The sequence below is a fragment of the Elaeis guineensis genome, chromosome 2 (assembly GCF_000442705.2).
Source record: "Elaeis guineensis isolate ETL-2024a chromosome 2, EG11, whole genome shotgun sequence".
NCBI classification, from domain to species: Eukaryota; Viridiplantae; Streptophyta; class Magnoliopsida; order Arecales; family Arecaceae; genus Elaeis; species Elaeis guineensis.
In genome coordinates, this window is record NC_025994.2 from 69,237,466 (window position 1) to 69,309,554 (window position 72,089).

The following is a 72,089-nucleotide window of genomic DNA, read 5'->3' on the forward strand; positions in this document are numbered from 1 at the left end:
CACCTAGCAGTATATAGTGACAATCTAGTAGAATGAAAGTACGAACTTTTAGGTATAGTTATCTTATGATTCAGTCCTTCTATCATAAGTTTCAACTTGTCGGAGGTCATGGAGAGCTCGTCAGACCCCATCATCAGTCATATGCTAGATTAGCTCGACTCAAATTCATTTATAAATTTCATGAAATTTTTTTTTCAGTATTTACACTTATTTTGATCAAAGACTTTCTGAACTCAGTCTCATAAATCGTATAGGACTATCCCTTTTCTATCAAGGTCGATAGATCCTATTTAGGTGCATCCTACTCCAAATAGCAAACCTGAACCTACTAAAGCTAACATACACAGCAAGGATCCAAATGGCTAGGGACCAAGGAAACATGCAATCAAACCCAGTAGCCTCGCTGTAAATAACCAATGATACCGCAGGTCAAAAGACCACTCACATCACTGCAGCATTGAGAAGACTACTGATGAGGAGTAGACATCCATATGGTTCTCGTGATTGTCACGCTAAGTGCAAGTTATTCTCTAACAACCATCTGCACCTTCACCCCAGTGTCTCTACACCACAGATCTAAGACTCATCTACCTACAAAAGAGGTGAATCATGCACCGATCTCAAATGGGTGGATCACTGTCTTTCATGACGATCCTTTGATCAGAAGTATTTAGAAATTAATCACTAATTAATGTATATCTCAAATTTTTAACTCTTTAAGAATATACAAAAATTATCTTTGTTAATTTTTAAGACAAATCATAGACACATAAATATGATTGGAAAGAAAAAACTCTTTATTGATAATAAAAAATTATAAGTACAAGTATAGATCCAAGAATTACATAATGTGTCAGCCAACAATTGGCTTCTAGGGCATAAATCCAACAAACTCCCACTTGACCTAAAGCCAATTGGCCATATACCTAAGACCCATCTTCTCAAGGTGAGCTTCGATTTTCTGCTGGATAAGAGGCTTGGTCAGTGGGTCTGCCACATTCAGCACGGAGTAGACTCTTTGTACCTCGACGAACTTCTTCTCAAGGTATTCGCATATGATGTGAAACCATCGCTCTATGTGCTTGGACTTCTGGTGAGACCTGAGCTCCTTAACGAGAGCTATGGCGCCATTGTTATCGCAGTGCAGTGCAATGAAATCTGATGGCATCATATCTAGCTCTGCAATGAACTTCTTAAACCAAAAGGCTTCCTTAGCAGCTTCAGAGGCGGCGATGTACTCGAGTTTTATGGTCGAATCTGTAATGATCGGCTACATGAAACTCTTTCGGCTAACCACACCACCATTACATAAGAAGATACATCCTGACGTAGACTATCTATCATCGACATTAGCTAAAAAGTCTGAATCGGTGTATCTCTCAATTTTTAGCTCCGAACCTCCACCAAAGATCAACATCAAATCCTTAGTCCTTCTCAAGTACTCAAGGATATTTTTAACAGCAATCTAGTATTCTTCACCTGGATTCGCCTGATATCTACTCGTGACACTCACGGCAAGTGCTATATCAGGGTGTGTACATAACATGGCATACATGAGAGTCCCTATTGCCAAAGCTTAAGGGATCTTCCTCATGCGTTGGATCTCCTCAGATGTGTTAGGGCACATCTTTTGGGAGAGATGAATGTCGTGTCTAAAGGGCAAAAGATCCCTCTTGAAGTTTTTCATGCTGAACCTCTGTAGCACCTCCTCTATGTACATATACTGTGAGAGTCCTATCATTCTCTTGGATCTATCTCTATAGACCTTTATACCAAGAATGTAGGAAGCTTCTCCTAGGTCTTTCATGGTGAACTCTTTTGACAACCATACTTTGACCGACGTCAGCATAGGAATATCATTCTCAATCAGGAGGATGTCATCCATGTATAATACGAAAAATGTGACAGTGCTCTCACTGATCTTTTTGTACACGCACGATTTTCCTCATTTTTGATGAAATCAAATATTTTGATCACATCATTGAAGCGAGTATTCCAACTCTGAGATGCTTGCTTGAGTCCATATATGGACCTTTGCAACTTGCATACCTTGTGATCACTATCACTAAATGTAAAATTCAGAGACTGCTCCATATAGATATCTTTCTTAAGATATTCATTTAGGAAAGCAGTCTTCACATCCATCTGTCAGATTTCATAATCACAAAAAACTGCTATGGCAAGCAGAGTACGGATGGATTTCAGTATGGCTACGGATGAAAAAATTTCATGATAGTCTATGCCTTCGCATTGACTATAACCTTTTGCGACTAGTCTTGCCTTAAAGATCTCTACCTTACCATCTGACCCAATCTTCCTTTTGTAAATCCATTTATACCCAATAGGTACAATATCTTCAGGTGGATCTACTAAAAACAAATCTGGTTGGAATGCATGGAGTCAATTTTTGACTTCATTGCATCCATCTATTTTTCGAAGTCTACATCTAACATTACCTCATCGTAGATTTTGGGATCATTCCTAATGTTCCTATCTCCCATAAGGAATGCTTCTTCTAAATCCTCTGTAAGAATACTTAAGTATCTTTCAGAAGGATGGGAGACCCTACTTGATTTATGAGGTAGAGGAGGTATTACATCTACTGGCTCATTATTGGGTTTAGATCCTTGGACTTGATGCTCTTCAGAAACTTTCTCTTTGAGCTCAATCTTCCTCCCACTGCCTCCATCTTGGATAAACTCTTTTTCCAAAAAGATGACATGATAACTCACAATCACATTATGATCCTCAGAAAGATAGAAGTAGTATCCCATGATTTTCTTAGGATATCCTATAAAATGAGCTCTAAAGGACCTAGCCTCTAACTTATTCACCTGCTGTCGCTTGACATGGGCCGGACATCTCCAAATCTTGAGGTATCCAAAAGTTGACTTCTTATTATGCCATAATTCATATGGTGTGGTAGGAACGGATTTAGAGGAAACCCGATTCAAGAGATGAATCACAAAAAGCAAAGCATGTCCCCAGAGAAAGCTGAGAAGGTCTATGAAGCTCATCAAGGACTGGATCATATCTAATAGAATCCGATTCCTCCTTTCGAATACCCCATTGAGTTGAGGCATTCCTGGAGGTGTCCATTGTGAGACTATACCATTGTCCTTGAGATAGGTCCAAAATTTTTTACTAAAGTATTCCCCTTCTCGATCTGATTGAAAAACTTTTATGAGTTTTTCGATCTATTTTTTTACTTTATGTCTGAATTCTATAAATTTTTTAAAGCTTCAGACTTTTGATGCATTAGATACATGAATCCATATCGTGAATAATCATCAGTAAAGGTTATGAAGTAGATATAGCTATCCCTGGCTTGTACATCAAATGGACCACACATGTCTATGTGTACCAGGGCTAATATCTCAGTGGCCCTTTTCTCTTATCCCATAAAAGGCAGCTTGACCATTTTTTCTTGAAGACATGATTCACAAACTGGATAAGACTCGAAAGTCAATGGTCCAAGAAGACCATCTTTCTCCAGTTTGATGAGTCTGTCTTCTTCAATATGGCCTAACCTAAGGTGCTACAGATACTTTTGACTGATCCTATCTCTAGATCTCTTAGACCCTGTGGCATTCACTATTTGCTCATTAATGTTTATACTTGCATCTGTATACAAATGATAAAGACCGTCAATCAAGAAAGTACATGCCATAAGTTTATTTCCAAAATAAATAGAACACTGTCTTTATTGAAATAAAAATTATAATTATCTTATGCCAGCACAGAGATAGAAATCAAATCTCTACTGGCTACAGGTAAATAGAAACAGTCTTTTTAAAGCAAACTAAATCCTAACGATAGTCATAGAGGGTAGGTCCCGACGGCCACAGCAGCAACCCTTACTCCATTGTCGACTCAGAGAGTGATCTCGCCTTCCCTCAGCCCCCTAACTTCTTCAAGATCCTGTATTGAAGTGCATAAATAAGCACTTGAACCAGAATCAAGAACCCAACTAGAAGAAGAAAAAATCGTTAGATTAGTTTTAATAACGAGCAACTCAGATGTATCTTCAGAAGGCCCATCCTTCTTCCTGCTTTTGACAATCGCCAGGTAGGTCGGACAGTTCTTTCTCCAGTGGCCTTCAGTATTGTAATGAAAATATTTTTCTTTATCGTCAGCCTTCTTCAGAACCTGTTTCTTGGGCTTGGCTTTGTTTTTCTGTTTTTTTGCGAGATTTTTCTTCTTCTTTGAAAGAAGGCTTCCTTTTGGAGGAAGTCCACTCCACAGCCAGAACTATGCCCCTTGAACTTTTCAAGGTGCCCTCTGCAGTCACCAACATATTCAATAACTCTGGCAAAGTAGCATCAATCTTATTCATATGGTAGTTTATGATGAACTGCCCATATGAATCAAAAAGAGACTGGAAGATCAGATCCACCTACAATTCTTTATCCATATTCATCCTGAGCTTTTGAAGCTCCTCTATGTCCTTGATCATTGTCAAACAATGATCATTGATGGTCTGCCCATCATGCATCTTCGCTCTGAAAAGATTCTTGGAGACCTTAAAGTGAGCCGTGCGACTTTGTTCACCATACAGCTCTTGCAGGTGAACCAGCATCTCTTTGGCAGTCCTCATATCTTCATGCTGCTGCTAAAGATCATTGGATATGGATGCTAAGGTATAGCACTTTGCCTTGTTATCTTCATCCATCCACTTCTCAAGTGCAACTCATTGATCAGCAAATGGGCGAGCAGGTAAAGTAGGTGATTCTTGATCGAGGACATGGGTGAGTTTTTTGAAATTGAGAACAATTCTCAAATTCTGAAGCCAGTCTTTATAATTGGTGCCGGTCAACCTATTTGTATCAAAGATTCAGGCTAAGGGGTTTGAACTCGACATGATTATCTGCAGAGAGAACAGTTTTTAGTTAGATTTTATACTTATAAAAATATTTATTCTAAAGACTTTAAAAATAAATAAAGACTCCCACTATTTCCTCAAATCTCCCATACTGCTCAGGTGAAAAAATGAAAATCTATACACGATCGATTTTAAGTGAGTACTGTAGTCCCATTAATCTATACACACCTCACCTAATAGTTATTGATGAGTACAGACTGATGAGTGGATAATACTTTATCCATTGTTTCACTAAGCAAGATGCAGTGGGCTTGGTCTCTAAGTCCTGTGGCCTCACCTAATAGTTATTAGCACATTCTTTAGTTAAGTCAGACCCATCGTTCATCAATGGATGCAAAATCGTTATTGAGACCTTTACCTAACAGTTATTGGGCCCAATTTCATCTCTATCTCAGGACATCAAATATCAATAAAGTGATTGTACCTTCTCGATGCAATCGAACTACTGTAACCAATCGAGAACGATCAATGCCAGGAAGGTACCCGTATCTTTACAATGATGGAAGATCTCTAGACTTAATATTTAATGAAGAGATTTAAGTTTAAGTCTCTTCTAAATTAGCAGATCTGATATCTGACTGATTAAATCAGGTCAGCACATCAATATGTCTCACCATCCTAGTTGGCATGGGTGAACTCATGTCAACAAGTAACCTAACACGAAACTAAATCTCCCAAGATGGTCAAAAAGTTAAGATGCATGGGGGTCCCCCCATTGCTTTCATTAGACACCAATCAAAATTAGTCAGGTCAGACAATGGAACCAATTAAATAAGCACCATCTAAATATTTGCCTTAGACACCAAATTGATCGATTAGAATCGATTTGATTAACCTATTAAGATGGGCCCAAACCACTGAGCCAAATTCGATCTTGAGTTAATCAACTCACATCAAAATATGAATTGATGCGATCAACTACAACAAAAGTCAACTTTGAGCCCCTTTGATCTAATCCTAAACATCCATCGATTAGGTTCAATCAACTGCTCAAAATCAAAGACGGATTTTAGCTTGATCTAATCAATTAGACCCTAATTGTAGTTTGTTCACTTAGACCTAATTTGTTCAACCCATACCTACATGCAATAATATAATTTCAGATCTAAAAATGATTTTTAGATTATATTTCATTGAATGAAATTAATGACTTATGATCTTGAAATTGTTTCAGATCTAAACCTAGTTTTATATATCGAATATATATAGTTTTAGATCTAAATCAAATATGCATCATATATGTATTAATTTCATATCTAAAATTAAATTTACACATATCAAATATGTATAAAATCAGATCTAAAATAATGATCAAAATATTTTAAAATTATCTTTTTAAAAATTGATTTACATCAAACTAGGACAACCTTTACAATATAGGAGGTAAACCCTATATCAGGACAACCTTATATCGGTTTGATGTAAGCTTTTAATTATTCTAATTTCAAATTTTTACATAAATTAAACATATCACATATGTTAATTTTTAGATCTAAAATATTTAATTTAATTATTTTGAAAATAATTTTTCAAGATCGATCGATCTTGTTCTAGGACAACTTTTGTAGTATAGGAGAAAAACCCTATACCAGGACAACCTTATATCAGCACAAAATTAATTTTAAATTATTAAAATTTTTAGATCTAATCTAAAAACCAGATCATGTATTTTCAAAACCTATAGCTCTGATACTACTGTCAGAAAATTGGGTAGGCAGCATGTGTAGATTGCAAAACTTTAAAAATAGGCAGCGAAAAATAAAATGGGTTAAACCCTTCAACACCACATGCTAGATACCACATCTAAACCTACCCAAGTCCAAAGAAAGCACATATTATCAATCTAAAATTTAAAAAAAAATTATGAGATCAGATCTCATTACCTTTGCACGGGTAGAAATTCACCACTTTTGATGATCTCGGATTCGTAAAAGATTGAGCCGCACACATGTCCGACCTCTACAGGTATCCACCAGGATCGATCTCAATTTTTTTTTTCTCGTATGAGATTCTTCTTCTCAAGAAGAACCTTGGCCTTGAAGATTTTGATCAACTCCTTTGATCTTAACTACGAGATCAACTCCTTGATCTGCAGCCTTCTTCTTTTTCTCCTTGATCCTTGATCTCTAAGTCACTAGAGCTTCTTCTAGATGTGTGGAAGAGAAAGCACCAAACTTTTGGGCATGAAAAGGAAGAAAATGATAAGAGGAGGCATGGAGATGGAGAGAGGGAGAGTTTTGTTGATCAAAAATTTATTCTATGAAACCCTAGAGACCACTCTTTAGACACTGTCCTAACACATATCAAGAATCCTATCAACTTAAAAAGGTAGATTCTTATCTCATAAGAATCCTCTACCTTTTAAATCTGATTTATGCCAAATAAAATCAGATATAAATGATAATTAATTAACTATTTTAAGTATGTACAATAGGCATCCATGAAATACATGTCAGGTGGTTGGAGCGTCAATTCTTGGCACCCCACAAAGGGATCTCTAGTCAAAAAAGATGGGGCATGGACCCCACTCTCTCTCCTCCATGCCATGAAATATAAGAAGGGGTGGGCCTCTTTAGGATATGGTGCCCAAAAATTTCTAAAAAGAAAAAGATGCACCATATATTCTTCCATCTATTCCATATGCATGCTTAGAGATAATTAGGAGATAAAGAAGAGATAATGTTAGGATAATTATGTCAACTAATTAACTTAATCAAATCTTTTTGAGCTCACAATTAAGAGCCCAATTAAATCCAAATGAATTTAGGTTAGATTCAAGGCTATGGACTTGATCAAATCAAAGTTTCGAGAAGAATTAGGTTTAACCGTGTGCTAGCATGGTTCTCATAAATCGAATAAGATTTCAATAAATCCTAAGCCAATTGAAACTTCATAAACTTAATTGACAAATTCGAGATTAAATCTCTTAATGTGTGACCCCATAGGTTCCATTCTATCTGGTAGTAAGATATATTATGATCTCTATCATAATATCATCGAAACTCTTTTTAATAGATTGAAATATTTTTGATTCTACCCTTCGAGAGCCATCGATCATCAAGATGATGCCCGATGAGTCTCACATCCACCAGTGATATCTAGCAGTATATAGTGACAATCCAGTAAAATAAAAGTACGAACTCCTAGATGCAGCTATCGTATGATTCATCTTTCTATCATGAGTTCTGACTTGACGGAGGTCATGGAGAACTCGTCAGACCCCATCATCAGTCATATGCTAAATTGGCTCGACTCAAGTTTATTTGTGAATCTCGTAAAAAAAAATTTTCAGTATTCACACTTGTTTTGGCCAAAAACTTTCTAAACTCAATCTCACAAATCGCATAGGACTACTCTTTTTCTATCAAGATTGATAGATCCCTTCTATGTGCATCATACTCCAAACAGTGAACTTGAACCTACTGAAGCCAACATACACAGTAAGGATCCAAATGGCTAGAGATCAAAAAAATATACAGTCAAACCTAGTAGCCTCGTTGCAAATAGCCAATGACATCGCAGGTCAAAAGACCACTCACATCACTGCAATATTGAGAAGATCACTGACGAGTGAGTAGACATCTATGTAGTTCTCATGATGGTCACGCTCAATATAAGTTGTTCTCTAACAACCACCTGCACCTTCATCCCAAGATCTCTACACCATAGACTTAAGACTCATCTTCCCACAAGGGAGGTAAACCATGCACTGATCTCAAAAGGATTGATCACTATCCTCCATGACGATCCTTTGATCGGGAGCATTTAGAAAGTAACCACTAATTAATGTATGTCTCAAATTCTTAACTCTTTAAGAATATACAAAAATTATTTTTATTAATTTTTAGAATAAATTATGGATACATAAATATGATTGGAAAGAAAAAGTTCTTTATTGATAATAAAAAATTATAAGTACAAGTATAGGCCCAAGAATTATATAATGTGTCAGCCAACAATTAGCTTCTAAGACATAAATCTAATAAATTAATCATCAATCAAATTGATAATTAAATTCTATCATGATTCGTAATCGTATTTCAACTATCTGATCAGTCAAAAATCTCTTTGTATGTCAACCCATAGGTTCTATTCTGTCTGATAGTGAGATATATTGTGATCCCTATCATAATATCATCAAAACTCCTTTCAATAGGTTAGAACCATTCTAACTCTACCTATCAAGGATCATTGATCATCAAGATGATGCTCATGGATCTTACAATCCATCAGTAACACCAAGTAGTATATAGTGGCAACCCAGCAGAATAAAAGATGATGAACCTCTATATGTAGTTAACGCATGACACAGTCCCTCTATCATGAGTTCTGACCAGATGGTAGGTCATGGATGAATCGTCAAACTTCATCATCGATCATATGATAAATTCAATTAGCTCGAGTCCATATGTGATTCTCATGGAACATCTTTTTCATTAATTACATTGCTATAGCCATAGACTTAAGGACTCAGCTTTTTAAATCCCATAGGACTACTCTCTTTTGGTAGGATCGATAGATTCCATCTAGGTATACACTCTATTCCTATAGTGGATCAACTATCACCAACACTACTACAATGACTCATTAAGTCAATATTTATATGTAGTCAAACTCCAGCAGCCACACTACGAGCAGCTATAGCACCGTAAGTCAAAAGACCAGTCATACTACTGCAGCATAAAAAAGTCACTAACGAGTGAGCAGACTTTCATGTGACTTCTGGTGTTAGTCACGCTTAATACTAGTTGTTCTCTAACAACCACCTGCACTCTCACTCTAGTGTCACTATACTGCAGACTCGAGACTCATCTGTTCGAAGGAAACAATCCATGCACTGGTCTATCTGGATCAATCACCATCCCGATGATGATCCTATGATCAAGAACAATTTAAGAATTAACCATCAATGATACATGTCTCAAATTCTCAACTCTTTGAAAATATGTGTCATCATCTTGTTAATCCCTTGAATAATTCATGGACACATAAAATATGAATGGTAATATAAATGCCCATTAAGTACAAAATCATGTCCTAGTAATATGATATGTGTTAGCCAAGATTGACTTCTAGGACATACATCTAATAATCTCTCACTTACACTAAAGTCAATCTGCCATATATCAAGTTCCATCTTCATAAGACAGGCTTTAGTCTTCGGCTAGCTAAGTGACTTATTAGTGGGTTAACCACATCTCATATGGAGTTTGCTCTCTGTACCTCTGTACCTCTATGTATTCTGTTGCTCTATATACTTAGATATCTGGTGAGACCTAGACTTCTTAGCAAGGGCTATGATACCATCATCTTTGCAGTATAGTGTTATAGCATCTAATAGCATGATATCCAGTTCTGCAACTAACATTAGAACTAGAATACATCCTACACATCTACAATGTACTCAGCTTTCATCGATCGATTACTTGGAATCCTTCTAAGATATCGACATGATTACACCTATAATGTAGATATTCTATAATTAACATTAGATATAAAATCTGAATTAGTGTATCCTCCCACTCCTAGCTTTGATCCTTCTCTAAATCAAGAACAAATGCTTAGTTCTTCTCAAGTACTTAAAGATATTTTTACAGCAATCCAGCACTCTCAGTCTGGATATAACTAATATCTACTCGTGACATTCACAGTATTAATTATATCAGTTCAAGTACATTATATGACATACATCTATGCCCAAGAGGGTAGTAGACCCCTCTTCAAGATTTCTATGTTGAACCCTTTCAGCATCTACTCTCTATACTTTATCTGTGAAAATACAAGCATCCAATTACATCTATCTCTATAAATCTTTATATTCTCAGAATATAGGATGCTTGTTTTTGATCTTTCATGGAGAATTTTATATACAATCATATTTTAATCGATGTCAGTATTGGACACTCCCATTGACCTTTTTGGAAACATATAATTTTTTATTTCTGATCAAACAATTTGATCATATCATCGAGATGAATGTTCCAACTCCAAGATTATTGTAAACTTTGTAATCTCCTATCACGAGAAGTGAAATCTATAAGCTATTCCATACAGAAATCTTCAAAAGATATCCAGTTAGAAAAGCTATTTCACATCCTTTTCTTGGAGTCGATGTCTAACATCACCTCGTTGTAGGTTTTGGGATCATCTCTATGTTCCTATCTCCTATTGAGAAATAATTTTTCTCTACATCCTCTGTTAAGCATACCCAAATACCTTTCGAGAGGATGAGAGAGCCTACTGTATCTACGAGGTGAAAGAAGAATATACGTATACTGGCTTAACATAAATAAGTTCTTTAGGTCCTATAGCTCGCTACTCTTCAGAGACACTCTCTTCGAGCTTAACTTTTCTCTCACTGCTTCATCTTGGTTAAATATTTTTTAAGAAAATAGCATGTTGAGTCACAATCACATTGTAATCCTTTCAAAAGAAAAATAGTATCCCAAACTCTTTTAGGATGAGCTTTATAGACCTATCCTCTAACATATCCACTTGTTGTCTTTGACATAAGCTGGATATCTTTGAATTTTGAAATAATCAAGATTCAGTTCTCACCATATCATATCTCATACGGTATGGTAAGAATAAATTTAGAGAGAATCCAACTCCATAAAAATGAAGCATATCCTTAAAGAAATAAAAATAAATCAGTGAAGTCCATCATGGATCGGACCATATCTCATATAGTCCCATGACTCTTCTTAACTATCTCGTTGAGTTGAGATGTACTAAGAGGGGTCCAGTATGAAACTATGTCATAATTGAAAAAAAAAAAATTTGGTATTGCATCCTTGATTCGATCGAAGTACCTTTAAAAATTTTTTGATTTGCTTTCTACTTTATATCTAAATTCTTTAAATCTTTCAAAAATTTTAGATTTGTATCTCATATACTTATCCTTACTATGACTGATCATCAGTGAAGGTAACGAAGTAGAGACAACTCCCTTTGTTATCACATCAAATGAGCAACATACATCAAATGTGTACTAAGATAAGTATCTCAGTGATCATTTTTCTCTTATCCTACAAGAGTAGCTTGGTCATTTTTTCTCAAAGAGATGATACACAAACTAGATATGACTCAATAGTCAATGAGCCCAAAAGCTTATATTTCTCCAGTTTGTTAATCATTTCTTCTCCTATACGACCTAGCTCAAAGTTCTATATATACTTAAGGTTTGTCTCAACTCTGAATCTCTCAGATCCAATGACATTCACTACTTGCTCAATTAAGTTCACAGATGTATCACCATACAACTGATAGAGAATGTCTCTAAAAACTAAATCCAAATGATAATCACAAAGGATAGATACCCATGGCCATAGCAACAACTCTTACCTTATTGCCATTTTAAGGGTTACCTCCTTAGTCCTCTATCTTTCCATAGACTCTATACAAAATGCATAAAAAGCACTAGAGTCTCAAACTCAACTAGGAGAAGAGAAAATCATAAGGATAATATTGAGCAATTTCGATAAGCCTACTCAAGGTGTGTGCTTATTTTTTTAGGCTCTCTAGGTATATACCTCTGAATATTTTAAGGTTTCTTAGTTACCAACATTTTGACCAATTCAGATAAGATGTCAAGAAGATCATTCATATGGTAGTTTACCATAAACTATCTGTTAAAATTTGATGCCTTAAAACTCGATCCACATTGAGCCAACAGTGAGGTCTGCAGTGAAAAATGAAATCCAATGAGATTAAGATCACCCCAAACAGAGTTCAAATGGAGGAGATACGAGCTTTTGAAGTTTGCACGAGATCCGAGGTGGTGGAGGACCGCCAGCGACCGACGGTAAGCTGGCGGTGGTGCAGCCAAAGGTGGCAGAGCGTGGCCCAGGCTCGCGGCCCAGGTGCACGGCCCAGGCAGGCGCACGACCCAGGTGGGCACGCAGACCTGCCCATGCACGGGCGTGCAGGGTGCGGCCCGGGCCTAGGCGACCCAAGCCCATGCGCGTGGGCCGGCCCAGGCCCAGGCACTGCTGGGGCCTGGCTTGTACCCTGATCCATCGTGGATCGGGCGATCCATGGCGGACCGCATGGACCATCTGGGCATTTCTCACGATCCACGACACTATTCCATGGATCAGAGCATGATCAAATGGCTGGGGTTGATCTGGGTCTTGATCCGACGGTCCAGAGGATTATTTGGCTTTATTTAGGACTCCTAATCCCTCTCTAATTGATGTTTAAGCCTTTAAAAGGCTGGGAACACCTAAAACAGCGTGTGGCGGCTTGGTTTTACCTCACAGAAACCCATAAGATCTGTGGTGGTGCAGAAACCAACTCGAGAAGAGAGAGAGAGAGACCACGTTGCTAAGAGAGAAGGAGCAGGAGGCTCCTGGATAATGGACGTCGGTCACTTTAGGGGTTCAGGGGGGTCTTTCAAGAGAAAAAATTTTGTGAGAAAAACTTTCTGTGAGGAAGAAATTGGATGTACGAGGATTGAGGGTAAGATCTTCTCTTGTAAAATTTTTTTTTCATAGTAAAGTTTGCATGCTCCATGGAGACGAGCCCTTTTGTGACTGATCCACGTATTTTGATTATTTTTTATTTTATTTCTTCTTTCTTCCTGCTACATCATGCGGTATCGAAAAGGTCTGGGAGGTGGTGTCCTAGTCAGACATCCATTCAATAAGTAGTATTAGAGCGAGGCGATACAAGGACATAGATTGCAGCGGTGGTGAGCAAGATCGAAGATGGAGAAAATAGGAATAATCAAGATGGAGATCAACAAATTTGATGGTAAGAGCAATTTCTCCTTGTGGTAGGCAAGAGTGAAGGACGTGCTCATCCAACAAGGGTTGATCGATGCTCTCTTGTGCGATGAGAAGCCGACACCATAGAGGTACGAGATTGGAAATAGCTACAGATACAGGCAGTGAGTACCATCCATATGAACCTAACGAATGAGGTGGTGATCCATGTGCTGAGCGAGACTTCTCCGATGGTGCTGTGATCGAAGCTCGAGGAGTTGTATATGGAGAAGTCTCTCACCAACATATTTTCTCTCTGGAGATAGTTTTACCAGTTGTGGATGGTTGAGGGATAAAGCATGTAGGAGTATCTCAGTTACTTCCAGAAGCTCCTCACCGACCTCCTCAGTATTGGTGAGAATGTTGAGGAGAAGATCAGGGTGCTGGTTTTGCTAGCATCATTTCTATCTTCGTACGAGTCCTTGATGACTGCTCTTCTAGTGGGAAAGAGCACTATCAAGATGGACGAGGTCACCACGATGATACTCCAAAATGAAGTTCTCAAGAGAGAGAACCCAGCTTCGAGCTCAGGTGGTGGTAGCTCAACTTTGGTGGCTTCTGGAGGAGCAGAAGGCGGTAGATGGAGCGACAGAAGATTATGACAAGGGTGGTCCAAGTCTAAGAGGGACTCGAGCAAAATCAAATGTTAACGGTGTGAAGAGTTAGGGCATCTAGCCAGAGATTGCCCTCAACTCAAAAATCGGATGGTGGCTGCTGTAGCGATGGCCGACAGTGATTCAGATGGAGATATTCTAGAGATATCTGATAAGGTATCTACTTCTTTCCAGCAATGAATATTAGATTCTGCATACCCCTATCATGTATGTTGTAGAGAGGAGTAGTTTGACTCCCTGAAAAATAGTAAGGGTACTGTATATCTGTCGGATGGATCAAACTGTACGATCAGAGGTATTGGGATGGTCAGCTGGAGGACATATGATGGTGCAGTGAGAAGATTGGGGGATGTCCGATACATATTCGATTTCAGGTGAAATCTTATCTCACTTAGTAGACTGGATTCGAGAGGCTACAGGATGGTAGCCGGTGAAGGAATCCTGAGGGTGCTACGTGGCAATAAGATTATGCTGGAGGAGAAGAAGGGGAGTAAAGGATATTATTACCTGATGGAAAGCTCAGTGTGAGATGGAGCTTCGAAAGTCAAGTGGAGCCCAGAGCGAGGTGGAGCTCCAAGAGGTGGATCGGGCACGAGACAGGAGACTCGGGAGAACGAGAGGCGATGTCACAATATAAGATTCCTATTGCCACAGGATGATGCCCCGAGTAAGTCTCAGGTCAGGAAGAGCACAGTATATGATGGAGATGGGATCGAGCAGTCTGGCTCGACTCTCATGTTTGCCCATCCATGATCAGCAAGTGAATGCCCCAAGGATGGGGGCGAAGAGATCTAGAAGCTCTTGGAATTAGGAGGAGGTCGAATATCGATCGAAGTAGAGATTGTTAGGATTTGATACCTCAAGATTCGATATATATTAAGTTCACAGTGAGGTCCGCAGTGAATAATGGAGTCCAACGAGACCAAGATCACCCCAAATGGAGCTCGGATAAAGGAGATATGAGCTTTTGAAGCTTGCACGAGATCCGAGGTGATGAAGGACCGTCGACGGCCGACGGTGAGCTGATGGAGTGGTGGTGGCATGGTCGTAGGCAATGGAGCACAGCCCAGGCAAGGCCAACGCGCATGGCGTGCGGCCCAAGCATGCGGCCCAAGCGCATGGCCGAAGAGCGCGGCCCAAGCAAGCACGTGGCCCAGCCCATGCGCGGGCACGCAAAGCATTGCCCGGGCCCAGGCACCCAACGCGGGCATGGCCCAGGCCCGCACGTGCGAGCCAGCCCAGGCCCAGGCGCCACTCGGGCCAGGCCTGTACCCCGATCCACCATGAATCGGGCGGTCCATGGTGCACCGCATGGGCTGCCTGAGCATTTTTCGGGTATTTCTCATGGTCCATAATACTATTCCATAGACTAAAGCATGATCAAACAGTTGAGGTTGATCTGGGTCTTGATCCGATGGTCCAGGAGGTTATTTGGCTTTGTTTAGGACTTTAATCCCTCTATAATTGATGTTTAAGCCTTTAAAAGGCTGGGAACACCTGAAACAATGTGTGGCGGCTTGGTTTTACCTCATGAAAACCCATGAGGTCTGTGGTCACATGGAAACAAACTCAAGAAGAGAGAGAGAGACTGCATCACTGAGAGAGAAGGAGCAAGAGGCTCCTGGACAGCGTACGTCGGTCACTTCAGGAGTTTATGGGGTTCTTTCAAAAGAGAGAGTTTTTGTAAGGAAAACTTTCTGTGAGGAAGAAATTGGATGTACGAGGGTTGAGGGTGAGATCTCCTCTTATAAAATTTTTTTTTCATAGTGAAGTTTGCATGCCCCATGGAGGCGAGCTTTTTTGTGGCTGATCCATGTATTTTGATTATTTTTTATTTTGTTTCTTCTTTCTTCCTACTACATCGTGCGATACCAAAAAGATCTTGAGAGGTGGTGTCCTGGCCAGACATCCACCCAACACTATCCATATAAACTAAACAAAGATCGCAAGATCAAATTCACAAGCAATTCTTTATGTATGATCATGTTGAGCCTTTTAAATTCCTTAATGTCTTTGATCATCATCAAATAACGATCATAGACTGATTGCCCATCACGCATCTCATGCGCTATGCAACTCTGATCATCTCACAACACTTGTAAATGAATCAATATATCGTTGGCAGTGTACATGTGCTTTTGCATACGTTAGAGTTCATCTAACATGGACTTTAACATATAGTAGCTATCTTTATTATCATTGTACATCCACTCATCAAGTATAGCTCGTTGACTTTGGGTTGGATAGGCTGTTAACATCAAAATAACCTGATAGAGAATATTGCTTAAATTTTTTAAAATTAAAAATAATTCTTAAGTTTGTGAGCCAGTTTATGTAATTAATTTCAGTTAAATGGTTGATATCTAGGATTTGAGCTAGAGGGTTAGAAGCTAATACAATAAATAGCAGAGAGTAAATATTTTAGATGAATATTTGTACTTATTTTATAATTTATTCTAAGAATTTTTAGATGTAAAAAGACTCTCATTACTTTATCAGATCTCTCACACTCTCCGAGTGGAGAAACAAAAATTCTAACGTGATAATTGAGTTTTTAATGAATGCTACGATCCCACTGATGCCGTGCACCTCACCTAACAGTTATTGATAATATGACCATCGATGCATGAATAACTCTTTGTCCAGATACTTCTCTAATCATATTGTAGCGACTCGATCTCTAAGTCATGTGGGCTCACCTAACAATTATTGCCCACACTCCTTAGTTAAGTCAGACCCACCATTCATAAGCAGGTGCAAAGCCACCAATGGGTCCCTCACCTAATAGTTATTGGGTCCAATCCCATCTTTATCCTGGAGCAACTCTTTGCTAATAAGTGATTGCATGCTCCCGATGCAACGAATCATTATGACCAACCAAAAATAATCAACACCGGTAGTATGCCCGTACATCTACAATGGTGGAAGACCATTGGACTTAATATTTATGGAGAGATTTAGGTTTAGGTCTCATCTAATCAATCATCACATGACTGATCTAATTGGCATGAACTAAATCAAACCGTCAAGCAACCATATTTGAGACAATCTTCCAAATTGGCTAAGTAAGTGGAGATTGGTGGAGGTCCCCTCGTTGCTTTCCTTAGACATCAATAAATTGACTAGATCAGTGAATAGAATCAATTAAATAATCATCTTTCAGTTACTTGTCTTAGACACCAATTGATTAATTGGTCTGAATAAGTTAGCTTAGGTAAATCAGATTCGAACCATAGAGCCAAATTAGGTCCTTAGATTAATTGATTCTACATATGGGTATCAATTGATTCGATCAACAATAATTATATAATCTTAAGCTTTATTGATCTAATCCTAATCAATACTTAACTTAGTTTGATCAACTGCTAAATTGATTTAGACCCATTATGATCAAATCAGAAACTCTAGATGTAATCCAATTATATGACCTAATTTGATCTACCTATGACCAATCCCTCATACATAAATACTAATTTCAGATCTTAAATCTAAATCTTCAGATCTAAATTCTTTACATGAAAAGTATATTTTGATCTTGAAATAATTTTTAGATCATACATACAAACATATATCATATACATGAATAAAGTTTAGGTCATAAAAACTAATTTCAGCCTTAAACATGCTTTCATATATCATATATACGAATCAAAATAGATCTCGAAACTCTTTTCAAATCTAAACAACAAAACATATATCATATATATGATAAAAAATTAGATCTAAAATTTTATTTTAATTAAAAATTTTAATATCATTCTAGGACAATCATACAGCATAACAAGTTATACCAGAACAACCTTATATCAAAACGACATCAAAAATTTTTAAATCTAAAATTTTTCTCTATAAATTTTAGATGTAAATCTTAATCTCATGCATATGACGTGGCTTTGATACTACTGTTGAAATTTTATGATTTCATGTATGCAAAATTTTTCAAAATGAGTACGCAGTGAAATTTAAAAATTCAAATTAAATCTGATTTAATCTAAGTACGCATACGATCAAATCTTAAAACCATAAATAGGATCTACATATGTGAGATAAGATTCAGATACAGAAATCAAATAAAAATAAATAAATAGAGAAGATTCAATCTTCATACTTTGGTATGAGTCGATCTACACCACAAATTGATGATCATGGATGTCTTTCGAAGGTCCCTTGAAGTCGCACAAGTGTCCGACCTCTATGGATATCCACATGAGACTTCGATCTGATCAGAAGCTTCTTAATCTCATCGAGGTGCTAGTTCTTTTGTAGAGATCGTATTTTGATAGTTGAATAATCTTCTTTTCTCTCAAGATGCTCTCAGAGAAGAAGAAGAAGAAAATATGAGGATGATGATCTCTATGCTAAAAATCATGAGAAGAATCCTTTCTTCTCTTTTCTTCTTAAAAATTCATAAATCAAATCTCTACGCTAGAGATGTAAGAATTTTTGTCCAACTCTTAGACAAAGATGAAGAAAAACTCATATCCAAACTTAGACAAAAGAGAGAGAAGACACCCCCAACAACCAACCTTTGGTTGTGGGTAAGAAAGAAAGGATAGGAGCACACATACCTCACGCCCCTTGGACCTTCACGCCGTGCCTCTCTCCCTTGGATTTTCATGCACACATCCCCTTAATTTTTGGCATCAAAACCTGATCTCATCTGGTTGGTTAACGCCCACATACGGTGCCATGTTTAAATAGAAGAAGAGATAGTGTTTTGGTAGGAGATAAGAGTCCAAACTCTCTTGGACTCTAGAATTTTATGCCACCCAACACCTTCCTATTTTGCGCCCCATATCACACGAAAAAAATCAGATGGCATGAACTCCTTTCACGCTAAAAAACTCATGCAAAAGGGGGTGGGGCGTGGCATCCAAAATCAAGTTGGCGTGGCTGGTTTATGGCGCATGGAGGGGAGAGTTCAATCTACATGGGACTCCTCTTTAGATGACAGATTTAAACCAAATAAAATTTTAACCAATTTTAATCATATTAAAAATTGATTAGATCTAAATAGATTAAAATTCTAATCTGATTAGGAGCTTAAATTATTTAGATTAGATGTCACCTAATTAGAGGAGGAGTCCTAATCTTTTTGGACTCTCTCTTGGTGCTTGAGTCAAACTCAATTTAATCCTAATCCAATTAGAATTTAGTACACCCATGAAGAGGAGAATTCTTAGTTCAAATAAAAACTCAAACACTCTTAATTAGATCCTAATCTAATTAGAAATTAAATCAAACTCAAATCCTAATTAAACAAAAAATTATTTTTCCATACAATTTAGTTATCTCATAACCCAATTAGGCTTGATCAAATCAAACCCATATCAAGTCAAATTAAATTTAATTTAATTAGACTTGATGTAAGCTCCATTGCTCAATCAAATTAAGTCAATTAACAATCTAATTGCTAATTAATCCTCCTATAACTTACTAACTCTTTAGCAAGTTGCTTAATTATAACTTTTGTATTGGATTAATCATCAATCAAATTGATCATTAAATCTAATCATGATTTATAATCATAATTCAACTATCTGATTAGTCAAAAGTCTCTTTATGTGCCTCATAGGTTCTATTCTATCTGGTAGTGAGATATATTATGATCCCTATCATAATATCATCAAAACTCTTTTCAATGGATTAGAACCATTCCAATTCTGTCCATCAAGGATCATCGATCATCAAGATGATGCTCGTGGATCTCACAATCCATCAGTGACACCTAGCAGTATGTAGTGATAATCTAGCAGAATAAAAGGTGATGAACCTCTAGGGGCAGTTAATGTATGATACAGTCCCTCTATCGTGAGTTCTGATCAGATGACAGGTCATAAATGAATCATCAAACTTCATCATCGATCATATGATAGATTCAATCAGCTCGAATCCATGTGTGATTCTCATGGATACTCTTTTTCATTAATCATATTACTATAGTCATAGACTTAAGGACTCAGCTTCTTAAATCTCATAGGACTACTCTCTTCTGTTAGGATTGATAGATTCTATCTAGATGTACATCCTACTCTTACTGTAGATCAACTATCATCAACATCCACTATAAAGACTCATTGAGTCAATGTTTATGTATAGTCAAACTCCAGCAGCCATACTGCGAGCAGCTGTAGTACCGCAGGTCAAAAGATCAGTCACACTACTACAGCATTAAGAAAGTCACTAACGAGTGAGCAGATATCCATGTAACTTCTCGTATTGATCACGTTCAGTGTTAGTTATTCTCTAACAACTACCTACACTCTCGCTCTAGTGTCACTACACCGCAGACTCGAGACTCATCTGTCCGAAGGAAGCAATCCGTGTACTGATCTATCTGGATCAATCACCATCTCCATGATGATTTTATGACTAGAAGTAATTTAGGAATTAACCATCGATGATACATGTCTCAAATTCTTAACTCTTTGAGAATATGTGTCATTATCTTATTAATCCCTTGAATGATTCATGGACACATAAAATATGAATGATAATATAAATACCCATTAAGTACAAAATCATGTCCTAGTAATATGTTATGCGTCAGTCAAGATTGGCTTCTAGGATATACATCCAACAAAGAGTAATTTGCAGGGAAAGAGAAATTGAACAAATACTTGGTTACAAGTCCCTCCAAGAGATGGTCAAGCTATCTCACTGATGGGGTATTTAGGTTCTCACCATCTTTGCTTTTTCTTTTTAGAATTGGCTCTAACCTAAGGTCTCTTACCTGGAATTCAGATCTTACATAATGTGTGTTTTGTACTGTAGAGATCACTCATCATGAAACAATGGGCTCTCACTCATCTCTAAAATAGAGGACTCTCGCTCATCTAAAAAATCCTGCATCTTTGGCTCCCTAAAGTGATGCTTTCAGTCTGTAAGATTACTAAAAGCCCTCCATGTTCGAGATGAGCAACATGATGGTTGTCTGAGCATGCATTAGTCTGTAAATTGCAAATCATGGAGTATAAAAGATCTCGATTCCTGGAACTCCTACCTTGTCTCCTCCCACTCCACCATACAAAGTGTCTAATTTACTTATAGCTTGATTATGCATATTTCTATTTCTTTGCTAGTAGAGGTTGATTTTGCTAATGATACTAATTGAAGATGCTCTCAAGAAGAACATTAGGTATTATCTGAGGAAGATGTTATAAGAAAAAAATATTTCAACCTTTATAACATACTAGGAAGCTTATCCCTTGTATAAGAGTAGCGCTCAATCATATAGTTAATTTTTCATATAGGTTTAAAGATCTTGATCATGATAATTAGGAGAGTCCATTATATAGATGATGTAGGTAAGAAGTAAGATCCAAGACAAGATATTGGTCTAGAGGAAAATCCTGATGCACATGATGGGATTAACTTTTTTTAGTAACAATTGTTATTTGTTAGAAATTAGAATGGCTATATTATATAACGTGAACAATGGATGTTAGTTGATATTTTAAATATTTATAGATAAATATAAATTTTTAAATTTTAAATTTTAATATCAGTTTTAAATAACATGTATGCATCATTTATTGCACTATTACAAGAAAATTCCCTATGTTAATGAGGCTCCAATTCATGAAGGCCATGACCCGTAGTAGTACAGTAGGGCTCAAACATTCTCTCTACCCATTTATTCACCCTCCATCCTTCTTTTAATAGTAGGGGACCATGGATCCGTTGGAGGAGTTAGAAGAAGGATTGAATGAGCTTAAAGATGGTCATAATCTGTTGGCCATAATTAAAGCGACCATGTGAAGTAGTTGTATGCCATAATTTGCAATCTAGGATCCAGATCTAAATTTCTTGAAGCTCCCCATCGGAAAATGGTGTTTGTTCACCTACTTTTATTGTTGTTATAGCAATGTGTAAGTATCTTGAACAAAGTTAAGGCATAAAAGCAATTTGCAAAGAAAGAGAAATTGACCAAATACAATTGCTAGAACCATGTCATTGTTTTATTGGAATCAGTTTAGGTAGCCACTAGTAGCTCCCACTAATAACAGTAGACTTGCATCCCATGGAAATCTATTTCATATCCAGCAATGCTTTTGTGAATTGCACCCTTTACAATGTGTATCATTGATACCATTTGCTACTAGTGGCAAGCCAATCCATTTCACATCCCTTCCTATGCCATCATTCCCATCCAATCCCCCATTTTCTTCTTGAAACCACTCCTACTTTCCTTTGCAAGTTATTGACAAGAGCAAAATATACAGAGAAAGAGAAAAGAGAGGGAAGAGCTAAAGTGCAAGAAATGGAGGTGATGGTGGTGAGTAGCCGCCATTAGATTTGCGATGGGAGCTACTGCTGAGTGTGGCTGTGATCATGGATGGCAATTCTAGGTGGGCAAGGATGAAGGGACTGCCAACATGAGCAAGCCATGATGCTGGTTATAAGTCCCTTCAAGAGATGCTTAAGCTATCTTATCGATAGGGGATTCGGGTTCTCACCATTTATACCTGGCTCCGACCTAAGGTTTATTACTCGGTTTTCAAATCCTATAGAGTATGCCTTTTACACTGCAGAGATCGCTTATCTCAAAAATAGTAGGCTCTCGCTCATCTCAAAATTCCTACATCTTTGGCACCCCAAAGAGGTGCTCTAAGTTTGAAGATTAGGAAAAGCCCTCCATTTTCAAGATGAGCAACATAATGGCTATTTGAGTATTCATTACTCTCAACATTGCAAATCATGCAATGTAAAAAATTTGGATTCCTTAAACTCTTTTTTTTCCTCCTGCTCCACCATACAAAGTCTCTAATTTATTTATAACTTAATTATATATATTTATATTTTTTTTGTAGGTAGAGGTTGATTTTTTGATGACGTTGATTGAAGGTTGTCTCAAGGAGAACATTAAGTATTTTGTGAGGTAGGTATGGCTTGAAGATTTTTTTTTTAAAAAAAAAAAATTCAACCTTTATAACAAACTTAGAGGCTTTTCCCTTGTATAAGAGTACAGCTCAATCATATAGTTAATTTTTTATATAGATTTAAAGATCTCGATTATGATAATTAGAAGGGTCCATCATATACACGGCATACATAAGAAGTAAGATCCAAGTCAAGATATTGGTCCAAAGAAAAATCCTGATATAATTGGTGGGATGAATTTTTTTTTAATAACAATTATTATTTATTAGAACTCAGAATGACTATATTATACAATATCAGCAATATATGTTATTGATATTTTAAACATTTATAAAATAAATATTGATTTTTAAATTATAAATTTTAATATTAATTTTTGAAATAATATAAATAAATTATTTATTATATTATTATAAAAAACTTCCCATGTTAATGAAGTTTTAATTCATGATAGCCATGCCCCTCCCTCCCTCCCTGCTTTTAATAGGGCATCATGGATCCACGGGAGGGGTTAGAGAGAGGATGGCCCACAAGCTAAAAATAGACATAACCTTTCGGCTATAATTAAGGCGACCATGTGAAATGATTGTGTGCCATAATTTATTGACAATTTCTTGTCCTTGTGTGTCAGCAATAGGACCTGAACCATGCCTGATTGTTAAAGTCAACATGACCCAAATCTTTAACCTAATCCAATCCAGACATCAAATCCAACCTGATCCACTCAAGCCTATTTCTCTCCCCTCCATCCCACGTATTCTCTTGCTGCTCCTGCTCAACACCCCCAAAATGCCCCAGGCCATTTGGCCATGCTTCTCTCTCTCCACCAAATCTCCATGCTATTATAAGTAGCCACTAGAGCTTGGATCAAAGCCGCATAAGAGATCGGGCACATTCAATCTATTATTCCGACAACCAAAAGAGTCTGGCTGTCCTATTTAAAGCTTGATAAACTTCTTAATTATACTAGCATCTACCGAAGATTTAAAGAAAACAATGAAGAAGTGAATAAAAAAAATCCCAAATTTGTTTTTCCTTGACGATTTCTTTTCTCTAGTGAAGCTTGAAACCATAGCTTTTTTTTCGATTATTAGGTTTCTAGGATTTCAACATCTTCGGAATGGAACTCCGAAAGCATCTTCTTCTTTTTTCTTTTTTTTCTTTTCCAGGTTGCAACCTCTCTCCCCATGGTCAGTCTTCCCTCTCTCTTGTTTTGCACCAGAGCCAGAAGGAGAAGCTCTGGCCCAGATCTAGGTAGGCCTAATCGGGCGTTGGGCCAGGGTTGATTCAGGTAAAAAATAGTTAGAAATACATTCTTAAAGATTATAATCATGTCTTGTGTGTAAAAAGTCCTCTCGCTCTAGACCTGAATAGGAATTCATGAGGCTTCGACTAATTAGATAAAAGCTTTTCAGAGCTCCTTCAATGTTGACATAGCAACCTATAGTTCAACCATTTCGCAAGCATGGGACAATTTTTTACCAGGCACACCAATACCATTACCATGGGACAAAAAGAACTTTTAATGCAACTGAACAGGCACCCCCTCGCCGTTGTAGTCGACTGTAGGTACAGAATTTATATAAGATTTAAATATCACAGCTTAATTGTACCAGATTAGAGGATCTCAACTAGTTGAATTGGTAAAATTCCTCCTATGGATTTAAGAAATTTGATTTTCAACTAAGCTTCCAGTACTTGTGTTTTTCCGAAAAAGAAAAAAAAAAAAAAAGTATTTCGAGATGCTGGCAGCAGCATTTGGACAACAGTAATCGGAAGGTTGCCTTTACTTGCACCTCCTTCTCAAATAGAGATTTCTTATGTTGGGATAGGTTCCCGGACTTAGCCGACTTTCTTACTTTTTGTCCTCGAACTGTTAGACAAACTACACCGACCGACTAGTAATTAACCCGACTCGCTACACAGAGTTTCCCGGGCCGAATAGACATCAGGCGCCGTTGCTGACATCTGACCGACTGAAGGCCAGTCTCCCCTAGTCGGCACTACCCCGACTAAAGTTAATATCCCTCCCATGGCTCTCGGCCTACAGCCGACTTAATGGTCGGTTAATAACCGATTACGTCCAATAAAGATATGGCGTCTCGACAATTCTATCTCGCCGACTCAAGTAACATCGATTTTTACCGACTAACGGCAAATCGAATATAGCCATCATATGACTTGGAGAGGCTACATCAAAATTATGTCACTTAGACACCATATCCAGCCAGTTAGCTGCGCGCCATAATGGAATACTACGATCTATTAAATGCGCCCTAAAGACATTTATTACACCCCACGTCCTGCAGCGTCTGCCACCGTGTGTGTGTTGAATAAAGAGCACGTTCGCCGTCGGCATTTAAAGATGCCCATGTGGCATTTAAAGATGCCCCATCGACAAGACAAGATCGACATGGTCGCCCATCCAATCATCATCTATTTTGACCCTTCTATAAATAGAAATAAGCGGGGATCCCTCCAGGTATGCCTAGACAATCACTTTCCAAACTAGAGACTCTGTCCCTTTTTCATATGCTAACTTGAGCATCAAAGGGTCCTCATCGGAGTCACCTCCGCGAGACTTGTTTTACAGATCTTCTTCTTTTGGCATCGAGCAGAGCCCAACACTATCTCAATCTAAGCTCTATCCTTGCCCTTTGTCTCGGCCTTGGCTGTATGCATCTTCTCCGATGGCACACCATCTCCCAGCATCTCATCAGTCCACCAACTGATAGGCGTAACTCTTAGTCATCTCCCACCCGACTACTATCTACTGATTACCACCGAAGAAAAAATCGCAACAGTTTGGCGCGCCAGGTAAGGGCAGGCATGTGAGCTGTTGGGTAAAACTCTCTCGAGAATCTTCATGGCCAAGATAAGGACACAGAATGTCTCTGCTCGTTCGACTCAACGCTCATCATGGTGTAACGCACCTCCGACAACCGCTGGAGAGCCAAGTGCTTCACGACCATCAGTGACGGCAGATCTTGGGTTCGCTGCTCTCGTGCAGCAGATGAAAAATCTGACCGAGGCCATCCAAGGTCTCCAACAATAACAACTGGGTGCAGCACGTGATGCACCTTTTAGGCACAGCCACCAACCACAATCTATAAGCCGCCACTCTACGCATCATTCCCATCGAGCGAGTTCTCCGCTCGCCCGACGGCCATCACATTCAAAGTCTCGGCACGCTTCGTGTGCTGATTCCAGTGATCGTCGTCCCCATGTTCTCCTCGACAAACTCAATACAAGGAGAAGAGGCTACGGTCCCCCTTAGGATCTTCTTCTTCTGAGGAAGGCTCCACTCCAGGATACTCGCGGCATTCAGATATGTCACAACAATGCCTGGAAGAGTATAACTGAAAGTTGAAAGAGATAAATCACCACCTGGAATGGCTCCAAACTAATCATCATGACTCGATTAATGAATTCGACATCAGTACGAATTCGCCTTTCTCAAGATGGATCCTCGACGAGCTGGTTCCTAGTCGATTTAAAATACCACAAATTGAGCCATACGATGGCTCCACGGACTGCTTGACCACCTTGAGAGCTATAAAGCCCTTATGGTTCTACAAGGGGCATCTAACCCCTCCTCTGCATTGCCTTCCCGATTATGCTCTGAAAAATCATGCGGGCATGGTACCCGAGGCTACAATCGAGAAACATCAATTCTTTCGAACAGTTCGAGTAATTGTTCGTGGTGCACTTTGGTACAAATTGAAGAGTATCTAGAACTACTGACAGTCTTTTCTCTATTTGCCAATAGAACAGAGAATCTTTGCAAGAATTTATGGCGTGTTTCAATATCGCCACCCTAGATGTCAAGGACCTCAACGAGGCAACAACCATCACGGTGATGAAGCAGGGACTCTAGAACTCTAAGTTCACCTACTCTTTGGATAAGATGCTTCCTTGGTCCTACATCGAGCTCCTCGAACGTGCACAGAAGTACATCCGTGTTGAGGAGGCCGTAACTGATAGGTGCCAGTTCGAAGAAAAAGTCCATCGAGGAGCCCGATCGAATTCGAGTCGAGAATGAGGCTCCACCTTCCGACTGAGCTAGAAGTCCAGAAACTTCATGGGCAGGTATGACTCCTACACTCTTCAGACTACTCTCAATCATAGATTTTAATGGAGATAGAAGAAGAAAGCTTCCTTTGTCGACCCCCACCAATGAGAATAAAATTTCATGATCGAAAGCGCTATTACTGTTTCCACCGCGACCATGAACATGACACGGAGGAGTGCCACCAGCTGAAGAATGAAATCGAGAACCTAATAAGGCGAGGATATCTTAGGAAGTATGCACAAGAGCACCCTACACAGCTACCTTTCGATCTACCCAATCTGGAACTCAAAGAGCAGACTCACGTCCAACTGACGGCTAGCATGATCAACATGATCTTGATGAGACCACGACCCTGGGGGCAAACGACCACAGAAGCATTTTCAAATGCCAACGCACTGACAACAACATTGTCTTTACTGAAATAGATCTATGAGGAGTCCAAACTCCTCACAATGATGTTGCAGTCGTGTCAATGACAGTTGCCAATTATGATATAAAAGATGTCTTATTGATAATAGAAGTTTCGCTAACGTGATTTTTTATAATTACTTCTCCTACATGCAACAGCTTTCTACTAAACTTTCAGACCGTTAATGTTCTTCTAATCAGGTTTACAAATGACTCGATCAAAGTGGAAGGCGAGATCAAACTCTCCATCACGGTCGGGCAACCACCTCAGTAATCGATCGTTTACCTTAACTTTCTCGTAGTCCGCCTCCCATCCACCTACAACATTATCTTAGGCCAATCTGGGTTAAATGTGTTTTGAGCAGTTGTCTTAATATATTACCTGCTCGTATACTTTCGATAAGGAATGGATCCAACGAAATGTGAAGAGACCAACAGCTGGCCCGACAATGCTACTTAACCTCTATTAGCAGAAAAAGGCCAGCTAAAACTCTTCTCATCGACAATGGGCTGGATCAAAGAGAAATTGAAAGTTAAAGAGAACCTGCAGAACAGCTCATCTTAGTTTTCTTAATCGATGGAGATCCGACTAAAATCATTCAAATCATGTCCTCACTAAGCAAGAAATTGTGAGAGGAGCTGGTCAATTTTTTGAGAAAAAATACCAACATCTTTGCCTGGTCTACCTCAGACATTCCAGGCATCCTTCCAGAAATCATTATCCATCGACTAAACATTGATCCCAACCACAAGCGATGAGACGAAAGAAAACGACAGAAAGCCATCAATGAAGAGATTGGCAAGCTACTGGTGGCCGACATTATCCATAAGGCGACCTACCTAGATTGGCTCACGAATGTGGTGATGGTCAAGAAAGTAAATAGTAAATGTATCATCTGCATTGACTACACCGACTTGAACAAAGTCTATCCCAAGAATAGCTTTCTCTTCCTCAAATAGATCAGCTAGTAGATGCGACAGCCCAACATCAGCTACTCAGCTTCATGGATGCCCTTTTTGGCTTCAATCAGATCCAAATGGCATCCGAAGATGAGGAGAAAATAACATTTATCACTGAGAAAGGTTTATACTGCTACAAAGTCATACCCTTTGGTCTCAAAAATGTCAGAGCAACATATCAGAGACTAGTCAATAAAATCTTCAGAGATCAATTGGGTGTAATATGGAAGTTTATATCGACGACATGCTCGTGAAAAGCACTGAAACTACCCTCCACTTTAGCGACCTGACTGAAGCTTTTGATGCCCTAAGAAAATATCAGATGAAGCTAAACCGACTAAGTGTGCCTTTGGTGCCACCTCGAGAAGATTTTTTGATTTTATGGTGACAAAGAGAGGCATCGAGGCCTATCCTGAGAAGATCAAGGCAGTTTTTGACATGCAATCTTCTAATTCTCTGAAGGACATTTGGAGATTGACGGGCCGAATTGCATCCTTAAGTCAATTTGTCTCCAGGTCTGTGAAACGGCACTTCCCTTTCTTTAAAATTTTCAGGCAGATGAAAGACTTCACTTGAATGAAGGAGTGTCAAAAATCTTTCGATGAATTGAAGTAGTACCTCAGCTCTTTTCCACTCTTGATGAAACCCAACACCGACGATGAATTACTCATGTATGTGGCGACCACTTCTGAAGCCATCAGCTCGATGGTGGTCCGAGAAGAAGACAAAGTGCAAAAGTCCATCTATTATATAAGTTGGGTGCTGCGTGATGCTGAAATAAGGTATTCAACGATTAAGAAGGTCATCTTTGCAATCGTGACTACTATTCAGCGGTTACGACCCTACTTCCAGGCCCATTTGGTAAAAGTCCTTACCGACCTCCCCCTAAGGTCCATACTTCATAGACCAGATACCTCGGGGAGAATGGCAAACTGGGCGGTTGAACTCATCGAGTTTGACCTTTCTTTTGTCCCAAGAACATCAATGAAATCTTAGATTCTCGTCAACTTCATCATCGAATGTAACCCAACAGATGATGATCAAGTCAAAGGCAATTCTATAGAGAGCACTCAAGTGCCCACCTGGATTTTACATGTTGATGGAGCTTCAAACACTCAAGTGTACGGTGCAGGTCTAATCTTGACTAACATTGATGGGATGGTGATCGAGTATGCTTTTTTATTCGATTTTAAGGCTTCAAACAACCAAGCAGAGTATGAGGCCCTAATAGCCAGACTCAAGATTGCTAAGGATCTTGGTGTCAAGCACCTATGGGTATTTATCGATTCATAATTCATCGTCAAATAATCTCAAGGAGAATATGAAGTCCAAGACCCTGTTCTGTTCAGATACTTACTAAGGCTTAAGTCTCTACAATCATATTTTGATTATTTTGAAATTTTTCATATTCTTCACTCTGAGAATGCCTGAGCTAACTTTTTATCCCATCTCGCCACCTCTGATGGAGCAAATCTTGAAAAAATCTTTATCGAGCACCTTGAGAGCCCGAGCATTGACTTAGAAGAAGAGATCCATCAGATTGAAGTTGGGCAAGAGCCAAGTTGAATTGATCCGTTCATCGAATTCTTGACTCACAGGGCCTTACCAACTGATCCTACCGAGGTGTGTCGAGTAAAAAGGTGGCGACTCGGTACCTGATCATTGACATCACCTTTACAGAAAGATAGCATCTCTACCCTTGCTCAAGTGTCTTTGACCTTCCGAAGCTGACTATATCCTTCGAGAGGTGCACGAAGGCATTTGTGGTAGCCACTCAGGAGGCAAGTCGCTATCCTACAAAATCCTCCGACAAGAATATTACTAGCCAACCATACAGAAGGATGCATATGATTTAGTACAGAAGTGCAACCAATGTCAAAGGTTTGCCAACATTCAGAGGCTCCCGTCCAACTATCTCACGGCCATGTCGGCTGTGGATTTGCTCGGTCCATTCCCACCTGCCAGTGGACAAAAAAAATTTCTCATAGTGGCCATCGACTACTTTACAAAGTGAGTCGAGGCCGAACCATTGGCACAAATAATGAAATAGAAAACTATCAGTTTTTTATGAAAATCTATCATCTGTCGATTCGATCTACCCTAGGCAATCATCACCGACAATGATCGACAATTCAACAACGCCAAATTTAAAGAATTTTATGTGAAATATCATATTATCGACAAGCTCACTTTGGTTGGACATCTTCAATCCAATGGAGAAGCTGAGGTGATCAATAGAATAATTCTCTAAGGCCTAAAAATCAGAATTGATCAAGCTAAAGAAAGCTAGGTCGACGAGCTTTACAGTATCCTGTGGTCTTACCGAACAACTCATCAAATTTCAATCAGAAAAATCCTGTTCAAATTGGTATTTGAAATCGAAGCTATGATTTTGATTGAAATCGGCCTACCTTTAACTCGAGTGGAGTACTATGATGAATCCACCAACTCGAATAAGAGATGAGTAGACTTGGATTTACTCAAAAAAATTCGAGAAAAAGCTCAACTAAGGATGATCTCCTACTAGTAAAGGGTAGCGAGATACTACAACTCCCGAGTCAAGCCGAAGATCTTTCGAGTAGGAGACTTGGTCCTGAGAAGAGCAAAAATTTTTAAGCCCATTGAATAGGAAAAACTATCTTCGAATTGGGAGGGTCCCTACAAAGTCTCGACAATTTTATGATCAGGAACATACAAAATCGAAAATCTCGATGGTACCAAAATTCCTCAAACTTGGAACGCCAAAAAACTATGAATGTATTATCAATAATAATACATTCGAAAGATCTTCCCTCTTATCAGTCATGTGCCTTACAACTCGAGTTCTTGGCGAACTATATTACAACTACTCTCTCGTTAACTTGTACTAGATGAAGCACTAGTCAGCTCATATCCTCCTAACGAAGCTGAGAGTGGGCCCATTTTTAAACAACGGGTGGGTCTTTCAATCACAAGCACGCCTGCCAAGAGCTACGGCATTGGGTTGAATGCGAGATCCAGGCAAATTATTGTGTTAATCGGCTGAAATCCGATTACCAGAGCTATGTGGTCCAACAACTACTACCACACTCGCTACAGTCCAAGGGCTGCAAGTATAAGAGGTATAGTTTATCATATGATCCGATGAAAATAAATTATGCTAAGTCGACTCAATACCGACTAGCCAAAGATCTACCGACTTCGCTACTTGGTCAATTTTGTGGGAAGGTTACGACCTATTCGGCTAGCTACCGCCTACTCAGCTAGTTACTTCCTACAAAATATTCGATCAACTTCATTACTTAATCGATTTCGTAGGAAGGTTACCGCCTATTCGGCTAGTTACCCCCTATAGGTTATTCTACCGATTTCATTACTTAGTCAGAATTGTGAGAAGTTTCCCAAGAAAATGAAACAAGAAGTGCATGCAGACAAAAGAAGTCGGACAACTTATGAAGAAAGTTTTCATTTCATTTCCAAAAAATTTATTACAAATATAAAAAGAAGAGAGTACAGAAGATGTTCAAGAACTCGATTGGGGGCAATCTTCTTTGGCTTCTGCGTTCTCATCATCCAACTCATCCAATTCCTTATCGAGCTGGAGGCAGCTCAAGTCCACCTTAGGCATGAGGCGGTGAACTTGCTTCTTGCACTCTAGGAAACTGAGTTGGAACACATCCGCCCCGACGTCGGCAAGCTCATCTTCATACTCTTTCAACTCACAAAACTCGGCCAATGCCCGAGAAGCAGCTTTCTGATCCTGAGTTTCTACCGACGTCAATTTTATTTGGAGTTCGACAGTAATCTTCTCGACTTTCTTGGTGGCATTCTTAGCCTCCTCGATAGCCTTCTCTGCTTTTAGTGCCCTATCTTTCTCTGCACTGAGGGCACTCTCAGCCGACTCCATCTCGAATTGATAATCGGCCTTCAGCTTCTCAAATTCTTCTTTGTTGCTTTGCTGCTGGGCCGCCAAATTAGCCAACTCGACCTCCAGTAGAGAGATCTTCTCTCTGCTTTTTCTTTTCTGCTCCTCAACAGCTTGAAGGAGCTCATCGGAGACTTTGGCCCGCACATGAGCAGTCTGGGCCTGGTCCTCCAACTCGTGGTTGATCTGGGCGGACTTAATCAACCCTTCAAACAAAATTGTGATGTTGTGGATCATCTGCAATACAAAGAGAATAGCTATGTCACCTACTTGGCTAAGAAAGGAAAGGCTGAATAAAAGCAGTCTGTGTACTTATCCCAATCAATGACATGTAGGTGCCCGATTGAATCTCCGAGATCGGATGCATTTTTTTGACTTCTCAGTCTGCGGGAAGCATCACCATCTTTGCCAACTCTTCGACAAGCTGGCGGTCTCAGAGCACCTGTTCGGTAGCTTTGAAGTGCATCCCAATCGCTATAATCGGCTCCCCAGAAGGTAGATCCGAACCATAGTCCATGGTAAAGTGGGGGGAGATTGATGCCTTACCCTTATCAGCAGCTTTTCGACTAGCTGTCCGACTCCCTCCAGACCCGATTGGGATCGAAAGGGCTTATACCGCTTCGACGTTCTTTGCCAAAGCTTTGACGACTACTACATCATCCTCAGTCAAGGGAGAGGCTGCGACAATCACGACCTCGGTAGATGGTGGTGGAGATGAGTTCACCATTGGTACTCGGGGTGACGACAGTGGCTACATGCTTCTCAGCACCCGAATCAGAGACTCCTCCCTCGATTTCTTTGATGGCCGAGATGGGCCCCCAAGCCTAGATGCTATCTTACTCTTTTTCTTTCGGACTGCCTCCTTCAGCGATCCCACTATGACCCGCATGCCTGCATGAATACAATAAGAAGGAGAAGATAGTTAGCCACCGAATAAAGCAAAAAGTGCAAAAAGAGTCTACAGAAAAGAAAACTACCAAGATAGGAAGTCAGGCTAATCCCGGCATTGTAGAGGGACTGCTCCTTGAGCAGCTCCTGATGTACAGAGACCTGAACTTCAAAAAGTTTCTCGTGCGCCTCCCAGTCCTCGTTCAGGACAATGTCGTTCCTATTCAGAGAAAGGTTACAGGTGGTCCAGGTCCAATCAAAACTCCATGGGTGGTCAACGGTGATATAAAAAAAAATTTTCTTCCACCCATGGATAGAAGAAGGGAGTTTTTTAAAAATTTATTGTCGAGGTCGAGGGCAAAAAAACCACCACCCCCGTTCTTGGGAATGTTTCTTCACGATGAAGATGACCCGAAACAAAGAGACTTGGGGTTCAATGTGAAGAAGATGACAAAGGATGACCAAACAAAAAGAATACGAATGGAATTGGAGGCAAGTTAAGTAAGAACAACCTCATACAGGTCGAAGATGTTGGCAAAGAAGAGGTGAAGAGAAAATCAGAGTCCCGATTGAAGGAACTCCTCATAGATGGTGATATAGCCATCGGGAGGATGAATGACCCGACCTTCTTCATCGAGTGCCATCAGCCGATACCAACTAGGGATATGATAATGTCCCCCTAATCGGATGACTGCCGACTCAATCAACTCGGATCTCTCCACGAGAGGTCCAAAAATGTTCTCGAGAGCTGGCTATTCATTTGACTCACTTGAGTCTAACTGACCCTCCCGAGAAAATGCCACGTCAGGCTCATCCTGAGTAATATCCTTAATTGCCCTTTATGCTGCCAGAGCCTGAGAACTCCAGTCACCGATCGAAGTCTCATCTCTGAACTCTCTATCAAAAGAAGATATTGAAAAGATAGAAAAAGAAAAAACAAAGAAGGAGGAGGACCAAGGAGGAAACCTCTAAGAGAATGAAGAGAACCGACGACAGGGACTAACGGCAACGAAAGACTGGTGCCAGATAAGAAGACTCACCGATAGCAAGACCCTCAGCAGAGAAATAGGATGGTGTGGACTCGAGACGGAGCAAAAGAAAGTGAAGCCAAAAATAGGAAAAATCAACCCCCATATATAGGTTCTTTCAACAGTCAGGATCGATGTCGAGTACCACGCCTAGCCAGGAGATGATGACATATGGCTGCAATCTCGGTCGATCCTCCCAATGCCCGTTCAGTGCACCTCCATTCAGATCTTGCCGAGTTGGCTCAATCTGTGTGATCGTAGATCGGGCCAATGAGCGGCTGACATGCAGATGACTCAGGTACATGAGCTCATTATTACCCTGCCAGTCGATCTACTATCATTAATATGGAAGATCATCTCGAGCTCTGCAGTATTTATTGCCACACGACCTACAAAAGGATGACACCGCCGTATGAAAAGACATGACGACAATTCACCTCTCGAAGCATCAGTCGAGTTGCAGTCGGCTAAAGTGACTCGTGATGGATCAAAGATGAACTCCTCTCACCCGACAAGCAACTAAGTCGGACTCGGGAGTTGGAGGTAAATATTGGGGTAGGTACTTAGACGACTTCCTCTACCTTCTCATCCTCGAGCTGACTAGGCAAACTGCATCGACCGACCGGCAATTAATCCGACTCAGCTATATAGAGTTTTCCCCGGCCGAATAGATGTTGGGCGCCATTGCTGACATCTGATCGACTGAAGGCTGGTCTCCCCTACTCGGCGCTAGCCTGACTAAAGTTAATGTCCCTCCCACGGCCCTCCGCCTACACCTGACATAATGGTCGGTGAACAACCGACTACGCCAAATGAAGATATGGCATCTCAGCAATTCCATCCTACCGACTCAAGCAACATCGATCTCTACCAACTAACGACAAACCGAATATAGCTATCATATAACTTGGAGAGGCCACATCAAAGTCATGTCACTCAGACATCATATCTAGGCTAGCTAGCTGCGTGCCATGATGAGATACTACGATCTTATTAAATACGACCCAAAGAATATTTATTACGCCCCATGTCCTGTAATGTTTGCCACCGTGTGCGCACTGAATAAAGAACATGTTTGCTGCCAGTATTTAAAAATGCTCATGTAGCATCATGCCACACCATATGAGAGGATAAGATCGACATGGTCACCTGTCCAATCATCATCCATTTTGACCCCTCTATATGAAGTGAATTTTAGTGCAGGGGTAAATTGGTAATTTTAAAATTTTTTTAAAATTACTATTTTACTGTAGAAATTATTAATTAATCTAATTAATTAACATGTATAAACTCTACACAAGGATTTAAATATGATATATACATAGCATGCATTTAAATTTGAAATTCAAACTTCTACAGTAAATATTTTACTGTTATGTGTTCAGAACACATTACCTTTGTGCGGATAGTCGATCACCGCAATCTGATCACCATCAGGAGAGTTTGATCATTGCAATATAGCCATACAGTATGTCTGACCTCTGCGGATCATCCACACGAAGCTCCCGATCTGATCGGCTCCGCACGAATGCTAGTTCATGGATGAACCCTTTTGATGGCCGATGTTGATCGAACTCCTTCGATCTTGATCTGCTGACTCTTCGGATGCTCTAGATCATCAATAGATGCACTTGAGAGATTGATGATGCTCTTCTCAAAGTTTGGTGGGCTCACGACACTCGTAGCTCACTTACTCACTTTCCGAACCCCAGGCTGAAACCCTAGGGTACTCTCTGAAAACCCTACACCCGCTTTTTGTTTCTTTTCTTTTCTTTTCTCTCGAAAGTTTTTGAACCTCAAACTCATGCACAAGGCTTCCTCACACCCACTATTCTCTCTCAAAAAAATTCTATGCACGCTTCACTTTCTCTTCACTTTTAAAACAGTGCAAGACGTGTCTTATCCGCGTGAGAGGATAAAGATAAGTGGTTGCTCATTTGAATTCAAATCGAATTTGAATTCAAATGCAAAACAACCCATCCTTATCCACTCTTGGTGTGAGAAGAGAAGGGCGTGGGCTCTCTTATGCGTGGAGAGTTTACATGAGAAACTCTTTCTCGTGTATAATAAGTGACGCACAAGATGGATAAGGCAAGTTGGCGCATGGAGTTGGTTGCCCCATTCAAATTCAAACTTTATTTGAATTTGAATGGCCAACCAACCATTTTTATCCAGATAAATGGCGCACAAGAGAGGGAGTGAGAAGGCTTCTGCATGGGAGAAAATTCATGAGAAGTTGTTTCTCATGAATTCAAATGGGCACAGAGAAGTGAGGTGGCGCAGGGAGAAAAGGTCAAAGTGGTTTCAACCTATTTGAGCCAACCTAATTGAAATAGGTTAGGCACAATTAGACTAAATTACATCCAACTAAATTAGACTTAATTAGACTCAATAAAATTCTAATCAAATCAAAAATTGACTAAGCCCAACCCCTGATCAAATCAGGGACCAAACCACTTCGACGATTAGGTCAACACTTAACCTAATCAGGTCAAACCCAACTGAATCCAATTCAATTGGACTTGATCCAAAAATAATTACTCAATCAAATTGAGTTAATTAGTGATCAAATTATTAATTAAATCTTTCATAAATATTGAGTCCAAATTTGATGGACAATCGGGCATCAAAGTCCATCGTTATGAAACCTTGATCAAAAAGTCCCAAACCAGTGGGACTCTTGACCCCGGTACCCAAAATATGTGGTACTCATGATCAGAGAATCCTGATTCTTGATCATAGAGTCTCAGACACATAGGACTCATAGTCCACGAGCATTAGGACTCTTCATCAGCCATCAGATCAGATAGGAACTTCTAATGTGTGTGACCCCGCAGGTTCGAATCTAAGCCGGTAGCACAGGAACCAATTCCTGTACTAATCGAAGTGACCATCTATCAATGGTACCCGACATCCGGATAGGTCGAATAGTCACAATCGTAATACTCAGAACCTACGTGAATATGGTTACTGTATAATTCATCCCTTTTGACCCCTGTGTATAGGACGACTCAGGGTTAAACTGTCAACCCTGATTAGATCATCCGAATCGTGCTCAATTCAAATAGTCCTGTGACTCCTCACTAGGACTACCCTGGCAAAAGTTTTGCTAAATTGAGACACGACTGTACACAGCTCCTGAATTCGAGTGGTCAATCCCATCTTGACACACGCACCGACAAGTCAAGTACTTGACTACACCCAGCAGCCTTCCATCACTGAATTAGAAATTCAGGTAGTCCAGTGCCTAAGTGCAATGAGTTGCTTGCAAGTCACCATGGCGGTCTTAGGTCAGAGGGATAGTTATACCCATATCCCATCAGAATAAATCTTGACAGCAGAAATAGCTCCGGAGTCGGTCACGTTCAGTGCAGATGTACCCTTACATCTCACCTGTATGCCATACCAGTGTCTCCACACTCCTTGGTTAAGAGGACAATCAACCCATATAATACACAACGACCTATGCTTAATAAATGTTATTGTCCTTGGTTAACAACGTATCATTTGATCGCGAACAGATTTAAGGACTAAACGATAAATCCTCCTTTGTCGAGTATAAATAGTCCTAAGGACTTCACCACAACACAGGAGTTCATTAGAAGATGAAACAATTTATGATGAAGTGCCAAAATAACTTTTATTTATTTATAATTTATATACTAATATAAGAATGAGCACAACCATCAACAGGCTGATGAGTGGCTTTAGGACACTATTCCCAACAATCTCCCACTTGGCCTAAAGCCAATCGATGTAGTATCTAATACCCATCTTCGACTTGAAGTCGTCGAACTCCTTCACCGCAATGCCTTTAGTGAATGGGTCGGTCAGGTTCTACTTTCCGTCGATCTTCTGAAGGTTGACGTCACCTCAATCCATAATTTCTCGGATAAGATGGTAGCGACGCAGAATATGCTTCATCCGCTGGTGTGCCTTCGGTTCCTTCGCCTGAGCAATGGCTCCAGAGCTGTCACAGTATAGCAGAACTGGACCAACAAAGGAGGGTGCTACTCTGAGCTCGGTGATGAATTTTCTCAGCCTCACCGCTTCTTTGGCAGCATCTGATGCAGCGACATACTCTGCCTCGCAAATTGAATCAGCCACTATGTCTGCTTGGAACTCTTCCAGCAGACAGTCCCACCATTAAGGGTAAAAATAAATCCCGACACACTCTTGCTGTCATCGTGATCAAACTGAAAACTAGAGTCTATAAACCCTATAAGTCTCAAGTCCGATTCACCATAAACAAGCCACTGGTCCTTAGTATTTCTTAAATACTTCAAGATGGTTTTAACAACCTTCCAGTGATTCTCCCCTAGATCAGATTGGTATCTACTCACTGCCCCTAGTGAGTATGCCATATCTGATCGTGTACATGTCATGGCGTACATGATAGATCCCACTACCGAAGCATATAGAATTCTACCCATACGCTCTCTCTCTTGAGGTGTTGTCGGACAGTCCCTCTTCGAGAGAGAAATTCCATGGCCTATCGGTAGATAGCCTTTCTTGGAATTCTCCATGCTGAACCTCTTCAACATAGTATCAATGTACGTGGACTGGGATAAGCCAAGCAAGCTTTTAGATCTATCCCTATAGATCTTCATCCCTAGGATGTAGGAAGCTTCTCCCAAATCCTTCATGGAGAACTGTGATGATAGCCAAATCTTTATTCCTTATAATGCAGGGACATCATTCTCGATTAAGAGAATGTCATCCACATACAATACAAGAAATACTACTATTAGATCATTAGCCCACTTATAAATGCAGGGCTCTTCTCTGTTCTTAACGAAACCATACGTCTTGATCGTCCTATCAAAACGTATATTCCAACTCCGGGATGCCTGCTTAAGTCCATAAATAGATCTTTGTAGCCTGCACACCTTAGACTCATCTGTGGATATGAATCCTTCAGGTTGTATCATATACACCTCTTCGTCCAGCTCTCCATTTAGGAAAGCTATTTTCACATCCATTTGCCAGATTTCATAGTCCAGATGGATAGCTATTGCAAGCATAATCCGAATGAATTTGAGCATTGCCACAGAAGAAAATATCTCGTCATAGTCTATACCATAACGTTGACGATATCCCTTGGCAACCAGATGGGCTTTATAGGTCTCCATCTTTCCATCTGTGCCCCTCTTCCTCTTGAAGATCCACTTACACCCTATGGGTTTTACTCCTTCGAGTGGGTCAACCAATGTCCACACATCGTTGACCTTCATGGACTCCATTTCGAATTTCATGGCCTCTAGCCATTTCTCAGAGTCAGGTCTATACATTGTATCTATGTAGGTGATCGGATCCTCATCATTTTCATCAAGTTCGACAGAATCGCCATCCCAGACCAAGAAACCTTAGTATCTGACCAGTTGACATGGTACTCTACCAGATCGCCTTAAGGGTGCAGGAACAATGGGCTCCGGATCTGATCTAACTAAATCTGGTTCAAGTTCAGTTACTTGTGTCAGTTTTTTCACCTACTGAACTTTCTCAAGTTCAACCTTAGAGGCAACAGTCCCTTCACCAAGGAACTCTTTTTCTAAAAAGATTGCCTTAAGACTGACAAACACCTTTTGCTCATTAGCTAGGTAGAAATAATATCCTTTGGTCTCTTTTAGGTACCCTATGAAATAACACTTGTCGGACCTAGATCCAAGCTTATCCGTAATTAAATGTTTAACATAAGCCGGACACCCCCAAATCCTAAGGTGCGAGAGTACTGGCTTATGTCCTATCCATATTTCATATGGCATTTTGGTTACAGACTTACTCGAAACCCTATTTAGAAGGTAACAAGCTGATTCGAGTGTATATCCCCAGAGGGAGATCGATAGACCAGCAAACCCCATCATGGATCGAACCATGTCCAATAAGGTCTGATTCCTCCTTTTAGACACACCATTATGCTGTGGTGTTCCAGGAAGAGTCCACTGAGAGAGAATCCCATTCTCCCCAAGATATGTCAGAAACTCATTGGAAAAGTATCCACCTCTTCGATCAGATCGAAGAGTTTTAATACACTTCTCAGTTTATTTTTCTACCTCATTTCGGAATAGTTTGAATATTTCAAACGACTCCGACTTATGCTTCATTAAGTAGACATATCCATACCTCGATAGGTCATCTGTGAATGTTATGAAGTAGAAATATCCACCTTTTGCACTTGAGCTCATGGGTCTACATACATCAGAATGTACTAGACCCAAGAGTTCACTAGCTCGCTCACCTTTTCCAATAAAAAGTGACTTGGTCATCTTTCCAAGAAGACAGAACTCACAGATTAGAAGTGATTCACAATCACCAACTTTAAAAATTTCTTCTTGAGCCAACCTGTTTATCCTGTTCTTATTGAATGACTTAGCCTATAGTGCCAAAGGTAGACTTCTGACACATTATTCATTCTAGGGCATTTACCAGAGGTTTGAACCTCATTAACAGGCTGTGATAGTAAGTAAATTCTATTATTTAGTTGTCCAACAAACATTGTAACATCATTCAAAATGATATTGTAAATATTTTTTTTTATTAAAAATTTATAACTGTACATGGCCAAAAGGCCTACAAAAATAATATTTAATAAAAAGCTTGGACAATAGTGACATTCACTCAAAATTATATTACGAGAATTGATTACAAAGTTCATGATTCCTAAAGCTAAAACTAGAACTCTGCTTCTATCTCCAACGTTCAGAAACCTCTCGCCTTCATCAAATCTTCTACTGACCTGCAGACCCTGCATCGAATTACAGATATGATAAGGGCTTCCGGTATCCAATACTCAGGCAGCAGTATCACAAATGAAAAAGTTGCAAGGTGTTATCATATAAATACCTTGCTTCTTCTTCGGTCTGTTCGGATCTAAGGAGGCAATGTATAGAGAACAGTTCCTCTTCCAGTGCCCCTGCTTCTTGCAAAAGAAGCACTCCGCCTGGCTCTGATCGGGCTTGCACTTCTTGGTCTGACCCTGTGCTGACGTCCCAGCATGTGGCTGCACCTTCTTATTCTTCTTCTTCTTGTTCTTCTTCCCTTTCTTAAAGGGTCGATGACTAGAAGAAGACCCTCCCACAATATTCACTGACTCCTTTTGCAGCTGGTGGTCCTTTTCAAAGTTCTGTAGCAACCCCAACAAGTCGTGGTAGTTCACTGTAGGCTTTGTCATCCGAAAATGAGTAAGGAAGGGGAGGAAGGACTTGGATAAAGAATTAAGGATCGCATCTTTACTGAGCTGCTCGTGCAAGAAAAGCCCAGTTTACTTAGGCACTCAATCATTTCGATCATGTACAGTACATGATCAGTGACTGAGGCCCCATCCCTCATCCGAGCATTGAAAATGGCATAACTAGTTTTGTGCCTTTCAACGTCGTCAGACGTGCCAAAGGAGTCGTTCAACATTTGAAGCATCTCCTGCAGCTGGGCATTCTCGAATCTGTGACTGAATTCATCATTTATTGCCGTCAGCATTATACACCGAACGGTGGTGCGATCGTTGAGCCACTTCTGGTAAGTGTCTCAGACCGTCCCTCTAGCGTTCAGGGCTGGCTCCTCAGGTGTCGGATCTGTTACTACATAAAGGATCCACTCATGCTCAAGGATGATTTTCAATTTTCGATACCAGCTATCGAAATTAGGTCCCATGAGCTTGTCATTATCTAATAATGATCGAAGCGACAGGGTAATGGCCATAGCTGCATAAAGAAAAACCAGACTTCTATTAGTATATAAATTATTAATACTAAAGACTTGGACTTTAGTCTAAAGTTTCTCCCAGTATTTTTACGAACTGGTAGCCTCAACCTCCAATTCGAGAAATTACTTTAATTCCTTAGTGGGTACTAGAATCCACACAGACTACACCGAGCTCAACTTTGGTTGGTCAACCCATGTGCATCTATGGGTAGGTTCATAATCAGTTATTTCTCTAAACAACTTCTAGTAATTAATTTTGCCCCAGAACCTAATCAGTAGGCTTTGGCCTCCACTGAAAAGATCTGGTTAGGTCCAATCATTAACATGACTTGATTTGATGAATCGGACCAATAAATGATCAGGCCCGACTTTGGCCGGCCAACCTGACCACCATCAGAAAGACTCAACCAAATTATCATACTATGAATGATAATTCTATTAGTCAATAAGTACCAGGCCTTTGGGCCTCCAGTGATTATTAAACTAATGGACTCATTATCACTCACTTAATGGGAGGCTATGACTTAGTTATCACTATAACTTAATCATTTTAGGGACCTAATAATTTTTGAGGATTTTTATGAAAGGATAGAAGAGAAGAAATTAACCAGCTAATTTTAATCCTTCCACTGACTTCACCAAGTCAGATTAAAAAGGATTTAATTAAAGCCGACATTAGGAGCACCTAAATCAGTCACACTGATTTACCTAATGACATGGGTGAGCCCTAATCACCAAGTGATCTAATCAAAATCTAACTCACCAGGTTGGTCAGGTAAGTGAGATCAGTGGTGGGGATATGCCATTAACTCATCAGAGATCGAATCAATGCGAGTAGCTCCCACTTAAGAACCACTGGTCAAATTACCAAACTTACCTTAGACACCAACTGGTTCATTAGTTTTAATTTGATCAACTTAGTAAATAGGGTTCCACCACGTAGCCATGAATTAAGTCCATCTTGGTCTAGTTAAAGACATGGACCCATTCAACTACAACTATTGGAGTTGAGTCTAGAGTGTCCTTGACCTAATCTAATTCAACTTTTGATTAGATTTGACCAATTACTCTAATTTAGTCCATTTCTTTAAGCTAACCTTAGGTCTAACCCAATTATGGACCTAATCCATCTAACCCATTGACCCACAAGTTTATGCAATTATCTTAGGTCTTAATTCATAATTCTAGACCAACTTGACAATACTTAATTCTTTTAATTAAGTATTTGGGCTGATGGGTCAGGGTTTGGCTTTTCAAAAATAATTTTTAAATTTGAAAGATTTTATTTTCTGTTCACCAAATATGTTGACTCATTTCACAAGCAGATCAGCACATTTCATAAACAGCAATCCTATTGCTAATTACATAACAGAAAATAACTCAATCAAAATAAATCATGAATATTCCTTTAGATCTAATCTAACACATTCATGATCAATTTTACAATTGAACCTTTACAATTAAGTCATTTCACTGCTTCATCTGCATGGGATATAATTACAGCGGCACCCCTACCGCCATAGGAGAATCCCATCGAATGAGAGGAGAGGGCCTTTAAACCCTATTTTTCTCCTATGATCGGACGACCATGGCAACCAATCCAATTAGACTACTTGCTACTTAGATCAAGTATATCTAAATATACCAATTTCAAAATTTAAATTTCAAATTTTAAATTTTAAATTTTAAATTTTGAATTTCAAATTTCAAACAAATTTCAAATTTTAAATTTTTGAATTTTAAATTTTAAATTTTAAATTTTAAATTTTAAATTTTAACCAAATTTCAAATTATAAATTTTAAATTCTAAATTTTAAATTTTTGAATTTTAAATTTCAAATTTTAAATTTTGAATTTCAAATTTTTGAATTTTGAATTTCGAACAAATTTTAAAATTTAAATTTTAAATTTTAAATTTTAAATTTTAAATTTAAACTTTTAGATTATAACTTAATCTACACATACAAATATATATATCATATTTTAGAACCTGCTTTGATACCATTTGAAGTGAATTTTAGTGCAAAGGAAAATGATAATTTTAAAATTTTTTCAAAATTACTATTTTACAGTAAAAATTATTAATTAATCTAATTAATTAACATGTATAAATCTTACACAAGGATCTAAATATGATATATACATAGCATGTATTTAAATTTGAAATTCAAACTTCTACAGCAAATATTTTACTGTTATGTGTTTAGAACACATTACCTTTGTGCAGGTAGTCGATCGCCATAATCTGATCATCGTCTGGAGGGTCTGATCATCGCAACACAGCTACACAGTATGTCTGGCCTCTGCAGATCGTCCACAAGAAGCTTTCGATCTGATCGGCTCCTCACGAATGCTAGTTCGTGGCTGAACTTTTTTGATGGCCGATATTGATCGAACTCCTTCGATCCAGATTTGTTGACTCTTTGGATGCTCTGGATTGTCAGTAGATGTACTTGAGAGGTTGATGATGCTCTCTCTGAAGTTTGGTGGGCTCACGACACTGGTAGCTCACTTACTCACTTCCCGAACCCCAGGCTGAAACCCTAGGGTACTCTCTGAAAATCCTACGCCCACTTTTTGTTTCTTTTCTTTTCTCTCGAAAGTTTTTGAACTTCAAACTCATGCACAAGGCTTCCTCACGCCCACTATTCTCTCTCAGAAAAATTCTATGCACGCTCCACTTTTTCTTCACTTTTAAAATAGTGCAAGACGTGTCTTATCCGCGTGAGAGGATAAAGATAAGTGGTTGCTCATTTGAATTCAAATCGAATTTGAATTCAAATGCAAAACAACCCATCCTTATCCACTCTTGGTGTGAGAAGAGAAGGGCGTGGGCTCTCTTGTGCATGGAGAGTTTATATGAGAAACTCTTTCTCGTGTATAATAAGTGGCGCACAAGATGGATAAGGCAAGTTGGAGCATAGAGTTGGTTGCCCCATTCAAATTCAAACTTCATTTGAATTTGAATGGCCAACCAACCATTTTTATCCAGATAAATGGTGCACAAGAGAGGGCGTGAGAAGGCTTCTGCATGGGAGAAAATTCACGAGAAGTTGTTTCTCGTGAATTCAAATGGGCGTAGAGAAGTGAGGTGGCGCAGGGAGAAAAGGTCAAAGTGGTTTCAACCTATTTGAGCCAACCTAATTGAAATAGGTTAGGCAAAATTAGACTAAGTTAAACCCAACTAAATTAGGCTTAATTAGGCTCAATAAAATCCTAATCAAATCAGGAATTGACTAAACCCAACCTCTGATCAAATCAGGGACCAAACCACTTCGACGATTAGGTCAACACTTAACCTAATTCGGTCAAACCCAACTGAATCCAATTCAATTGGACTTGATCCAAAAATAATTATTCAATTAAATTGAGTTAATTAGCGATCAAATTATTAATTAAACCTCTCATAAATACTGAATCCAAATTCGATGGGCAATCGGGCATCAAAGTCCATCGTTATGAAACCTTGATCAAAAAGTCCCAAACCAGTGGGACTCTTGACCCCGATACCCAAAATGTATGGTACTCATGATCAGAGAATCCTAATTCTTGATCACAGAGTTTCAGACACATAGGACTCATAGTCCATGAGCATTAGGACTCTTCATCAGCCATCAGATCAGATAGAAACCTCTAATGTGTGTGACCCCGCAGGTTCGAACCTAAGTTGATAGCACAGGAACCAATTTCTGTACTAATCGAAGTGACCATCTAGTAATGGTATCCGACATCCGGATAGGTCGAATAGTCACAATCGCAATACTCAGAACCTACGTGAATATGGTTACTGTATAATTCATCCCTTTTGACCCCTGTGTATAGGATGACTCAGGGTTAAACTGTCAACCCTGATTAGATCATCCGAATCGTGCTCAATTCAAACAATCCTGTGACTCCTCACTAAGACTACCCTGGTCAAAGTTTTACTAAATTAAAACACGACTGTACACAGCTCCTGAATTGGAGTGGTCAATCCCATCTTGACACACACACTGACAAGTCAAGTACTTGACTACACCCAGCAGCCTTCCGTCACTGAATTAGAAATTCAGATAGTCCAGTACCTAAGTGCAGTGAGTTGCTTGCAAGTCACCATGGCGGTCTCAGGTTGGAGGGACAGTTATACCCATATCCCATCGGAACAAATCTTGACAGTAGAAATAGCTCCGGAGTCGGTCGCGTTCAGTGCAGATGTACCCTTACATCTCACCTGTATGCCATACCAGTGTCTCCACACTCCTTGGTTAAGAGGACAACCAACCCATATGGCATACAACGACCTATGCTTGATAAACGTTGTTGTCCTTGGTTAACAACGTATCATTTGGTCGCGAACAGGTTTAAGGACTAAACGATAAATCCTCCTTTGTCGAGTCTAAATAGTCCTAAAGACTTCACCACAACACAGGAGTTCATTAGAAGATGAAACAATTTGTGATGAAAGTGTCAAAATAATTTTTATTTATTTATAATTTATATACTAATATAAGAATGAGCACAACCGTCAACAGGCTGACGATTGGCTTTGGGACACTATTCCCAACACTATAAATAGAGGTAAGCGGGGACCCCTCCAGGTCTGCCTAGACAATCACTCTGTAAACTCAAAAACTCTGCCCCTTTTTCATACATTAACTTGAGCGTTGGAGGGTTCTCGTCGGAGCCACCTCCAACGGGACTTATTTTGCAGATCTTTCTTCTTTTGACATCGAGTGGAGCCCAACCCCATCTCAATCTAAGCTCTATCCTTGCCCTTCGTCTCGGCCTTGGCTGTGTGCATCTTCTCCGACGGCACACCATCTCCCAACATCTCGTCAGCCCGCCAACTGACAGCCGTAACTCCTAATCAACTCCTGCCCGACTACTGTCTGCCGACTATCCATCGAAGAAAAAACTGCAACACCTTCAAATGTCAAATAAGATTGTTTTCATCTATATATGACATAAACAAACATAAGCATATTTAAACAAATATAGGATAATTTCTAAATGTAAGAAATCGGATTCTTTCGAGATAGAAATGGACAAATCGAATGCCAGAACAAAATTTTTACAATAACAATATATGGTACTACCACCAAGCCCTTGCTCAAATAGTATCATTCCTTGTCACTTGAACAGGGAATCTCCAGCTCAATTCTAGTAGGAGTCAGCCTTAAGTTGTGGAGTGAGCATACATGGTGGGGATTAGCCCCCTCTTACTCTTGAAAAAGAAAAAGAAAAGAAAAAGTTGTGGAGTGACAGCCTTTACACTGTATTGTTTTTAGATTAAATAAGAAAACTACCCTATCTAAATCCACCATCCCAAGTTTTTTAGAATGTGAGTAGCAGAGAATCCCTGGCCTATATTTAAAGGGCTAAAATCGAAATGCTACTTTGAAGAACAACATAAACTACACTGCATGTTATTGATAGCGAAGGTATTCGGCTACGCATAATTGGTGATTCCTCAAAGCTTCCAAATTCTCTGCAAAAGATAGCCAAAGAGGCACAGGAGGAGACAAAGACGAACTCACCGCTTGAATTCAACATTGCAATAAATCATAGTGGACGAAGGGAGATAGCACAAGCATGTCAAAAGATTGCGTGGAAGGTGTAGCATGGTTTGTTGGACTCGGCAGACATTACGGAGTCTCTAATTGAGCAAGAACTGGAAACGAATTGTAGTACCGAGTTTCCTTGCCCTGATCTACTTATCAAAACCAGTGGTGAGCAGAGGTTGAGAAACTTCTTGTTGTGGCAATCTGCTTACACTGAGCTCTTCTTTACAGAGACACTGTGGCCTGACTTTGGAGAGCCTAAGTACATTGAGGCTTTATGCTCTTTCTAAGAAAGAGAGAGGTGCTTCGGCCAACGAATTGTATAAGAACGGTATAACATCCTCCAGTTCTCTTGATCAGCATTTTTTGCTTGACATTTTCATGTTTATTGATATGTACCTCATTACTTGGATGTTCGATCTTTCTTACACTTGACTTGTTTGATACTTCTACAGAGCACCATATTATTTGGCCAAACAGATCTTGAGTGAAGCTAGCAATGGATATACTCAGTAATTTCAGTCATTGCTGGGATATGTACTTCATCCTGAAAAGATTTATCATATATACATTGTAAGTTTAAGTGCACCATTTATGTATAACTTATCACTGTCCCTCATAGTGAATGGAGGTGTTTATGCCTTTGGTATATGTTTCATATATGAGTGCCTTCTTTCCTGAATTAATCTGATCATAAATGAACTCAGCTTGCCTGCATGCTTTTCTTTTACCGATGCATGGCATGGATTAATTGCATCATCTAACTTGGTGCTCCATCTCACTATTGTTGGGTACTTGAAAATCTAATTGCTTAGGTCCCTGGATTGTGGTTTACTTGGCTCTTTTTTTCTCCCTTTTTCTTTAATAAGCAATTCTATCCATGGAAGCATATGATAAGATATTATCAATGGGGGTAGGTGTTTTGAAATTGTATGAAGGTTTAATTAAAAAGTGTTATAAGGGGAAAACCAAAAAAATGCTGCCTTCTTTATCAGTAGTGCTATTTCTTATGCAAAGGGGGTATTTTGGAATTAAAAGTTTGTCACGGACATGTTGGATTGGAAAGATTAATTTCTAGAGTATTTGGGGATGGGATTTAAATAAAAAAATATTCTCTTTTTTTGTTGAAGTTATAAAAATTTTAGAAACTTCAAATATTAAATTTTTTTACTAGTTTGAGCATACCAATATATATAAGACTGGAATTGGACCCGGACTGGCCCGAGGTCCATTGGGCAAGGCCAACTTCAGTTCGGACTTTGGTCTCAGTTTGAAAAAATTGGACTAGATTTGGGCTAAGATTTAGAGCCCATTTAATGTTTAGGCCGGGCGCAAGTATATCTTTGGCCCGACCTAAACCCAGCCCAAACCCCAGCCAATTAAAGGCCCGATATAAAGCTCATTTGAAATCAAGTGATCCTAAGTAATCTCAACTATCTGGTCGGATTCTGACATCAGATTTGTGTGGTCCAGATGTTGTGGAGGATCGGCCTCAAGCCTTGAGTGCGGGCCCCACTATCTCCACCTACGGGAGCATGAGCGTTGTCTTTGTCAAGGCCAAATCGAGTGGGGGTGATCCAAATGCTATGAATCATCAAACTATAAGACTTCAAACAAAATATAAAAGGAAAAGATATAAAGGATCACAAAAAAAGAGAAAACATAAGGACTGTTGGGTGAATGTTTGGCCAGGATACCACCTCTCAAGATTTTTTCAGTACCATGCGATACAGCAGGAAGAAAGAAAAAATAAAATAAAAAACAATCAAATATATGGATCAACCAAAAAGAGCTCGCCTCTATGGGGCATACAAATTTCACTATGAGAAAAGAAATTTTACAAGAGGAGATCTCACCCTCAACCCTCATACATCCAATTTCTCTCTCACAGAAAGTTTTTCCTCACAAAAGCTCTCTCTCTCTTGGAAGACCCCCCTCAACCCCTGAAGCGACCGTTATCCGCTGTCCAGGAGCCCTGCTCCTTCTCTCTACAGCATACGGCAGCTCTCTCTCTTCTTCACAGGATCTGTTCTCTAGATTTTTCATGGCCGTACGAAATCATGACGATCACAGCAAAAAATGAGCCACACCTGATCTTCTGTTGAGAAGCCAAAACCACAACCCATTGTTTCACACGATCAGGCCCTTTTAAAAGGCTTAATCCCGTGTTAGAAATTGATTAGGATGCTTAATCAAGGCAAAAAACTATTTCGAACTATTGGATCATGATCGGGAGCTCTCTAGACCGTCCGATCATGCTCTGATCCACAGAATAGTACCGTGGACTATGAGAAACGGTCGGAAAATGCCCATGCGGTCCATGCACTGGGCCGTGGACCACCCGATCCATGATGGACCAGGGTACAGGCCCAAGCACGGTGCTTGGGCCTGGGCCAGCCCGTGCGTGCAAGCCTGGGCCACGCCTGGACCGAGCCCGGGCCGAGCGCTTGGGCTCGGGCCGCACGCCTGCGCTTGGGCCACACGCCTCATGCCGAGCCGTGCCCTGCATGCCTAGCCCACATGCTCCCGTGCATTGGGCGACGCCCCGCCATGCGCGGCCGCACCACCGCCACTCCGCTGGCTACCAACGGTCCTCCATCACTTCGGATCTCGTGCTGACTTCAAAAGCTCGTATTTTCTCCATCCGAGATTCATTTGGGATGATCTTGATCTCATTGGACTCTATTTTTCATTCCGAACCTCACTGTGGGCTCAATGTGGATCGAATCTCGAGATATCAAATCCTAACAATCTCCACCTCGACTCGATATTCAACCTCCTCCTAACTTTGAGAGCTTCTGGATCTTCTCGCCCCCATGCCTTGGGGCAATCGCCTACTGATCATGGATGGACAAATATGAGAGTCAAGCCAGACCGCTCGATCCCATCTCCATCATATGCTGTGCTCCTCCTGACCTGAGATCTACTCAGAGCATCATCCTACGGCAATAGAAATCTCACCATGCGACGTCGCCTTTCCTTCTTTCGAGTCTCTTGTCTCATACCTGATCCACCTCTACTTTGAGCTCCACCTCGCTCTGAGCTCCATCTAGCTCCTGAAGCTCCATCTCGCACTAGGCTCCCTGTCAGGTAATAATGTCCTCTGCTCTCCTTCTTTTTCTCCAGCACAATCTTATCATCGCATAGCACCCTCAGGATTCCTCCACCAACTACCATCCTGTAGCCTCTAGAATCCAGTCTGCTAAGTGAGATAAGATTTCACTTGAAATAAAGTATATATCGGACCTCCCTCAATCTCCTCACTGCACCATCATGTATCCTCCAGCTGACCATCCCAATGCCTCTGATCGCATAGCTCGATCCACCGACAGAATACAGTGCCCTCACTGTTCTCCAAAGAGTCAAACTGCTCATCTCTGCAACATACATGATAGAGGCATACAGAATCTAATATCCACTACTGGAAAGAAGTAGATACCTCGTCAGATATCTCCAGGACATCTCCATCTGAATCACTGTCGGCCGTTGCCACAGCAGCCATCGTCCGATTTTTGAGTTGAGGACAATCTCTGGCTAGATGCCCCAACTCCTCACACCGATAATGCCTGATCTTGCTCAAGTCTCTCCTGAATTTGAACCATCCTCATCGCGATCTCCTATCACTCCGTCTACCACCTCCTGCTCTTCCAGAAGCCACCAAAGCTGAGCTACCACCATCTGAGCTCGAAGCTGAGTTCTTCCTCCTGAGAATCTCATTCTGGAGTATCGCCACAGTGATCTCATCCATCTTGATGGTACTCTTTTTCACTAGAAGAGCAATCACCAAAGACTCGTATGAAGAGAGAATCGACACTAGCAAAACCAGTGCCTTGATCTTCTCCTTAATATTCTCACCAACACTGAGGAGATCGATGAGGATCTTCTAAAAGTGGCTAAGATGCTCCGACATGCTCTGTCCCTCAGCCATCCACAGTTGGTAAAATTGCCTTCAGAGGAAAAGAGTGTTGGTGAGAGACTTGTTGGGAAATGTGTCCTAAAAAGCCAATCGTCAAGCTGTTGACGGTTGAGCAACCAAGTATTGTAATTGATTTGTTAATAAATAAAATATATTTGGCATTTTCATCATAAGCTTTCATCTTCTAATGAACTCCGTTGTTATGATGAAGTCCTTAGGACTATTTAAGTTCGATAAAGAGAGGATTTATCGATTAGTCCTTAAAACTGTTCACGATCAAATGATAGGCTGTTAATAAGGACGACAGCTTCTATCAAGCATAGGTCGCTGTAGGCCATATGGGTTGGTTGTCCTCTTAACCAAGGAGTGTGGAGACACTGGTATGGCATACAGGTGAGATGTAAGGGTACATCGTCATTGAACGTGACCAACTCCAGAGCATTCTGCTGTCGAGAATGTCTCTGATGGGATATAGGTATAAGTGTCCCTTAGACTTGAGATCGCCTCAGTGACTTGCAAGCAACTCACTGTGCTTTGGTACTGGACTAACTGAATTTTTAATTCAGGGACGGAAGGCTTCTGGGCACAGTCAAGTACTTGCGAAGTCAGAGTGTGATCGAGATGGGATTGACCACTCCAAGAGTTGGAGAAGAATGAGTCGCTGTATTTCAATTTAGCAAAACCTTGGCCAGGGTAATCCATCAGATGGATTTGATATTTTGAAATACAATGTGGACAACCTGATCAGAGTTGACAGTTGAGCTCTGGGGTGTCCTATGATCATTTTGGTCAAGGGGATGAATTATATGAAAACTATATCCGCATGGGTTCTAAGGATGTTGTTCTACACATTCGACCTATCCGGTCGTCGGGTACCATTGCTAGATGGTCACTTCGATTGGTATAGAAATTTGTTCCTATGCTACCGACTTAGGTTCGGACCTATGAGGTCACACACATTAGAGTTCATGATCCGATCGGATGGTTGATCAACGATTAAGAATCGTTCTAGGGTTAAATGATCAATACGATTGACATTTAACCCAGTGCAAGTGTTGTAGGAGGATCGATTAGTAATTCGATTGCTAATTGGCTTAATTTGATTAAGCCAATGGGCTGAGATTAAGTCTAATTAAATATGATTTAATTAGATTTAGTTTGGGCTTGATTGGATCAAGTCCAATTGGTTTATTGGATAAGCCAAGTGCAAGGAAAAACTAGTCCTAGTTCAACTAGGACTTGGGTCAATCTAATTTCTAATTTGATTAGAAAATTAAATCAGATTTAAATATAATTTAATCTGATTAAATTAGGTTCTTAATTGGGTTAAGACCTATTTTAATTGGGTTGATCTAATTTTGATTTGATTTGGTTTGGGAAACCAAATTAAAACAAGTTATGAGACAGAATCCTAGTAGGACTAGGATTCCACCTTGCGCCACATAAGCCTTCTCCACGCCCTCTCTCTTATTCAACGCCAATCTCCACTTATTTTGTGCGACAAAAGCCCTCTCCCAGATCTCTCTCATATTCACAAAAGGTCTCTTCTCTTCTTTCTTACATGGAAGGTGGTTTGGATCAAATCTAAAAGGAATAAGTTTGGATTTTGAATTCTATGAGATAGAGTTTTAGAAATCCAAAACTCTTTCAATTTTGCACCGAATTTATCCAAATTTGTTTTGGAATTTTCGTGGCTTTTAGGGTTTACATTGTGCACCCTTTTCTGTTGATCCATCCACGAAAATATGAAGGAGGTGCTCAAGAGTTGGGCGTCCCTTTACTTGCCATGTTTGGATAAGCCTTGACTAGGTGTTTGACCTAGACAAGGACTCTATGATATCTCTCTATATAAGACGAGTTTCTTTGTGAAAGTTTAAGAGGAGATAGCTTTTCGAGAGACCTTTCTACCATCCAAAAATCAGAGAGAAACACCTTTTGGTCGTGGAGATATAAAAGATGCAAGTTTGGGCATTTAGAGAGAAAAACGTGAAGAAGAAGAGGGTCTTCTTCTAGGGTTTTTATTTTCATATCTTTCCTCCTTCCATCTTGAGTTTCCTGAGAGTGTCTCAGATCTGAAACTCCTCCTTCTACTTTCCATCTTTGGAAGAGTCCAAATCAAGAAGAAGGAGGCACCTGATCAACCATCAAAGAAGGATCAGCGCAGTACTAGCATACTGTGCTGATTTCCTGAAGCAGGACTTCTGATCGAGATTCGTGGGCTCGTGTGGACGACTCCTAGAGGCCGGACGCGTGTGCGGCTTGCAACATCATCCTCAAGCCCAGATCAGCAAGGTTAGAATGTCTAACTTGCAAGGTAATAGATCTGATCTATTATTTAATACATACATTAGATGTAGTATAAAAATATGTTGATATGATCAACATGTAGTTCATGCTATATTTATATATTTTAATTTTTGATTTAATACCATGTAATAATCATGTAATAGGATCTTAGATCTAGGGATTTTCTGATCTTAGAAAATAAATTTTAATTTATTTTAGTCTTCCGCTGTATGATCTTGAAAAAGTTTCAAGATCTAACCCTCTTTTTCAAGATCTAACCCTGAAACCCTAGATCTGGTTCCTACAATTGGTATCAGAGCTTAGGTTCTTTATTACATGATTATTTATACATGCTTAGATTATTTTTTAGATTAGATCTAATTTATAATCTAATTATTAAATCTGAAATTAAAATTTTAGATCAATCACAAACTGCAAGGTTGTCCTGCTGTAAGGTTTACCCCTTACAGTGCAAAGGTTGTCCTAGTTTGTGTAGATCTATCTTTAATCATAAATTTGTTAGATATGATCTAGATTAAATTTATGATTTATTAGATTTAAAAATATTTAAATCTAAAATAAAATCTCTTTGTTAATAATTTTTATGCAAAGAAATTATTTAAAGTTGAAATTGTTTCAATTACATGAACCTGTTTAGATTAGATCTAAAGTAGTTTCATGTTTATTTCACTTGCATCTTGATAATGAATCAAACATGCAATATGATTGGTACAATCATATTGTAAAATTATTTTACAAATATGAAAATGATTTTTTGAAAAGCCGAACCCAACCCTCAGCCCAAAACTTAATTAAGAATTAAGAAGTTGTTTGATTAGATTCTAGGATTGTGAATTGAAGAACCTAAGACACAAATCATAACACATTGGGTTAATGGGTTAGTGGGAATTAGGTCCATTAATTGGGTTAGACCTATGGTTAGATTAAAGATGGACTTAATTAGAGAATTGACTAAATCTAATCAATTGTTGTCTTAGATTAGGTCAAGAATTCTCTAGATCAATTACAATAGTTGTAGTTGGTCAAGTCCATGTCTTTAACGAGAACCAAATGGACTTGATTCTTGGCTAAGCGGTCTAGCACGAACTGTTAGGTTGATCTAATCGAAACTAATTAAACCAGTTGGTGTCTAAGGTAAATCAGACCGGTGGTTTTTAATTGGGAGCCCGCTTACCTGGCCATTCATGATGGTGTCTAAGGCAAGCTTTGGCATACCCTCCCACTGATCGAACTTACCTGGCCTCTTGGTGAAATTATATTTTGATCGGATCACTTGACTATTCGAGCTGACCCATGTCAGCTAGGTAAATCAGTGTGACTGATTTAGGTGCTCCTAGACCAGCCCTGGTCTCCCTTAAGCTGACTTGGTGAAGCCAGTGGGAGGATCATAATAAGCTGGTTCATCTGACCTCATCCTCTATATTATTTAAATCCTCTAAAATTATTAGGTCCTTAAAATGATAAAGTTATGGAGATAACTGAGTCATAGCCTCCCATTAAGGTGTTTGATAATGAGTCCATGAACTCAATAATCATTGCAGACCCAAAGGCCTGGTGCTTGTTGACTAATGGAATTATCACTCATCATATGACGACTTGGAAGTATCTCTCTAATGGTGGTTAGGTGAGCCAACCAAAGTTGGGCTTAATCATTCGTTGGTTAGATACACCAAGTATGATCATGTTAATGGTTGGACCTAACTAGATCCTTACAGTGGAGGCCAAAGCCTACTGATTAGGTTTCTGGGGCAAAATTAAAATTACTAGAAATTGTTTAGAGAAACAATTGGTTATGAACCTACCCTTAGATGTACATGGGTTGGCCAACCAAAGTTGGGCTTGTGTGCAGTCTAAGTGGATTCTAGTACCCGCTAAGGAATTAGGGTAATTCCTCGAATTGAAGGTAGAGGCTACCAATTCGAATAAAATAGTGGGAGAAACCTTTTGATTAAAGTCCAAATCTTTAGGTTTAATGAATCAATTACTAATTAGGTTATGGTTCTCCTTTGTGCAAATATGGCCACTTTCCTATCACTCCGATCATTGTTGGACAATGATAAGTTGGTGGGATCCAACTTCGATAGCTGGTATCGAAAGTTGAAGATAGTCCTGGAGCATGAACGGATCCTATATGTGATATTAGATCCTGCACCTGAGGAGCCAGCTGTCAATGCATGTGGAACAGTCAGAGACACTTACCAGAAGTGGCTCAGTGACCGGACCACGATGTGCTGTATCATGCTAGCTGCTATCATGAGCGACGAGTTCAGTCGCAGATTCGAGACGGCTCAGCCAAAGGACATGCTTCAAGTGTTGGAGGATACCTTTGGCACACCCGATGACGTAGAGAGGCACAAGACTAGTTGTGCCATCTTCAACGCCAAAATACGGGATGGAGTCTCTATCACTGATCATGTATTGTACATGATCGAGCTGATGGAACGATTGAGCAAGCTCGGCTTTCCCTTGCATGAGCAGTTTGGGAAAGATGCAATACTGAACTCGCTGCCCAAGTCTTGTCTCCCATTCCTCACTCATTATAGAATGACAAAGCCTGAAGTAAACTACCATGGGTTAATGGGGTTGCTTCAGAACTTTGAGAAGGATCACCAACTCCTCAAGGAGTCGGTGAACTCAGTGAACTCAGTGGGAGGTTCATCTTCTGGTTCTCGACCCTTTGAGAAAGGAAAGAAGAACAAGAAGAAGAAAGTCAAGAAGGTGCAAGTTCAGGCTGGGACATCTGTGCAGAGCCAGACCAAAAAGATCAAGCCTGATAAGAGTCTATTCTACTGGCAAGCACCCTAGATTAGATAGTGTGTCAAATATCTACTTATGGCATTGGAGGCTAGGTCATATAAATAAGAACAGAATAAACAGGTTGACTCAAGAGGAATCCTCAAAGTCAGTGATTGTGAATCACTTCCAACCTGTGAGTTCTGTCTTCTTGGTAAAATGACCAAGTCACCTTTTACTGGAAAAGGTGAGAGAGCTACTGAGCTCTTGGGCCTAGTACATACTGATGTATGTGGGCCCATGAGCACCAGTGCTAGAGGTGGATATTTCTACTTCATAGCTTTCACGGATGACCTATACCTATATGGATATGTCTATCTGATGAAACATAAGTCGGATTCATTTGAAATGTTCAAACGATTCTGAAGTGAAGTAGAAAAATAAACTGGAAAGAGTATTAAAACTCTTCGATCTGATCGAGGAGGAGAATACCTTTCTAGTGAGTTTCTCACATATCTAAGAGAGAATAAGATTCTCTCCCAATGGACTCCTCCAGGAACACCACAGCATAATGGTGTGTTTGAAAGGAGGAATCGGACTCTGTTAGACATGGTCCGATCCATGATGGATTTTTGCTAGCTTGCTGATATCCTTCTGGGGATATGTACTCAAATCGGCCTGTTATCTGTTAAATAGGATTCCAAGTAAGTCTGTAATTAAGACTCCATATGAGATATGGACGGGACGTAAGCCAGCACTTTCACACCTTAGGGTCTGGGGGTGCCCGACCTATGTCAAACGATTAGTCACAGACAAACTTGGACCTAGGTCTGACAAATGCTCATTCATAGGGTACCCCAAAGAGACAAAAAGATATTTTTTCTACCATGCTGATGAACAAAAGGTGTTCGTCAGCCTTAAGGCAATCTTTTTAGAAAAGGAGTTCCTTGGTGAAGGAACCGTTGCCTCTAAGGTTGAACTTGATGAAGTTCAACAGGTAGAAGGACCGACACCAATAGCTGAACCTGAGTCGGATATGATTAGATCAGATCCGGAGCCCAATATACCTGCACCATTAAGGCGATCCGGTAGAGTACCGCGTCAGCCGGACAGATACTACGGTTTCTTGGTCCGGGATGGTGATCCCATCGAACTTGATGAGAATAATGAGGATCCGATCACCTATATGGATGCTATGCAGAGACCTGATTCCGAGAAATGGCTTGAAGCCATGAAATCCGAAATGGAGTCCATGAAGGTCAACGATGTATGGACATTGGTTGACCCACCTGAAGGGGTTAAACCCATTGGGTGTAAATGGGTCTTCAAAAGGAAGAGGGGCGCAGACGGAAAGGTGGAGACCTATAAAGCCGTCTGGTTGCCAAGGGGTATCGTCAATGTTATGGTATTGACTATGACGAGATATTTTCCCTATGGCAATGCTCAAATCTATTCGGATAATGCTTGCAATAGCTGCCCATCTGGATTATGAGATCTGACAGATGGATGTAAAGACAGCTTTCCTGAATGGAGAGCTGACTGAAGAGGTGTATATGATACAACCTGAAGGGTTTACATCCACAGATGAGTCCAAGGTGTGCAAGCTTCAGAGATCCATTTATGGACTGAAGCAAGCTTCTCGGAGTTGGAACATGCATTTTGATAAGGTGATCAAAACGTATGGCTTCATTAAGAATGGAGAAGATCCCTGCATCTATAAATGGGCAAATGGTCCAGTTGTGGTATTCCTTGTCTTGTACGTGGATGACATTCTCTTAATCGGGAATGACATCCCCGCACTACAGGGAATAAAAGTTTGGTTGTCATCACAGTTCTCCATGAAGGACTTGGGTGAAGCATCCTACATCCTAGGGATGAAGATCTATAGGGATAGATCTAAAAGGATGCTTGGGTTATCCCAGTCCATGTACATAGACACTGTGCTGAAGAGGTTCAGCATGGAGAATTCTAAGAAGGGCTATCTACCGATAGGCCAAGGAATTTCTCTCTCTAAGAAGGATTGTCCGACAACTCCTGAAGAGAGAGAGCGTATGAGTAGAGTCCCATATGCTTCAGCCGTGGGATCTATCATGTACGCCATGACATGTACAAGACCAGATGTGGCATACTCACTAGGAGTAGTGAGTAGATACCAATCTGATCCTGGAGAAAACCACTGGAAAGTGGCTAAAGCCATCCTTAAGTATTTGAGAAATACTAAGGACCAATGGTTGGTTTATGGCGAGTCAGATCTGAAACTTGTGGGGTTCACAGACTCCAGCTTCCAATCTGACCATGATGACAGCAGGAGTGTGTCGGGTTATATCTTTACTCTGAATGGTAGAGCCATCTGCTGGAAGAGTTCCAAGCAGCATACTGTGGCGGACTCTGTTTGTGAAGCGGAGTACATCGCAGCATCGGATGCCGCGAAGGAAGCTGTGTGGCTGAGGAAATTCATCAATGAGCTTGGAGTAGCATCCTCCTTTGATGGTCCAGTCCTGCTCTACTGCGACAGCACTGGTACCATAGCTCAGGTGAAGGAACCAAAGCACATCAGCGGATGAAGCACATCTTGCACCACTTCCACCTGGTCCGAGAGATCGTGGATCGAGGTGACGTCGACCTTCAGAAGATCGACTGAAAGGAGAACCTAGCCGACCCCTTCACTAAAGCCCTGGCAATAAAGGAGTTCGACAACCACAAGTCGAAGATGGGTATTAGATACTGTGCCGAGTGGCTTTAGGACAAGTGGGAGTTGTTGGGAAATGTGTCCTAAAAAGCCAATCGTCAAGCTGTTGACGGTTGAGCAACCAAGTATTGTAATTGATTTGTTAATAAATAAAATATATTTGGCATTTTCATCATAAGCTTTCATCTTCTAATGAACTCCGTTGTTATGATGAAGTCCTTAGGACTATTTAAGTTCGATAAAGAGAGGATTTATCGATTAGTCCTTAAAACTGTTCACGACCAAATGATAGGCTGTTAATAAGGACGACAGCTTCTATCAAGCATAGGTCGCTGTAGGCCATATGGGTTGGTTGTCCTCTTAACCAAGGAGTGTGGAGACACTGGTATGGCATACAGGTGAGATGTAAGGGTACATCGTCATTGAACGTGACCAACTCCAGAGCATTCTGCTGTCGAGAATGTCTCTGATGGGATATAGGTATAAGTGTCCCTTAGACTTGAGATCGCCTCAGTGACTTGCAAGCAACTCACTGTGCTTTGGTACTGGACTAACTGAATTTTAATTCAGGGACGGAAGGCTTCTGGGCACAGTCAAGTACTTGCGAAGTCAGAGTGTGATCGAGATGGGATTGACCACTCCAAGAGTTGGAGAAGAATGAGTCGCTGTATTTCAATTTAGCAAAACCTTGGCCAGGGTAATCCATCAGATGGATTTGATATTTTGAAATACAATGTGGACAACCTGATCAGAGTTGACAGTTGAGCTCTGGGGTGTCCTATGATCATTTTGGTCAAGGGGATGAATTATATGAAAACTATATCCGCATGGGTTCTAAGGATGTGTTCTACACATTCGACCTATCCGGTCGTCGGGTACCATTGCTAGATGGTCACTTCGATTGGTATAGAAATTTGTTCCTATGCTACCGCTTAGGTTCGGACCTATGAGGTCACACACATTAGAGTTCATGATCCGATCGGATGGTTGATCAACGATTAAGAATCATTCTAGGGTTAAATGATCAATACGATTGACATTTAACCCAGTGCAAGTGTTGCAGGAGGATCGATTAGCAATTGATTGCTAATTGGCTTAATTTGATTAAGCCAATGGGCTGAGATTAAGTCTAATTAAATATGATTTAATTAGATTTAGTTTGGGCTTGATTGGATCAAGTCCAATTGGTTTATTGGATAAGCCAAGTGCAAGGAAAAACTAGTCCTAGTTCAACTAGGACTTGGGTCAATCTAATTTCTAATTTGATTAGAAAATTAAATCAGATTTAAATCTAATTTAATCTGATTAAATTAGGTTCTTAATTAGGTTAAGACCTATTTTAATTGGGTTGATCTAATTTTGATTTGATTTGGTTTGGAAACCAAATTAAAACAAGTTATGAGACAGAATCCTAGTAGGACTAGGATTCCACCTTGGCCACATAACCTTCTCCACGCCCTCTCTCTTATTCAACGCCAATCTCCACTTATTTTGTGTGACAAAAGCCCTCTCCCAGATCTCTCCCACTTCACAAAAGGTCTCCTCTCTTCTTTCTTACATGGAAGGTGTTTGGATCAAATCTAAAAGGAATAAGTTTGGATTTCGAATTCTATGAGATAGAGTTTTAGAAATCCAAAACTCTTTCAATTTTGCACCGAATTTATCCAAATTTTTTTGGAATTTTCGTGGCTTTTAGGGTTTACATTGTGCACCCTTTTCTGTTGATCCATCCACAAAAATATGAAGGAGGTGCTCAAGAGTTGGGCGTCCCTTTACTTGCCATGTTTGGATAAGCCTTGACTAGGTGTTTGACCTAGACAAGGACTCTATCATATCTCTCTATATAAGATGAGTTTCTTCGTGAAATTTTAAGAGGAGATAGATATTTGAGAGACCTTTCTGCCATCCAAAAATTAGAGAGAAATACCTTTGGGTCGTGGAGATATAAAAGATGCAAGTTTGGGTGTCTAGAGAGAAAAACGTGAAGAAGAAGAGGGTCTTCTTCTAGGGTTTTTATTTTCATATCTTTCCTCCTTCCATCTTGAGTTTCCTGAGAGCATCTCAGATCTGAAACTCCTCCTTCTACTTTCCATCTTTGGAAGAGTCCAAATCAAGAAGAAGGAGGCACCTGATCAACCATCAAAGAAGGATCAGCGCAGTACTAGCATACTGTGCTGATTTCTGAAGCAGGACTTCTGATCGAGATTCGTGGGCTCGTGTGGACGACTCCTAGAGGTCGGATGCGTGTGCGGCTTGCAACATCATCCTTAAGCCCGGATCAGCGAGGTTAGACGTCTAACTTGCAAGGTAATAGATCTGATCTATTATTTAATACATACATTAGATGTAGTATATAAAACATGTTGATATGATCAACATGTAGTTCATGCTATATTTATATATTTTTAATTTTTGATTTAATGCTATGTAATAATCATGTAATAGGATCTTAGATCTAGGGATTTTCTGATCTTAGAAAATAAATTTTGATTTATTTTAGTCTTCCGCTGTATGATCTTGAAAAGTTTCAAGATCTAACCCTGAAACCCTAGATCTGGTTCCTACAGCTTACCGGTAGTTGAAGTCAGGTGCGGAGTCCGACTCCCGTAGGAGTCCGGACGAAGCTTACCGGTAGTTGAAGTCAGGTGCGGAGTCCGGCTCCCTAGGAGTCCGGACGAAGCTTACCGGTAGTTGAAGTCAGGTGCGGAGTCCGGCTCCCGTAGGAGTCCGGATGGAGCTTACCGGCAGCTGAAGTTGGCGACGGAGCCCGGCTCCCGTAGGAGTCCAGGCGGAGTCCTCCTTTAGGTCGGGGTCGTAGACGGAGCTCGGCTCCCGTAGGAGTCCTGGCGGAGCCCTCCTTGAGGTCGGGGTCGTAGACGGAGCTCGGCTCCCGTAGGAGTCCTGACGGAGTCCTGCAATCAAAGTCAGGTGCGGAGTCCGGCTCCCGTAGGAGTCCGGACAAAGCTTACCGGTAGTTGAAGTCAGGTGCGGAGTCCGGCTCCCGTAGGAGTCCTGGCGGAGCTTACCGATAGTTGAAGTTGGCGACGGAGCTCGGCTCCCGTAGGAGTCCGGGCGGAGTCCTCCTGCAATCAAAGTCAGGTGCGGAGTCCGGCTCCCGTAGGAGTCCGGACGAAGCTTACCGGTAGTTGAAGTTGGCGACGGAGCCCGGCTCCCGTAGGAGTTCGGGTGGAGTTGTTCTGTAGTCGATGTTGGCGACGGAGCCCGGCTCCCGTAGGAGTCCGGGCGGAGTTGTGCTGTAGTCGATGTTGGCGATGGAGCCCGGCTCCCGTTAGGAGTCCGGGCGGAGTTGTCCTGCAATCAAAGTCAGGTGCGGAGTCCGGCTCCCGTAGGAGTCCGGACGAAGCTTGCCGATAGTTGAAGTCAGGTGCGGAGTTCGGCTCCCGTAGGAGTCCGGACGAAGCTTACCAGTAGTTGAAGTCAGGTGCGGAGTCCAGCTCCGTAGGAGTCCGGACGAAGCTTACCGGTAGTTGAAGTCAGGTGAGGAGTCCGGCTCTCGTAGGAGTCCGGATGAAGCTTACTGGTAGTTGAAGTCTGGTGCGGAGTCCGGCTCCCGTAGGAGTCCGGACGGAGCTTACCGGCAGCTGAAGTTGGCGACGGAGCCCGGCTCCCGTAGGAGTCCAGGTGGAGTCCTCCTTGAGGTCGGGGTCGTGGACGGAGCTCGACTCCCGTAGGAGTCCTGGCGGAGTCCTGCAATCAAAGTCAGGTGCGGAGTCCGGCTCCCGTAGGAGTCCGGACAAAGCTTACCGGTAGTTGAAGTCAAGTGCGGAGTCCAGCTCCCGTAGGAGTCCTGGCGGAGCTTACCGGTAGTTGAAGTTGGCGACGGAGCTCGGCTCCCGTAGGAGTCTGGGCGGAGTCCTCCTGCAATCAAAGTCAGGTGCGGAGTCCGGCTCCCGTAGGAGTTCGGACGAAGCTTACCGGTAGTTGAAGTTGGCGACGGAGCCCGGCTCCCGTAGGAGTTCGGGCGGAGTTGTTCTGTAGTCGATGTTGGCGACGGAGCCCGGCTTGGGGCGGAGTTGTTCTGTAGTCGATGTTGGCGACGGAGCCCGGCTCCCGTAGGAGTCCGGGCGGAGTTGTTCTGTAGTCGATGTTGGCGACGGAGCCCGGCTCCTGTAGGAGTCCGGGCGGAGTTGTCCTGCAATCCAAAGTCAGGTGCGGAGTCCGGCTCCCGTAGGAGTCCGGACGAAGCTTACCGGTAGTTGAAGTCAGGTGTGGAGTCCGGCTCCCGTAGGAGTCCTGGCGGAGCTTACCGGTAGTTGAAGTTGGCGACGGAGCTCGACTCCCGTAGGAGTCCGAGCGGAGTCCTCCTGCAATCAAGTCAGGTGCGGAGTTCGGCTCCCGTAGGAGTCCGAACGAAGCTTACCGGTAGTTGAAGTTGGCGATGGAGTCCGGCTCCCGTAGGAGTACGGGCGGAGTTGTTCTGTAGTCGATGTTGGCGACGGAGCCCGGCTCCCGTAGGAGTCCGGGCGGAGTTGTTCTGTAGTCGATGTTGGCGACGGAGCCCGGCTCCCGTAGGAGTCCGGCGGAGTTGTTCTGTAGTCGATGTTGGCGACGGAGCCCGGCTCCCGTAGGAGTCTAGGCAGAGTTGTTCTGTAGTCGATGTTGCGACGGAGCCCGGCTCCCGTAGGAGTCCGGGCGGAGTTGTCTTCTTGCTGAGAACTTCGGCTGAGGGTATTTTATACCCAACATATCCTATGTTAGATTTTCTACCCTTCCATAATTCAGAAAGTATTTTTTTTAGAATTGATCTTATTAAAGTACGGTATAGATGTAACATACTATGTTGATAACTTCTGCCTAAAAATATTTTGAGAGATTGCTCTCACATAGCATGGTACGGATCATTTCTTTAAGAGTTCTATTGTTTCTTTCTGCTATCCCATTTTGTTGGAGTGTTCTAAGTACAGAAAAATTATGATCTATATTTTTTTCATTATAAAAATTTTTTAAAATTTTTATTTTCAAATTTGATACTGTGATCACTATGAATTGAAACAATTGGTAACCTTTTTCATTTTAGACTTTTCGGCAAAACTTAGAAAAAGCTGAAAATGCTTCATCCTTAGATGCTAAAAATAAGATCCAAGTAAAATGTGAGAAATCATCGATAATCATAAAATCATATCTTTTACCTCCTAAACTAGTTGTCCTTGTAGGACCAAACAAATCCATATATAAAAGTTTCAAAGGTTTAGAAGTTGAAACAATATTCTTAGGTTTAAAAGAAACTCTAATTTTTTTACCTAATTAGGATGCATTACAAATTTTATCATTTTAAAATTTATCTTTGACAAACCAAAAATTAAATCTTTTTAATAATTTTAGATAGTGTGTGCATACTAATATGTGCAAGCCTACAGTATCAAAGTCAACTAGTTTCATTGATTTTAGCATTCATAGCCACAAGATATTGCATGTTCTGCCTGAAAAGATTATCCAAATCTACCATGTAAACATTGTCATGCTTATGTCCAATGAACCTAGTGCTATCATCAAAAGGCCTAGTTATAATATACATGAATGATTTAAAAACTACTTTATAACTTTTATCACATAATTAACTAATGCTTAATAGTTTATACTTAAACCATCTACAAGTAAAATATTTTTAATACAAGTGGAGGAAGTGATACCAATATTACCTATGCCGATGATCTTTCCTTTACCATTATCTCCAAAGATGACCATTCCTTCATTCTTAGCTTCCAAAGTGATGAATTGAGACTCATCACCGATCACGTGTCTTGAGCATCTGCTATCAAAATACCACTTTCGCTTCTTTACTTGGGATGTAAGACACACCTACATACATAAAATCAAGTTTTAACTTGAGGTACCCAAGCTAACTTGGTCCTTTGGAGTTAGTCACAATGATTTTTTTTGAAACCCATATTTCTTAATATTTATACTAACAAATTTGTTTGACAAGCACGCATAAGCTTTATGTCCTATCTTGCCATATTTAAAACATGTAAAACTTAATAATTTATTCATGGATGAATTTATAAAGAAATTTTTTAAAAATTTTTATTTTTTATGAGTATTATAATCAAGTCCGACTTTATCATACACTGCACTTTGATTATCAATAATCATTTAAAGTTTATTTGAGCTTAGGGTAAATCTATCAACTATTGATTACAATTTGGTTACTTCTTCCTTTAAGTTCTGATTTTTCTTTACAAGAGTCTTGTTTATATTTGAAATTACTTCTTTTCCTTTGATAGAGTTTATATTTTATTTCTAATTCTTTATTTTTATTGGAGATCTTTTCTTTTCTTTAGATAGAGTTTGTTTTTAATTTCAAATTTTTAATTATTTTTTAGTCCTAATTTCTTTAAATCATCCAAAAGCTCATGAAATGCTTCTTGCAGTTTATCAGAAAAAAAAAATATTTTGAGTTTGAATGATTATCTCATTTTCATGTATCATAAGACACAAATTGGCTTCTTCATGAGATTCTTCATCTGAGGTGAGTCATCACTGTCGCTTCACGTAGCCATCATTGTCTTTTTTCTTCAACTTTTCTGATCCTTCTTAAGCTGGGGACAGTCCGATCTAAAGTGGCTTAGCTTCTTACATTCATAACAAATGATAAATTGTTCTTTTTTTTTTTCTTTACTCGGCTCCTCCTTAACTAGTGGTCTTCTCTTGATCTTTTGTTTTCCTTTTTTAAATCGTCTGAATTTTCTTATGGTCAATGCTAAATCCTCATCATCTTCACTATTTTTTAATTTTTCTAAATCTTCTTCTTCTTGAGCCATTAATTTGACGGTAAATATCTTCTTTCTTCTGATCTCTTCTTCAGAATATTATTTCATAGTCAGCTCATAAGTCATGAGAGATCCAAGCAACTCCTTCAAAGGTAGGATGTTTAAGTCCTTGGCTTCTTGAATCGTCGTGATCTTTGCTTCTCATGATCTTAGTAGAGACCTAAAAATTTTTCTTATAAGGTCACTATTAGAATAACACTTTTCAAGACTTTTTAGATCATTTATGATATCAGTGAAATGAGTAAATATTTATATTATAGACTCATCAGGTTTATTTTAAATAATTCATAATTATGCACAAGCATGTTAATTTTTGACTCTTTTACTTGGTTTGTGTCTTCATGTGTAACTTCTAATCTATCTTAAATTTTTTAGCTGAATTACAAGTGAAAATATAGTTAAATTTATTTGCATCTAAAGCACAATACAAGACATTCATGGCTTTAGCATTGAGCTGGTCATTTTCTTATCAAACTCATCCCATTCACCTTTTGACTTAGGAGAGACAAACCATCAATTAACTTAGTGGATGTGTGAGATCCATTCACTATGATACTTCATATATCATAGTCAAGTACTTGGATAAATATTTTTATTCAAGCTTTTTAATAGATATAGTTTGACCCATTGAAAAGTGAAGGTCAGTTGGTAGATTGCCCCTCGATTAGAGATGTACCAAATTGGGCTGCCATAGATCTTTAGCTCTCGATGGTTAAATCAAGTAAGGACTAGAGCATCAGGCTCTAATACATTTGTTGCTCAGATGTGGAGCCCAAGAGGAGAGGTAAATTGGGTCTTTTAAAATTTTTAGTGTTTAGTGCTCATAAAGAATGTGCTCAACTTGATGAGTGAGGTGAGTTAATTAATTAAGACAAAAGATCAAATACAAATAACAAATGCACAAATATAGAACAATAAGGAAAAAAAATATGCAAGCACAGCAACACAAAGATTTATAGTGGTTCGATACTAACTTTGCACCTACATCTACTTCCCAAGTTCTAACTTAAAAATTCAATCCACTAAAAAAATTTTCAATTTAATACGTCAGATTACACCGATCCTTACTGTCCAAGCAAGAATACTTATTTTTTGGATACAAACAAACCGACAAACCCTTCGATTATAGGTTGGATCAATCTATCCGAGCTTTGAAACCCCAAAACTCAAACTCAATGTACAATAGCAAAGAAAAGAATATAAAATTTCATCATACAAAACTCTTTAAATGAGCACAATAAAATAATAAAAGCATAATACTCAAGGAGTAGAAGCCTTTATTGGACATCCTTGATGATTTGGATACTTGAATGCAGCTGGAGAGTAGTTGGTGAGCTGATTGAATGCTTTTTATCTCTTTTAGGATTTTCTTTCTCTTTCACAGATTTGAAATTGAATACTTCTTGGTTGCTTTGATTTCTCACCTCTAGAGAGTATTTATAGTCTTTGTTTAGTCTTGAGAGTGTTTTAGAGTCGGTTAAGAGCGTTGAAGTATGGTTAATGCACATTAAATATACCAAAAATGGGCTCAAAATTAGCCATTATGCATGTCTGCCCTATATGGGTCAACCCATGGGATGCCTCACTGGGAATGAATAGACCATGAGTCGCCTCATTTGGGCAGACAGAAAATCATGCTCTTTGTTTTGGTCCTAGCATTTTAGGGGTCGACCCATGGTCATTCCACTGCGTGCCACAAGCCAAAACAGTACGTGCCAGCTCCCAATACAAGGGATGATCTATTTGGGTCGTCTCATTTTGTTTCAACCCAGTTTTTCATATATTTAAAGTCTGAAATTGACCAAAATAGTATCAAACACTCTTAAATGGATTTGAATGAATTTGACACTTTCAAAAAGCTTCAAAAATATCTCCAACTTGAAAAATCTTCAACTTTAGCACTCTTGAAGGAGCTTTTCAAACTCAATATTTTTGAACTATCTGAAACAACAAAGTATTTTTCAAGGATAAGAAATTTATTAGTAGTTTCCTCGAATGGTTTGTGACCATCAAAATTAATTCTTGGGACAATATATCAAGCTCAATAATTAATTTTTTATGCAACCAACAAAATTCTAATATGTGCATTCAAATTAAAAAAAATGTAACATTAATTTCAAAATATGTACAAGTATTACAAAGTTTGTTAGCAAAAAAATATATATACAAGTATTATAACTATCGAGAGGTATATATATATATATATATATAATATATATATATGTATGTATGTATATATATATGTATTATATGTATGTATGTATGTATGTATGTATATATATATCAAGATACTGGGACTTCCTCCGTATTCACCTCTCATAAATGTGCATCATCTCTAGCTGTTATCGTAATGGCTCAGGCATAATATCGACCAGTGGAGAGGGAGGTGCTGGTGTGCTCGACCTATCAACATATGCTTGACATCTACCTTAGAATACTCTCAGTCGACCCCTATCTCTGGCCCTCCCATGCATATAATACTATAAGAAAATTCATTATTAGCGATGACCATCTGCCATTGCTAATAACTGAATTGCTGTCACTAATGCCGACATGGCACCATCGCTAAAAAATCATCAAAAAAGAGCTCGATAAAAAGTAGCATTAGCGATGGCAGAGGAGCCATCGCTAATAATGATATTAGCGATGATATTCCGTCGCTTATAATATTTTTCAGATTTGAAATTAAGAAATTTAAAAATAATAATAGCGATGATATTTCATCGCTAATAAGCTATTGCTAATATCTTTAGCGATGAAATTTCCATCACTAAAGCCATCGCTAATAATTATATTTTTTAAAAAATATTTTTAGTAATTATATTTATTAAAATTAGTTATATTTAATTAATAAATAATATATTTATAAAATCTTATAATTAAATTAACAAGCAACATATATTTACAGATATTATACCAACTAATAATTATCATCATCATAAATAAAAAACTAATATTATATGTTACATCAAAATTAAATTGTATAAATAACACTGCTTAAATTTTAAATAAAAAAATCAATGAAGATCGTCCTCCTCCTCTTCCTCCTGTATGTCCTCTGCATAGAGCTATCAATTTGAATTGGACCCATCAGGTTGGCCCACCCGTCATGTAAATGGGACAAGTTGAGTTCATGTTTAGCAACCTGTTTAAAAGTGGGTTAAATAACCCATCCCATTTGGGTTGCAGGTTGCGGTGGGTTTAGGATGGGTTGGGGCAAGCTGACCCATTTCTTTTTTTTAGTACCATTTATTGTTTTAGTACTATATTTTCTCTGTTTATATTACTGTTTTATTGATTTTTTGCTATATATCAATCTTAAAACTATTCAAATACCTTCCAAATCATATTTTGTGCTTCACAATCTACCAGTACTTCATTATGCTTGATCACTATATTTTCTTTATCCATAAAAACAACATGTGGATACTTGTCATCCTCTATTTATTTTGTTGTTTTAATACTACATTTCTTCTCTTTTTTTGGTACTACATTTTCTCTATTTGTATTGCTGTTTTATTTTTTTTTTGAAATTTTGTGGTTGGCCTGTTTAACCTGCAGCCCATGGCAGATCGGTTGGGTTGAATTTTCCAAACCCACCAATTAAATGGACCAGCCCACCCCCCCATTTAGAGGTGGGTGTGGTGAGTCGGGGCGGACGGGATAGGCCGACCCATCTTGACGGCTCTATCTCTGCAGCAGTAGATGGATAAGAGCCGGATGTCCCAACATCCTAAAATGAAAAAAATAAAATATTGTTAATAATTTATAACTAAATTAATTAAAATTATAAAATTATTACAATTAATATGCTTCAAGCTTAAACCTTTATGAGGGTATATTTTAATGTAATACTCTGATTCTTGAACAGATTATTCCTACATGTTGCGGCCAACTCTCCATCGCCTGTCGTCGGGAACGAACACCTACAAGACAAGTCTGCACTGACCGGATTTGTATCGATGGAGACCCTTCGATGCCTAAGTTAGAGAGAGAAGTTGGTGAACAGTAGATATCAAAATTCAGAGTAGCAAAATTCTGGCCAGAAGTGGCTTACCAGTCCTATTTTCCTTACCCCCTTTTATAGACGAGGTTCTTGTAACCGTCGGATGTGGTCCTGTATTTTATGATGCTAAATCATCGGGCCATAATCACATAGTAGGTCATTAATTTTCCAATTATGATGTCGTGATGTGCGGCTGGTAACCGTTCGTTATGGGTATGACATATTAAGCAGATTAGCCGACTGTATGTCGGTAGTAGGCACAGCCATTAGTTGATGATTCTGCTGTATTATCGGTCACCAACTATAAGTCAGTGATATTTGTTCAATCAGTTGATGAAGAGTCGGAGTGGTCAGTTCGATCGATGCTCCATCGAAGTTGTGCATTCGGTCAGTTGACTATATTTGAATCAGAGTCGATCAGTCGGAGTCATACGTTCAATCGATCGGCTATTGTTGAGTCAAAGTCATGGAGATCAAAGTAGGGTCGGTCGGTTTATCCTAATAGTTGCCCCCCCACTCCTGAGCCCAATGGTGCATTGCCGCATATACCACCACGTGGTCAATTATTTTGGATTAAAGAAGTTGTTGTCTATCATGTCGAATCCTGACTCTGTCACCACATTCTGGAGTACGATCGATCAACCATTTTGTCATCTTTGAGCTGTCGTATCAGCAGGAAGATCTGGTGTCATGCATCATTTGTGGAAGGTGAGCCGGTGCCAGATGTTATATCGAGAAGGCGAACCGACATCGTGTGATTTGATTCTGGCATGTAGATTTTCGCCACGCATCGAGGTATCATTGGGTCAGAGTTGTGCACGCAGATGGAAGTGACGTGGTTCAATCTGGTGCAGGTGTGTTGAACCGTCGGATCGATGATGGGTCTAGATGCTACCACGTGTCATCATCCGACGTTGTCTCAATCTGACCGCTTGCATCCAAGCCATTGGGCGTTCCTCTATATAAAGGACCACCGTCAGCCAGATATTTCCTTGCTGTTGTCTCTTCTAGCATAGAAGCTCTGTCAGAGAGCTACTCTCGTGCGAAAATATTCTTTATCATTTTCTTTTTTAAGTTTCCTTGAATCTTTGACAGTTCTTCTGATGAGCGAGATTCCTGCAGGGGTGGTTGGTCGGAAATTTTGGCCAACGACTCCCTGTCGAGCCCGAAAGTTCTCTCATTCTCGGGTCTGACTGTTGGTCGATTTCGAAAGTGGCATTGTGCTTCGAACCATCGTTAGTTTTTCACTCCTAATGTCGATGGTGGGGTCAACAACCCATTACCGTATATCTCGCATCCCATCTCAGCTGCATGATCAAGGTCATCTTCGATGTGGATGAAAATCTGAAGCCCTCCTCTAGCTCTTCTATGAGGAGGGTACGGTCGTCGACTGGATGAGACCCTCTCTGTTTTGTATGAGTGGGTCAAGTTGTTGATGTGGTTGGCCGAGCAATGTGATCGATCAATCATCTTCACAGTTCAACTCGAGTCGTTACATCCCCGAGCTGGAAGGTGGAGGTTGTCGAAGAAGCTGATCCAAGATGGGCCTGTCGATTTTTCAATGGTACAAAGGTGGCGATGAAGATTAGTCGGTGCTTCTGATTTTTCTTTTGTAAAGAAAGATGTGTAATCGACTTCGGTCTAATTTTGTAATCCTTCTTTTTGATAATGAAAGTACTTTTTTTTTGAAATACTTTTCTATGTCATTGAATTGTAGTGTCTGCTTGTAGAACAATCTCTGAGTGTAGATCGTAGATCCGACTATTTCACAGACTTTGTGGAATCTGCTAGTCATGTAATGTCTAACGTATTTAGTTAGGATAACGATGGCAAGTCGAATATCTGTCACCCAAAAGTTGAAATTTATACGTCGTGTTGTCTTATAAATGGTGGCAAGCTGAATATCCCTCGACTGGCTGTGGCCATGTCGATATGATTGCAATCCGACCTTGGTCATCTTAGCATTTTGCCTTTCTTAGTTGATACTAAGTCGGCAAATTAGCCA

The 72,089-nt window shown here is 39.9% G+C and overlaps 1 pseudogene; it reads left to right on the plus strand.

Moving 5' to 3' along the window:
- Positions 1 to 15,346: 15,346 nt before the first annotated feature.
- Positions 15,347 to 47,968, plus strand: LOC140855263 (dehydrodolichyl diphosphate synthase 1-like; annotated as a pseudogene).
- The last annotated feature ends 24,121 nt before the right edge of the window (positions 47,969 to 72,089 follow it).